The sequence below is a fragment of the Lolium rigidum genome, chromosome 3 (assembly GCF_022539505.1).
Source record: "Lolium rigidum isolate FL_2022 chromosome 3, APGP_CSIRO_Lrig_0.1, whole genome shotgun sequence".
NCBI lineage: Eukaryota > Viridiplantae > Streptophyta > Magnoliopsida > Poales > Poaceae > Lolium > Lolium rigidum.
The window spans coordinates 395,005,111-395,077,036 of NC_061510.1; the positions used below are offsets into that span (position 1 = coordinate 395,005,111).

General features: G+C 46.9%; 1 protein-coding gene and 4 long non-coding RNA genes across 5 annotated transcripts; 1 reads left to right on the forward strand and 4 right to left on the reverse strand.

Annotated features, from left to right (window-relative positions):
• Window positions 1–7,301: 7,301 nt before the first annotated feature.
• Window positions 7,302–8,438, reverse strand: LOC124700839. Its single transcript, XR_007001842.1, has 2 exons — window positions 8,097–8,438; window positions 7,302–7,590 (listed from the first exon to the last, which is right to left on the reverse strand). It is a non-coding gene; the product is annotated as an uncharacterized LOC124700839 (long non-coding RNA).
• A 979-nt stretch (window positions 8,439–9,417) lies between these two features.
• LOC124700838 lies at window positions 9,418–10,655 on the reverse strand. Its single transcript, XR_007001841.1, has 3 exons — window positions 10,406–10,655; window positions 10,230–10,320; window positions 9,418–9,548 (listed from the first exon to the last, which is right to left on the reverse strand). It is a non-coding gene; the product is annotated as an uncharacterized LOC124700838 (long non-coding RNA).
• Window positions 10,656–30,966: 20,311 nt separating this feature from the next.
• LOC124700840 lies at window positions 30,967–33,657 on the forward strand. Its single transcript, XM_047232906.1, has 3 exons — window positions 30,967–31,301; window positions 31,465–31,685; window positions 33,001–33,657. The coding sequence occupies exons 1-3, from the start codon at window positions 31,001–31,003 to the stop codon at window positions 33,595–33,597; spliced, it is 1,119 nt and encodes a 372-aa protein (XP_047088862.1). The 5' UTR covers window positions 30,967–31,000; the 3' UTR covers window positions 33,598–33,657.
• A 1,627-nt stretch (window positions 33,658–35,284) lies between these two features.
• LOC124700841 lies at window positions 35,285–36,218 on the reverse strand. The gene is made up of 3 exons (XR_007001843.1): window positions 36,102–36,218; window positions 35,827–35,902; window positions 35,285–35,398 (listed from the first exon to the last, which is right to left on the reverse strand). It is a non-coding gene; the product is annotated as an uncharacterized LOC124700841 (long non-coding RNA).
• Window positions 36,219–64,876: 28,658 nt separating this feature from the next.
• Window positions 64,877–65,605, reverse strand: LOC124702568. The gene is made up of 3 exons (XR_007002551.1): window positions 65,514–65,605; window positions 65,004–65,075; window positions 64,877–64,920 (listed from the first exon to the last, which is right to left on the reverse strand). It is a non-coding gene; the product is annotated as an uncharacterized LOC124702568 (long non-coding RNA).
• Window positions 65,606–71,926: the final 6,321 nt, after the last annotated feature.

Here is a 71,926-nt window from a genome sequence, read left to right on the forward strand (position 1 = left end):
GTGCGTGGATGACGAAAGGCGGCAACGTTCCTCTTCTCCGACTGCGTAGGATGAAGTTGATGGTGTCGGGATCTGCTGACCACAGGGAAGATCCCCGGCCTACGTGCCGCAAAGTCTCGGTTTCGTGGCTTGCGACGGTTCAGTTCATTGGCTCGAAAAGCATCCTTGTATGCGAAGGTGCTATCTCAGATCTGGGTATGGTGGATGTTTGCCTCTTTTTTTGACGCTTCCTTGGCGACGGCGGAGGACGACAATTCGACGAGGCACAAGTTTCTCCAAGGGTGCAGTTTTAGTTTTAATTACTTCTTGTGGGTTACTTTGTGCAAGTTTGCTTGACAAGCATGTTTATCTGGAGTGATGACCGTATATGTAATCTTCAGATTGTCTCATGAAATATATGGTTACTTAAAAAAACACGCTTCACCACTACTCAGGCACACACCATCCAGCCCCATCTCACTTCCCATTCCCGTCTCTCCCGCATCTGGTGGCTCGCTTCGCTACTCCCGCCTCACGCTGCTCACAAGGGGATGGCCGGATGGGGATGGTCGCAACAAGGCGTGCCACTGGTGCACCTCCTGGAGTCCTGGGCGCCGCACCGTCGCGCGGAGATAGATGCCGCGGCAGAGGCCTGTAACCCCAGCCCCCTCGGCACCCCGCTTTCGCGGGAGATGGGGGACATGGATGTTGTGACTGCCAATGGGGAGTGCTGCGAGCTAAGAGCAGTTGTGCTGCCACGCGAGACGATGGGTACTGCTAGCCAATTCCAGCGGTTCTGCCCACCGGCAACGATGGTGCTTCTGACAGCGTCAGAAGGAGCTACGACCGGTCACAACGGCGTTGCCATCTGCTACAGCAGCATGCTACGAGTAAACAATACCGGTGCTACCACAGGCTACTTCCAGCGGCAGCTACCGTGCTTCTAGCGGCGTGAGGATGCTACCAGCCAAGGGCAAGGGTGCTTCCAGGACACGACGACACTGATGCGGACGATGGTGATTGGCGACGGCGCAGCTACGGGCGGCGAACTATGTTGCTTCCAAACAAGGCAGGTGCTGCTACAAGGTGTGCCGTCGGTGTAAGCCGCCACGCTGCTTCCAGGATCACCGGCGATGCTACTGCAGGTGTTGTCGGCGCCCAGCGAGAGCAGTTTGCTGTGGCGTATGGATGGGAGTCTCAGGTGGAGGACATCGCTGCAAGATCACCTCATGACGGATGGTGTATGATCGTCCAATCGTATGATCGACCCAGAGGCTGGGAAGATATCATCCTCTAGAGATTCTCAGCACTTTCCTACTTTTTATGATGTACTCTCTGTGTGTCTCAATGTAAGATGTTTTAGGTACTTTTGAAATAGGCTAGATACAAATCAAAGTGAGTGAACCTATACGTAAAAGTAGACTAGATACAAACTAAAGTGGATGAATCAAACAAAATGGCTCAACATTTCATATTTCTAAACGGAGGGAGTATAATACATATTAAGTCGGTTAAATTACATGCAAAAAATTTCCTCTTATGCATGTCTTCACCAAGCTTGAGAAATGTCCCAAGTGGGAGAGTACCCAGCTCACCCGGCACATAGGTCATTGATGTGGTGGGGGGCACCCTCTGCTGCCTCGGTTGGGCGCCCAACTGGCAACAAGAAAGCCAGAGCCGAGTGAAATGGTGCTGCATCATCGGCCGTCATGAGAGCATCCATTGACATGCATGTGGTTTCAAGTTCAGAATATGGAGACGATGAGCGAGATGAGAAGAACGATCCAAGGTGAAAGGCCTTGTTGGACAAAGCCGAACACAAGGTCAAGTTTAAGGAGGCCAAGCTAGGTTGAAGCCGCCAAAGTAGCCGCCCAAGCCACCCTCACCCATGTCATGAATGAGTCGTCTCAAGCCACAGTGACCAAGATGGAGGAAGATTCGAAGATCTTATTTTTTTAGAGGAGATCCGAAGATCTTGACGACGACATCTTCCACCGTGGATGATGATACCAAGGCGTGGTACTAGATGGCCCAGGCTCGCATCATGAAGGAGATGATGGCATGGACGGCAGAGCACGCCACGCCGGATCTTGGATCTGGATCAGTGAGCACAGATCTACATACGGGCACATCATTGACCTGTGATGTGATAGTTACTCATCTCCTTCCGGAGCAGCCGAAAGGCGCGCAGATGAGGGTGTCTGGTTCATCAGCCTCGTGGTCGGATCTAATGGGGCTGGCCTTCATCATTGTGGGAGTGGCCAGGGCTAGCCCACGGTGGGAGGCGCGGCGGAGCCGGAGGCGGCCACGCATCGAGGGTGAACCGCCACAGCAGACCACCGATGCGATGAAGGTAGAAACCCTGCAAAGAGGCCTGTTCGGCTGTTCCGAGGTTGAAGCTTGAAGCCTTGATACGTCAGCAAAGGCTGATGTATCGCGTCGCGCGACCATATTATGAACTGCCTTCGAGTACATGGAATTAAAACCGCGCGCAAGGAAAACGGATCTCAACTCTAACCGATGTTTGTTTGGGGTTCCAACAAAGCAATTTCATCGAGCAGTTATAAAAAAAAAAGCAATTTCATCGAGCAAAGCTAGAAACCAGAGCAGGTAGAGAAAGTACTAACCTCGAGAGGGTCTCGAGTCGGAGGCCGCCCTGAAGCGCGCAGAGCCGGTGTCTTCGTATGCGACTAAGATGAATCTAGATCAAGTCTTTGCCGAGTGTATATATATATATATGTAAAATAGTACTACTGTAGTAATTAATTTAGGCGATGCTCAGTAAAAAAAAACTCATCGCATCGCATCGCATCGCGTCGTCACCCGCCAATAAATAAAACGAACGAACGAATATATCGAATTGGAACGATCACCAAAATAAATCCTGTCATGTGCAAGCACATCGAATCCAGCGACTTCTGGCCCACTAACACGAATTGATGCCTTCTTTTTAGAGTTTCACGGACGGTTGATGGGTGCCGAGCGAGGGGTGTATGACCTACCCGTGTATCACACCCTCATGACATCTCCAACGGGGGTGACACCCCACTTTGGACACCAAAAGTGTCGGCGCGCGTCCATTTGCGTTGGTTAAATAGTCAAAATCGACCACGCGTTGTGGGGGGCGACTCCAGCGGCACGACGCATTTTTTTCGATTTTGCATGTTTCAACATTAAAACATAATTTACATAGTAAAAAAAGGAAAATAAAATATAAAACCTAAGAACGCCTGCGCCTACTCGTCGTCGTCATCGATCACGACGAGCTCTGGTACCGGCCACAGCCAATTGGCAAGCGGCGGAACATACGTCAGTGCCGTCGGCGGTGGTGCAGGTGGAGTAGCCCACGCCGGTGGTGGAGGTTGAGCAGCCCACTCCGGTGGTGGAGGTGGAGCATCCCACGCCGATGGTGGAGGTGGAGCCGCCCACAGGTTATACGGCGGAGGTGGAGGCGGCGGTTGCACCGGTTGCTGGGCCGAGTCCTCGAGTGCCCGTCGTAGGGCCTTTTCCTCCGTGAGGCCCGGAGGCATGATGCCGGTGGCGTACCGGGGCAGCGGCAGCTGCACCGGTCGGTCCACCTTCGAGACGAGGACGCCGAGCCTCGGGAACTTGTCGTCCGTCATCGTCGCCGGGTACTTGAACTCCCGGCCCTCCGCCATGGCCAACTGCCATTTCTAGAAAATGCAGGCGGCGTAGTCCTCTCTGTCGTCCATGGCCTCCTCGTTGTGGTAGGCTAGCGCGTTGTTATAGTCGTCGCCGTCGTCATCCTGTGGAGGCGCTGGCGGCTCCCGTGTTCGATGACGAGGTGGTGGTGGATGGTCAAAAGGGAAGTCCATGTCACCGAGGATGCCCGACATCCTCCTCGGATCCTTCTCGGTCTTGCGCCAGGTGTAGGAGTCGATGGCGTATGCGGGGTCGGCGCGAAGGTCCGGCAGCAGGTACCGCCGCCTGCGCTGGATCTCGGCGCTCCTCTCTGACTCGCGCGGAGGCATGGGCGGGACAGGCACCTGGAGGTAGCTGAGCCGCCAGTCGCCGCCAGGCAGGTGCATGTCCCGACAGCCCGCGCCCGGAGTCCAGTTGTTGTGCATGAGCCGCGCCACATTGACGGGCAGCGGCACCCTCTGCGTCCTCTCCGCCTTCTTGGTGCCGCTGCCGGACGCCTCGAAGTCGTTCTTCTTCTTCTTCTTCCCCATGGTGATGTGGTGGCGCGCGGCGGTGAGGGGTGGGAGTGGAGGTGTCCATGGTGTGGGCGATGCCAGGGACGATGCCGGTCAAATTTTAAGGCAGGGCGCGCGCGGGACACGATGACATTGATGGCGACGCAGAAGCCCAGCCGCCGCCCGCCAGTGCGTGTGTAGAAGAGGCAGCCGCGACATTGATGGTGAAGGTTGTGGCGCAGACGCGGAAGCGATGACCGCCGAAGCAATGCCCTCGATACAGACCTATGGCTCGCTGCCATGAGGGCCCGGTGGAAAAGCGAGCGGTCACTTGGGTCGTCCACGCAGCTGAAAGAACATCTCTCATATTATGTTTTGAGTGTTTGATGTCAATGTATGTGATACACTAATGATTGTTTAAGTGGTACAGGGATTTCATAGATATTTATTCATGTGTGTTGGATTTAATCATCTGTCAAAAGAAATCGAGAAAAGTTGGGTAGGCCGGATAATCCGGGCCGGATATTGTTGAAATATCCGGCCCCCTGTTTTTGGCTAAGTCTTCGAGGAAAAGCTGCTCAGTATGGGGGCCGGACATTTGCCCGGATATTGTCCCGGTATTGTACCAGGGCCGGAATATCCGGGCCGGATATTTTGGGAATATCCGGCCCCCCCGTTTTTGGCTAAGGACTGGAAGAAAAGTGGCTCTGGCATAGGGCCGGATATTTGACCGGACAATGTCATAGTTTTGTACCTGCGGCCGGATTATCCGGGGGGGCGGATTATCCGGCCCCAACTTAGGCCGGATTATCCGGCCCCCCGGAAGACTCAACGGTTGGATTTTGGGGAGGGGTATTTATACCCCTCTTCTTCTTCCTTACCTCTTTGCTCAATCATTGCTCAAGAATTCTGCCAAGCTACACCACCATTAGAGCCACCTCAAGAAACACAAGATTTGCAAGATCTCCTTCCTCCCCCAACCAAAGCTCTTGATCTTTGGGGATTCGAAGGACAAGCCACCGATCTACATCCTGTTACCACCCGATTTTGGCCAAATCAGGAGTTGGGCCGTAAGTGAAGATGGGCTTAGAAGATTACACGTGGAGCATCTTTGAAGCGGCCTTGTGCTGAGGGTTTGGGCTAAGTTGCTCATGTATCTGTAAATTAGTAAATCGCATTGTAATTTAGATTAAAGAGATAGAGTCTGGCCCGTGCACGGTTAGGTGCACGCCTCAATTAGAAAGTCCCTTGGACTATAAATATGTATCTAGGGTTATCGGAAAAGGAGGACAATCATCGTTCAACCAACACAAATCAGGCGCATCGCCACCCCTTTCTTCGAGGGTTTCTCCCGGGTAAGCACCATGTCGCCTAGATCGCATCTAGCGATCTAGGCAAGACACGTTTATTCGTTAACCTTGTACTGCTCGTGCTCGAAGCCTTGTTGATGGCGAGCGAGTACTATTTATCCTTAGGTGTTTAGGGGCTTGCATTGATGCTTTCACGTGCATATCCGCGTGGCAATGCCGTCCCTAGACACCTAGCTGCCCTTACGTCTACCCGGACGTAAGGGCGACATCTTGCTTGTTCTTACTTAGTAGATCCGATCCGTTATAGTTGCTCCTTGCTACGCAAGGATTAGTTTAATATCTCGCATAGTTAGGCCTTATGCTTTGGGGTCGGAGGATCCGGTGGTGCGTTAGATGCTCGTTTACCGTCCCTGCGAGGGATGTTCCGGGGATCAACGTTACGTTGGTTTTTAGGCCTCTCGCAGGGGTAGTTTGCATCGTCTCTCGTAGCTGCTAGGCCCGATCGCACGTAGGACGTTCCGATTATGCGGTGAAAACCCTAAACTGTCGTGGATCGCTTTAGCTTTGTCCTGATCAAGCGGGATCCCCATGCCATTGTAAATCCAACGTGAAACATGGGGCGATCGGCTCCTTGAGCCGATCCACGAGGAAACCCGAGAGCCGATAGGGCTCATATTTAATGTTTACGTGTCTACCATGCGGGAACAATCGAAGCACTAACACCTTCCCGATCGGGTCTAGGTCGGGTGGCACGCCCTAGCAACCGCCGGGACGTTGGCCGGAAGATTTGCGGGACGACGCGAGGTGCCGAGGGATCCACTAAGCGGCCCCGGGAGCTTCCCGGCTCTTCGTGTTGCTTAACCAACGCCCGTCGGGGGTTTTGGAGGGTAACACATTCGGCACGCCCGGTGGGACAATCTTCCGCAACATCCACGTCAACACCGACATCCGAGATGGCGGAAGAACATATCACCTACAAGGATCTCCCTGCGGAGCACAAGAAGAAATACGATGAGTCGAAGGCCATCCGTGAAGCCGAACTCATCGGCTCCTTTGAGATAACCCGTTCTCACAACATCAAGCTCAAAGGAAACACGTGTCCGTCGCATGACGTCAACACGGTAGATCTCAGCCACTCCATAAGGGAGCCAGGGTTCTCCTTTAATGTCAACATGGCCAGGCTGGTGAATTGTCACAGCGCGGACAAAGCAGAGAGTAGCCACTCTCGTGGCAAAGATAAAGAAGAGGCCGTTCCATGCGACCGGCCCCAAGATGATGACAGACGGTACCCACTACAAGAAATATGGTTACTTGCGACCCTCCATATTAGTCACTAGAAGGTCATTGTGCGCCATCTATGACCACGTCTTGACCAATAACTGTTGGTAGCCAGTTGAGCGTCACTGACGGCTTACAACGACTTTTTTTTTGGGTTGGTCATAGACAACTATGACCAAGATTGATGGTCATAGATTCCATGACCAAAAAATTGGTCGTTGGCAATCTGGCATGTCCACGGCAGATCTGACGTGGCGAGTCCTACGTGGCAGATCTGTGACCAAGCCAAAAGGTCGTGGTTCAAAATCAGCCCAGTCCATTTGTGTGGTTTATGCAGGCCAAGCCCAATACTTTCGGCCTTTTTCTTTCATTGGCCTTGGCCTTTTATTTTGAGCCTCAGCCTTGTAGTAGACATTTTTTTGGGCCTTTCTAATGTTCAGATCTTTTCTGGGCCCCGCCTTCTAAAATCCAATACGTATTGAGACTTTTATTTGGTTTTGATGTTAATCTTTGGGCCATTTTTAGAGCCCAATTCAATTTTGTTCATATTACATCTATATCTGAGTAACGTTCAATGCCCATAACATTCTAGATAGCCAAGTTTCATTTCAAAATCGTACGTACAAGAATCTCAAGTGGACAGACCATCACTCCTCAAATAACAGCTAAATCTATTATGTACAGTATTACTGTGGGAAAAGAGAAACATCAAAAAATATAAACCTAAGCTATCACAGTTCAACAGCTTCTACTTGCTGAGTAAGGCTTCACACTTCACACGAAATCCTTTCAGCCACTAGTGTCGATGAAGTCAATTTCTGCTCGTACAGATTTTCCTGAGAGCACTGAATCCCTCCAGCCGGTAACTACAGGTCAGCTCAAAGAGTAAATCACCAGGTATAGCATAACATTTAAAGAATCACTTAACAGAATAGCAATACAAGTATATTCTCTAAAGATGGTTACAGAAATCAGTTTCCAGAAAAGTAACAGGTATTGACAAAAGACGGTAATTCTGCCATCCACTACTAGGTACAGTTTTCTAATAATACACAAATGCTAGACGCCGAAATAACATGCTTACTAGATCTAATTATACACAAATGCTGGACATGGAAAAAACATGATTTATGTACCCAATTATATGTTAATAACATGAACTCATGCTTGCGACACAACCAAATCATAATCTAGCATATGTACAGTACCCAAAAGAACAGTCATCCGTGAAATAATATCCGAAGCTGATATGAACTGTTGTGAATTACAGTAGCTGATACGAACTGCATTTTGAATTCAGTAACTAAACACATCATTCAGTTGCAGATGCTAGCATTAGTCCAGCAAGCAGGGCACACGAAAGGGCACTCACGCTAATCAGCTGGTCGTAGAGGTCGAGGAAGACGCCAAGGCACTCAATGACAGGTGAGCGCGACATCAAGTGCAACAAGAAATCCTGTTATGAAAAATGAAGAGGATAATTAGAACAGAATGCTTATTTAATCAATATGTATAGGAATAGTTCTATTGCATTTGTCAAAATATTCAAATACAACTGGTTGTCAAAATATCTAGATGCAATTATCTTGAACACTTCGCAGGGTGCAGATTTTCTTGAGGCTTCACCATCGAGCTCTTGTGCTGCAACTTTGGACGAATGAAAAAAAAAAGCATCTGCAGGTTACAGATCAGAAGTTAGGAACATGCAGAAATTTCTAGTCAGTCGGTGTAAATACATGAATAACAGTAGAACCATGAGCTCACTACTAAGCATGTTGGAAGGTATAAGCCTGTAGTGATGTAACTATCTAGGTTAACAAAGTTTATACTGAGGCACTATAAAGATCAGTGAGCTTAACCCATGTAAATAATTGGATCTCAGTAATATATCTAGCAAAAAATTATACTTGGATAAGCTTAAAATCACAGAGCACATAAATCAGGGATGCCAAACCTTGCTTTACATGAATACAGTCTAGCGTGGACTTAATAACACATGGTCATGTGCTCATGCAGAATCAGGATATATGCCATAAAAGGATTTGAGGCATGTAATAAATGACAACATAGGCATAGAACTTAATACTATGCTCAGCCTGCCATCCAGCTCATTTACATGACCAATGTATTTCTTTCCAACTAAGGTAAAGATAAGTATTGTTCCAAAATGCGGAAGGAGAGGAGTATATGGAGTTTCTTGTCTGCCATTGCAGAAGGACGTGACTTCCAGCTGCCCACATCGCTATCAAACTTGGCAATTGTAGCCCATCGGAGAAAGTAATTAAATAGAGGGATTAGAGAGAGCAGGAAAAGTTACAAGATTACACAATCATTTGGTTCTGATTAAAACATGGGACCACATTTAAGAGGATTGGTAACCAATGCAAGGAACTAGAAAAAGAAAGGGTGAACAACTGCCATTACAATAATATAGCTTATGGAGGAGGACAATAATAAAGTGCAAGAAGCTTCTGAATGCTGCATTACAACAAACCAGATCCCGAAAATCTTTAGCTCCAACATGTCTAGCTTACTTGAATTTATAGTTGAACAGTCAAGCATTAGAAGAACAGTTCTATTGTAATTTGATAACAATAAGAAAAACACTACGTTTGCAGTCAAGCAAAACTTTAGTATTTCAAACAGCATGGTACAAACAATGGCGAAGGTAGCAGAGGGAGAGGTACCTTGGTTGTGAAGGTGATTCTCGATCTGGCAGTTCCAGTTGTCGTTGCACTCGATCATGGAGCATGTAGGGTATAATCGTGAACCTGAACATCATCTTCCTGATGAACACATGCTCCAGCTGCAACACCTTGCTACCCTGCGTGAGGAGAAGAACCACATCACATCAGTCATTGACGATCTTTGCACAAATATCAAATATATCTTTGGCCAAATTGTCCAGTGTGTTGTTTATCACAAAAAAGGGTTGGTACGTAATAACACAAGCAGGGCCCTAGCCTATTGGATAACAAAAACAATAAGAATATGGGAATTATCATCATTTTATTAGCATCAGGATATGCAAAATATTATTCATCCTCATATAGTTTAGTATCTCAAAAAGACAGTTGTATAAACAACACCAAGCAATTGATGTATTCAAACTGAATATTGCTAGGATTCAGGAGTGCTAACTCGTTACCAGAATACAATAAGGATTTTCCAAGCATCAAACACAAGCTTGTTGCTTCAGAACGCAACTCAATGCATTAGATGAATTGCAAATCATAAGACCTTGCAAACAAACACGCCCACCTACTTCTATGTACTACATAAACATTTAGAAGCTGATTAGGGCCTAAACCACGGCTTGAACTCCATAACCGTACACAATGCAACATGGAGCATCCGAATCAAACCCATCTACCCGAGATATCATCCAGATCCAGAATACTCGATATATCAGCCACAGCCACGCAATAAATCACCACATGGCGCCCCATAAGCAAACCAATGGAGCTGCAGGGGAGCAAAGACAGGGGAAACAGCAAGCACGTACCAGTCGTCGATGAAGGCCTCCGTCGCCTTGCTCTTCAGATCTGACGCGGGGCGGCCACGCGGGTTGCACCGTGCTCCAGCGCTCCACCAACCTGAAGACATGTCCATGAAAATCACGATTTGAGATATGCTTGCGGTTCAGAGAGAAAGAGAGGAAGGAACTCGCAGTGGCTTGACCTGCAGATGGGCTACTACTCGAAGACGACATCGAGGAAGAACGTGCAGCCGGAGGAGTCGGAACCGCCCATCACTGCACGTCTGCAGCGCAAGAACGTGCGGCCATGACGGCGGATCTGGCGTAGTCGGCCTCGGATCGATGGGATGCCGCAAGAGCACGGGTGGAGAGACGGAGAGGTAGATGGGGGAGAGGGCTGCGACTCTGGCTTCGTCGGGCTCGTTTCGATGGCGGCTCGGGGGAAGGAGAGGAGGGAGGTTGTGGCGGCGCGAGGGAGGGTAGCTAGGGTTTGAGCCAGTTTCGGGATAATAGGGACTTAGGGAGGGATGCGGTGGCGCGTGGCGGGATGTCGCGCGCTGGTTTCCCAAAATTTTCCTCCAGACGACTCTTTCCTACCCACTTACGCCCATACGACTCGCTGCAGCTGGGACCTGCCATTTTTTACCTCATTGTACAGTATCTAGTAAGTGCTTTCGTAGTAACAATAAGCTAGTTTCAGCGATACGTGTATCTGCTATAGAAATAGTTTATTTTCTCTATATCAATAGAAAAAAATCAAGACTTATATTAATAATTTCAGGGTTGGGCTCTACTTGTGAGGTTGTTGCTGGCGATGCCTATGTGGGGTGTCCACTTGTAAATTTGTTGTGTGTGGTAAGAAGTGGGTCCTAGTTTGGTGGGCCCTGTGAGGGCAAGGCTCCACTTGTCAGTTTGTTGTGTGGTAAGAAGTGGGTATATGGTAGGCCTATTTGGCAGGTCGGCGGTGGGTCCCAGTTGTCCCTTGACGGCACGAAAGCGAAATGTACACACGACGTAGGAAAAGTTGATGAGGTGGCCGACCAATCATCCTAAAACATCGCGAGTTAGCCAACATGACCATTTAAAGTTGTGTTGGGCCTAACACACATAATTACAGGCTAATACTGGACCAAGAAATAAAGTGTGTTGGGTTAAAGAATTCAGGGTAGGGCCCATAGATCAGTCAACTTGAGGTTAGATTAGTCAAATGGGTGCTCCTCCTTCCAGTGGGTCCCGCCTGTCAATAGGTACACAGAGCAAGTATACATAGTGACACATAAGGGAAAATGACACCTACGTACTGACACGTAGGCAAGAGTGGTTAAGTGTCTGCTTAGTCATCAGCGCTAAGAATCTTATAGATGGTAGGACCATTTAAATTGGTCGCAGTCTGCCAGAATTAAGGTCATCGACCGTATCATTTTCATTATAACCAATTCCTCTAAGAAAACTATGACCTTCCTAACTAGAAAGGTCGTAGGAAATTAGGGTTTGGACCCTCCCAAATGGCCTACGACCAATTGCTGCAAAATGGTCGTAGAGTTACGACCAATATATCTGTGGTCATTGTTAGAAGGTCATTAGTTAACACATTTCTTGTAGTGACCTAACCGAGGAGGAGGTGAGAAGCACACGGTATCAGCGCCCACTCTCCGTGCATCTCCTCGACCAATATGAACAGCAGTACGACCGACGTCGCCGCTACGACGACGACGATGGAGGATGTCGTCGGTCTGATGCAAACAGAAGGTATCGTCAGTGTGATGGAAACAACGACGGGTACGAACGTCGCGCCAGAGGGAGGTCAAGGGAACAAGACAACGTGGATAAGCACTGGGACTGTCCATTCTTCAAACATTGCTGGGACTCAGGAATGAGCCGATTGCCAACAATCGAGAACTGCCCAGAATGCAAACAGCAAAGGAAAAGGACAAGTGAAATTTCAGTGTTCAAGCGTCTGGGACCCCTCCCACCACATAACAAACGAGCTGAGTCCTCTCAAGAAGAAGACTTCGAGGAGTCAGATGGAGAAGAAGATAGGTATCACCGACCAAGGTGGTGCCCTGATGGACTCAGCCATTCTCGAAGCGTCGGGTGCAACGGCCGCGAAACCCGGAAGAAGCCGAGGCACAGCACCTGTATACGTTGAGAAGAGCACGGCCCGATCCGGCCGTGAAAATTCAGCAAATAGTGGAGACGAAGGCGCGCCCTCCAAAGAAAGTATGGCGCCCAAAACAGCGAAAGCCGATGCACGAGCATCGGCCGATGCCGATGCGCAGACATCGGCCGATGCGAACATGGTATTCATACTCCCATCGGAGTTTCGTGCTCCAAGCGACGAGGAAGTTTCGAGTGGCTCAATCCGATCGCGGTCCACGACCGGTTATCTTTGAAAAGCCACGAGATAGAAGCTACGAGCATCCGAAAGCCCTATACTTGAGGGGTTACATCAACGGGCAGCTCGTCGACAAGATGTTGGTTGATACCGGAGCGGCGATCAACATAATGCCGTATTCCATGCTACGTCGTTTGGGACATTCCAGCGACGATCCGATCAAGACCAACATCACATTAAGCGACTTCAACGGCCAGGCGTCGAAGCGAAAGGTGTTCGAATGTAGAACTTACCGTAGGCCTGAAGACCATACCTATCGCGTTCTTCATCGTTGACAGAGAAAAGCAACTACGCCGTCCTATTGGGAAGGGACTCGGATTCATGCTAACCGTTGCATCCCGTCTAGAATGCACCAATGCATCATACAGTGGGATGGAGATGAGGTGGAAGTCGTTCGAGCGGATGACTCAATCGAAATATCATTAGCCGCCATGAGCGTGTGGGAAGCAGATGACCAAGAGCCGCTCTCCGGAATCAGCTTTAGAGGGTTGTGAGCGTATCGAAGCCTCGAAAAATGGGGTAAGACTGGTTTTATCCACCGGCCTAACGGAGTAGCAGGTCTAAGACATTGGACATACGTGGCAGGGCCGATCCCCGAGATCGGCCCTCAAAAAAATGAAAAGTAGAGGATCTCATCTCCAACATGCCACGTGGCTATAGTGGAAACCCGAGAAGTTGCAAATCATCGCCAAAGCCTTGCAACGGAAAAGGAGGCCGATTCCCGCAATCGGCCAAAATTATCCTCAAAATACCTTGTCTGTGTTCAGCATTGATTCAACAGATGCCTGAAGAGCCGATACCATCAATTACTTGACAGAATCGGCTCGGGGGGCACATAGATGGATGAGACAGGAGGATACGAAGCGGAGGAGGCATACCAAATGCCCAGCAGCTCAAGGTGTAAAAAATGGAAAATCCAAAAATTTTGAGCACAGCCGATGCGTAGACATCGACTTAAGAATTAAAAGCCGATGCACGGCCATTGACTTAAGGGATGTGACCGTTACACGCAGGAGCCTAATGGAGCTGTCATCAGGTAGCGAGGCTCTACTGAAGGGCAAACATGCCGGCGGCTCTCCTCAGTAGAATTGTTGGTGGCTCCGTTAGCAAACCCCCAAGCGGATCATGTGTTGGCAATATCGGGTCGCGACCCTGATCAATAACAGGAGCAGCACAAACATGCAGTTCAGGTTAAGGGTGAGCCCGACGAAGGAGCATGTCCCTTCTGAGACCAGGAGGATAGTCGATGATGAGGCGATCGGCTACGGCATGTTACGACCAAAATGGGGGAGAGCGTCAGGAAAACGTCCTCACCGGGAGCTACATCAGCCTGCCAAAGATGATGAGCCAATATGATCGGCAAAACGCAGGACTTGAGCGGAAGAAGCTCGGGGGGCAGTTGGCCCTGAAGGATCCTTCGCTATAGGAAGCCGATTTTTTCGGAATCGGCTGGCCCTGCATCACAGCTTGTCTGAGGAATGGTGCTGATGTCGCTGAAAATATCAGTTTCCACATACAAGTCAATTGGGTGACAAGCCCAGGGCTCTATTGTAGGCACCTGCCCGAAACCAGATTGCCAGCCCGCTGGGTTGGCTGGTAAGAGTCATGATCTTGTTTGAGGTCTCATGGGGCAAAGCCGACGCATGGCCATCGACTCAAGGGATACCGTGGTTACAAGCAGAAGTCTTATGGAGCAATCATCACCAAATCGGCAGTGTTTGCGCAAGCCTACGGATCAGGTTAAGGTCACGAGAACAACCGATGATCATCCGATGATCTCCTGGAGCTGGACCATTCTCACCGAGAGCCGCATCGCTTGCCCAAGATGATGAACCAATCAAAGCAGCAAGGTGCAGGAATGGAGCTGGGAGGGGTTGAAAGGCCACTACATTGAGGTTTCTTGATTTGGGGGAGCTACTGATCTTTCCAAAACCTTTCCGGTGCTGGCTCCTTGAGCGTAAGCGTTCTCGCCTGGTTTTAATGAAAAGCTGGAGTAGCTCGGGGGGGGGGGGCAGCTCGCTCTGAAACATCGATGATCTGGAGAGCCAATTCTGTGGAATTCAGCTAACACGGCACTACAGTTGGGAAGCCAATGATGGCCCAATCGGCTGGTCCGCTTTTATCCTCGCCTTGACTAAGGCTCGGGGGGCAGCTCGCCCTTAAGGTTCCTGGTTCTATGGAGCCGATTTGGTTGAAATCGGCTTGCTCTGCATCACAACTCGTCGAGAGAGGGTGAATTATTGCAGAAGGGAATTGCTGGAGTGGATGGGAGGAAGCAACGATCGTTGATGGGCTCTGGACCAGTTGTGGCTACAAAGAAATGAAGCATTACAAGGACAGTTGTGGGCGAATAATGCCTGTTCCGCAAAAGTATTAGCTTCAGTAGCGGAGTTGTTCTAACGATGGTCCTAAGACCTCCTGGAGGCAAAGAGGATCCGGAAGACGAGGATGCCGCTAAAGTCCAACATTCCGTTCAGTTGGATCTGCATTTCCAGGATCTGGGATTTGCACGATTGTGGCTCGTCCGGGAGGCGGAGGTCCGGATGGAACTACCTCGAATTTGCCATAAGAGTCCGATGCATTGCCATCGGCTCATTAAGCACCGACCAATTTGACAGTCGGCAGGCTCAATATGAAGGGCAATCGGCTAAATTACCATGAAGAAGGTCGACAAAATCGAGTTGGGGAAATTCTTCATTGATAAACTAGATTTCTTACATAAAGAGCTGATTGCTCTCAAAAGGAGATCCTAGGGGATACATTGCCCCGTCTCATCGCTGCTGGCTAAGGTCCTATCTAGGGGCCATTGCTGCCCTCGTCGTCGTCGTCATCATCGCCGTCGTCGGCACTGCTCCCAGCCGGCTTGTCGTCGCTGCTGTAGCGACCACCGGCAGGACCCTCGTCGTCTTCGTCCTCCTCGTCAGCGTCGTCGTCATCACTGTCGAAGTCGCTGAGGTTCCCGGGCCAAGGGCAGTGGCGCTTGGCCGGCGGCTCGTCGGAGGAGCTGTCATCTTCTTCCTCCTCCTCCTCGGAGGAGGGGGCCCCGTCCCAGGGAAGGTGGTCGTCGTCGCTTTCCTCCACCGCTTCCTCATTGGCGAGGAAGCGGAGGTCGCTCTCCCCTCGGTCGTGGACTGGTCGTCCTCTCGACCAGATAGAGAAGTCGTGGCTTGGTTCGTCCCCGGCCTCGATGGCGCGGCGGATGTTGGCCGCATGGGCTTCCTCCGGGTTCCACTCCGGCGTCGGCTCGCGGAAGGGGGAGGACTGCGCAGAAAGATCCGATGAAGAGGAAGACATGGTGGCGCAGGAGGGTTTTTTGGAAGTGCTAGTGCAAGGAGGATGAGGAAGAGAACTACAGGAAGTGGCCGAATAAAAGGGGGAATATATGGTTTAATGCCTAAGCAGTTCCCGAGGACGTGGTGCCAGAACCGTCAAGTCGTGCAGAGAAGGCGAGGAGGCAAGACGTCATCATGAAGAAAACTGCGACGGTTCTGCCACGACATGACCCTTCGAAGGAGACAGATGGTTTTGCAATTACCATTATCAAAACTAGGGGGGCATGTGTTACCACCCGATTTTGGCCAAATCAGGAGATGGGCCGTAAGTGAAGATGGGCTTGAAGGACGTACACGTGGAGCATCTTCGAAGCGGCCTTGCGCTGAGAGTTTGGGCTAAGTTGCCCATGTATCTGTAAATTAGTAGATCGTGTTGTATTTAGATTAAAGAGATAGAGTCCGGCCCGTGCACGCGTTAGGTGCACGCTCAATTAGAAAGTCCCTTGGACTATAAATATGTATCTAGGGTTATCGGAAAAGGAGGACAATCATTGTTCAACCAACACAAATCGGCGCATCGCCACCCCTTCTCTTCGAGGGTTTCTCCTGGGTAAGCACCATGCTTGCCTAGATCGCATCTAGCGATCTAGGCAGCACTACGTTTATTCGTCAACCTTGTACCGCTCGTGCTGAAGCCTTGTTGATGGCGAGCGGTACTATTTATCCTTAGGTGTTTAGGGGCTTGCATTGATGCTTTCACGTGCATATCCGCGTGGCGTGTGCCGTCCCTAGGCACCTAGCTGCCCTTACGTCTATCCAGACGTAAGGGCAGCATCTTGCTTGTTCGTAACTTAGTAGATCCGATCCGTTATAGTTGCTCCTTGCCCCGCAAGGATTAGTTTAATATCTGCATAGTTAGGCCTTATGTGGGGTCGGAGGATCCGGTGGTGCGTTAGATGCTGTTTACCGTCCCTGCGAGGGATGTTCCGGGGATCAACGTTATGTTGGTTTTTAGGCCTCTCGTAGGGGTAGTTTGCATCGTCTCTCGTAGCTGCTAGGCCCGATCGCACTTAGGACGTTCCGATTATGCGGTGAAAACCCTAAACTGTCGTGGATCGTTTTAGCTTTGTCCTGATCAAGCAGGATCCCCATGCCATTGTAAATCCAACGTGAAACATGGGGCGATCGGCTCCTTGAGCCGATCCACGAGGAAACCCGAGAGCCGATAGGGCTCGTATTTAATGTTTACGTGTCTACCATGCAGGAACAATCGAAGCACTAACACCTTCCCGATCGGGTCTAGGTCGGGTGGCACGCCCTAGCAACTGCCGAGACGTTGGCCAGAAGATTTGCGGGACGACGCGAGGTGCCAGGGATCCACTAAGCGGCCCTGGGAGCTTCCCGGCTCTTCGTGTTGCTTAACCAACGCCCGTCGGGGGGTTTTGGAGGGTAACAGACTGCCGAAGCTTTTGTTGCCAAAGCTCCTGCTGCTGAGGCTTCTGCTGTCGAGGCTTTAAGAGCAAGGTCGGCTGGCTTCTTTTTTGCTTCCCCTGTCATCCTTTTCTTCCTTGATTTCACGCAGCAACAACTTAGGTGGAGGCTTAATAAATTCTTGCTTGCTCCCAAACTTCGCCGCGATCCTCTGGAAATCGCGGTCGCAACTGTCGGAGCGCGAAAAACTTCCATGGACTGTGATGTTTGTCCCTTTGTTGCCAGGCATCTTCAGCTTGAGATAAGCATAGTGCGGCACGGCCATGAACTTGGCGTAGGCTGGTCTCCGAGTATGGCGTGATACTGTGACTCCCAGCTCACTACCTCAAACTCGATCTTTTCCTTCCTGAAATTGTCTGGATCCGCCGAAGACAACGTTCGGATAAATTCTTCCAAGGGAATAACCTCGGTTCAGCTTGGCAAAATCCCATGGAAGCAGGTGTCTGTCTCTTCCAGCATTCCCATGGTGATCCCCATACTCTTAATCGTGTCGACGAAAATCAGGTTTAACCCACTCCCCCATCCATAAAGACTTTGCTCATCTTGAATCCCCCTATCTGTGCCTCAACTACCAGGGCAGCATGTCCTGGTTTTGGTATGGTCATCGGGTGGTCTGCTCGACTGAACGTAATGTTCTGAGAGGACCACTCGACATACTCAGGGATGTTTGCCATGATGCTTTCGGCCAGATTAATTTCTCGAGTGAGCTTCTTCATCTCTCTTCTCGAGACGCCTGTCTTGTGGATCATGCTCATCTGCCCACGTGGTGGTGGGAATGTCTCGTTGGGTTGATGAGGTTGGGCCTGCTGGACTTGGTGCTGTGGTGGAGGTGGAGGAGGAGGTGGTAACGGTTGCTGTCCTGACTGCTGGATGAGTTTATGCATGTCAAGGAACTGTCGACAATCCCTGAGAAGGTGACTTGACTTCGTTTTGCCGTCCTTGGAGTCGACATACGAGTGCAAGTAACAGGGGGCGTTGATCTGTTCAGCATAGGGTAACTCGGGAGCCCTCTGTTGCCATGGTTTATAATTGCCGCGGTTTCCAGAGTTGTTTCGGTTGCCATCTTGTCAATCATCTCTTCTTTCATCATACCGATCATCATGTCGGTTGGAGTATCCTGCGGCTACCAGATTGTTGTCGTCGTAGTTGCGATTTTTCCTCCTTTTGTTCCGATCCCTTCGGCTGCCCGAGTCGTGTTTTGGCTGGTCATCGTCTTCGTCATCACTGCGCTGTCGTGGTCTTCGCACGTTGTCCTCGCCATCAGCCCAACTGTTGGCGATTTCCATCAGCTTGGTGATGGTTTTTGGCTTTTTGCGTCCAAGTTCTTCTATGTAACTTTCGCGCCGGACGCCATCGCTCGAAAGTGTCGATTGCTCGTCTACGAGATACATCTTCGGCAGCGTTTAGGAGTTTGGTAAACCTCCCTATGTAAGAGCGCATCGACTCCTTCTGCTTTTGCTGGCAGTTGCGTAACTCCTCGATCCCGACAGGTCTTTTATATGTTGCCTGGAAGTTAGCAACGAAGGCATCTACCAGGTCGTCCCATGACTTGATGGAACCTTTCGGCAGTCCTCTTAACCAGGCCCGTGCCGAGTCCTTTAAGTAGAGCTGTAGGCACTGCATTGCTGCTATCTGGTTCCCTTTGTGCAGAATCACAGTCTGCAAGTAATCGTCTATCCAGGATCTTGGTTCCTGCTGCCCGTCATACTTGGCAGCGTCAGTGGGAGTAGGCTTGAATTATTTGGGTGGCATCGACTCGCGGATTTTGTAACTCAAGCAATCGGCTCCCCTTAGTTCACCATCGTACTCTTGATCCTCGTCTGAGGAATCGCTGTCGTCATCCTTCCTTGCGGCGCGTCGTCGTCTTGCTTTATCGATTCGGCTCTGGGTGATTTCATCCCGAGCATCTCTCGCCCGATGTTTCGAACCACTGGCCTGTGCCGTGGTTTTCTCCTTCTACGGGACTAGATTGTTTCCCAATATGGCGAGGCTTTCTAGGGCACCGCGATGAGCTTGCGCCATGGATCCTTCGGGGCGTTGGTTGATGAGGTACGCGGCGAGATTGGCTGTTGCTCCCGCAACGTTCTTCGGCCGTGGCATGCCTGCAGTATCCGTGGTCATGAAAGATTTGGTCAGATTCGACGTTATTTCTCTGGCATCGTCTTCTGAGAGCCTGGATATCCTTGATCGATGTTTTCCCGCCCCAAGAGAACTTCGGGGAGCGCTTCCTTGTGAAGCTCTCCGCCGCTCGCTGGATCGTTCTGCCGCGGATAGTCATCTCTCGAGCGTGGCTTGCTCTCTCGACAGGTGCTCCCGGTTTTTCTCTAGTATAGAGCGGTATGCATTTAGGGTTCCAACCGAGGTTCCTGCAGGGAGCGGGGTGTTGTTGAGCACGGCTGTCCTAGCCGCAGCCCACTCTTCGTCCGCGATGGTGTAGTCGCTGTCGCGATTACTAGCGCTATTTTCGAAGCTCGCCCTTCTGCTGGAACGAGGCGTGCGGTCTCCGTCTCCTCCGTGCCTTGTATTTCCTGTGTTGTTGGCGACGTAAACCTGATGGTGTGCCGTTCTTCGGGTGGTTCTCCGGACGATGCTGCCGACGCTGTCTTCTCCTGACGAGTATCGGGCATTGCAGATGAACGGTGTGTCGCTTGATCCCAAACCGTGCCTGGCGTCGCAGTTTGAGCAGTAGTAGGAGGTTAGTTCTGAAGTCATGGGTTCGTCAGATCCCACCGACATTGAGGACGGTGAACGGGGAGTCGAAGGCGCGGGCGAGCCCATCGACTCTGCCAGGCCAGCCAATAGATCGGACGATGACGACGCACTAGGACTCATTGATCCGGAGGTGGGTGACTCTAGCAGCTGGAGGATTCCCTCCGCGTTGACATTGTAGTGGACGCTGCCGATGGTCATCTCCATGTTTCCTTGCAGATCTGAGAAGTTCGAGCGAGAAGAATCGCTATGCGGGGTAAACTCGTAGGAGCCGAATCGGATCGGACTTCCCAGAGCTGGTGATGGCGGGGCCGATGAAGATGTCGACGACATGATCAGATCTCGCCGATGACCGATCCGGTGCCCGCAGAGTTTCCCACGGACGGCGCCAATTGTCCGGGGTGTTCCTCGACAATGTCCTCCGATTGGGACTTAGGGTTGATGGAATCCTCGCAAGCCGATACGAGGCATCGGTATGCGGACAAACGGGGGAGCGATTTACCCAGGTTCGGGGCCCTCGATGAGGTAAAACCCTTACGTCCCGCTTGTCTCGTTCTTGATTATGAAGAAAATAGTGTTACAATGGGGTGCCGAATAGTTCGGCCGTGATCTCGTCGAGATAGCTAATCGCTAGGGTAACCTAGTTCTAAGCTCATGTTGGCTAAGATCGCTAAGATTGGTTGTGTCCTCGATAGCCCCTCTCCCTGGCCTTTATATAGGTGGCCAGTGTCCCGAGAGGTTTAATCGAGTACGAGTAGGTTTACAATAGATCTATCTCTAATCTTTCCTTCTTCGGCTCTTTCCGTGTCTTGTACTTCAAGTAATCTTTCGCCGCACCGTCCTAGTGGCCCATCTTGTCTTCGAGTACCTTCATGGGCCTCCACCTGGGCCGTATAGGGTAGAGCAATAGTGGTTACCCGAAGGGTAATGCCCACGTCAGTAGCCCCCGAGTGTCTAGCCGAACATAGTTCGGGTAGATACTGAAGCATGTCTTCTTCCGAACTTCTTTTCCTTGATCGTTCTTGCATTTCCTCTGTCTTCTATCGGGTGCGCGTCAGCGCTCCCGATGGGAGTAGCCCCCGAGTCTAGGTACGGATGCTCGCAATCCGTGCGTAGACTCAAGTTGCACCACTCGAACATTTTCTTCTGTCGAAGCTTTTCCCACAAGTCTTTGTAGGTCATCCGATACATTTTCTTTATGCAAGGGATACCGAATAACGTGCCCAACTTTTGTTGGTTAACTGCCGATGGCAAAACAACGTTACCCTACACAGAATCAAGTCCCCGGGCATGATCCTGGAGTGCAAAAAAAAAGTTCTGTCGGGTGCGCGTCCGGCGCTCCCGATGGGAGTAGCCCCCGAGTCTGTGTACAGGCGTTCTACGCCTGAGCGCAGACTTGAATCAAATATTTCCTTTGAATCTTCATTCTGTCGGGTGCGCGGCAGCGCTCCCGATGGAAGTAGCCCCCGAGCCTAAGTGCGGATGCTTGCAATCCGCGCATAGGCTCAAGTCGATCACCCGATCCTTTCTTATCTCTTCGTATGCAATTATTCTCCATGACGTCATTGATGACGTTTTTCTGTCCCCTTGATTTTGACTGATAAGACACGACCTGCCAGCCCTGTTTTCAAGCGATTCCTGCTCCTCTTTACACGGTTAACGAGGCACCTCCTCGATTTCCGCAATCATTAATTGGAGAAAGGCCCTTTTAACAATACGAAACTTTCCTTAAGTTCCCCAAGAGATAAAAAAATCCCTTTCATTCTCCTTTATTCGTCTTCTTCGCCGTTCTTGTTCCTCTCGTGTTCGTAACTGCTCGCGCCGCCACCATTGTCTTCCAATTTCTCTAGATCTCGCAATGGTGAAGAAGAAAAACCCTAGTGCCGCCGCCAGCTCCACGAGCGTCGGTGCCGCCGCCAAATCTTCTTCGATTCTTCCGAAGGAGGTTGCCCCCAATGCTCCTCCTCCAGTTCCGGCGCCGCCGGCGCCACCAAGTTCAGCAGCCAAGCCCGGTGATTGGACAGCCTCGGCCGTCACCAAGCGTGACGAGAAGAGATCCCGAAGCCTGGGACTGATTTCCTCCGATGAGGGGAACGTAATCTTTCCAGGTGCGATTTCTCGACCTAACCCTCCTGCTGGCTTTACCGTGATGTTCCTGTCGTTCTTGTACCGAGGCCTTTCCCTTCCTGTTCACGAATTCCTCCTCCATCTCCTGCGAACTTACGAAATCCAACTGTGGCAACTCACTCCCAACTCAATCCTTCACGTTGCTGTGTTCATTACCCTCTGCGAAGCATATCTGGGCGTTGAACCCCATTTTGGTTTGTGGAAGAAGATCTTTTATGTGAAGAGATACAGCAGTAGCAATGGATCTTTTGTCACCGGAGGAGTAGGATTCGTAGCTCGTTCGGATGTCAATTACTTCAATTTCCCGATGAGAGAGTCCGTGCAAGGGTGGAGATTGAAGTGGTTCTATATCAAGGATTCTTCGTCACCCGAATGCCAGCTCCCTCGCTTCGTCGACGTCCTTGAGGCCAAGCCTAAGAATTCCTAGAAGAACGTTCTCTCTCCCGACGAAAAAGTAGCAGCTGATGAATTGTTTGCCAGATTTCTTCGGATCAAGGAGGTTGACGGGCAAACCATGGTCGGCACAGAAGTAGCGGCAGTGTTTTTGAAACGTCGAGTCCAACCAGTCATGGCTAGGGTTCGCCCAATGTGGTTGTACTCAGGTCCAAAAGATGAGACTAGAATTAATGCTGCCGAATTATCAGAAAAAGAACTGCTCGATGAAGTCCGTCGCCTCACTTTCTTCAGTCAAGAGGATTCGATTCCACTGACATCTCCATATATTCCTTTAGATGCCGATCATCCACCACCAGAGGTAATTTTCTTCCTCAAACTCATGTTATGCTGCTATCGACATATATTACTGTTATTCTCATTTACTTCTCCCTTCGGCAGACCTTCGCGGCCCCCGAAGATTTACATATCTTACCAAATGACACTTCCGAAGGAAGAGGCTCTTCAGAGCCTGTTGACTTTCGTACTGTTGAGCACACAAGCCCATTCAACGAGCCTGATGACCCGATAAATTCTGAAACTGCCCATGCCAATCTCCCCCATCGGCCAGGTGATACTTGCGACACGAGAGGGATCGGTGCGCAATGACGTCGCTGATCACAATGCCTTTGTTGATGCAGCTGCGGAGGAGACCAGGGCTTCTCCTATGAAGAGGTCAATCGGCGGTTTTGCCGACGAAGATGACCTCCTTGATTTGTAAGTGCTTTTCTTCTTATTATTTTCAACTTTCTTGATTTTTTCCAAATTCTTCAAATAACTTGATTAATCGAATCTTCCTTGTAGCGATGATACTTTTACTGAGCCTCCGCCCAAGAGGGCCAAATCTGATGCTGTTTCACCGGCTGCCGCGGCTTCCGAAGCTTCGGCTCTTAAAGCGGCTCCTGTGATGCAGGCGTCGACAGCTTCTTCCCTTTCCAAAGGGAAGGATGCTCCTGCTGCTGCTGCAGCTCCTTCTTCTGTAAGTTTTTGCTGAATCTAACGAGGACCTTTCAGAACATGTTTTTGCTTAACGATCCTTGTCAAACATTTCCTTTTTGCAAGGATCTACGAGGTGTGATATCCTCTTTGGAAGCCTTCGCCTCTCAATTCACCTCTCTAGAGGCGGACAAAATCCGGCTGCAGGAGGAGGCCAAGTCTTCCTCTTCAAAGTTGGACAGTGCCATCAAAAAGGCCGCCATAGCTCACCAGGAGGTCGACTCCCTGAAAGAAGAGCTAAAGAAGCTGAAGGAGCGGCTGAAGGAGGAGGAAGCTCGGACGACAGAAAAAGATGAACTCCTCCGGCAATCTGCCTTGGCCTTGCTTGGTAAGTTCATGCGTCCCATGTAGATCTTTTTTATGGGTCTGCTTCTTCGTCAATGACTTCTTTTTGACTACTTGTAGAAGCTGCCGACATCCCTGCTACTGCCTTGGACAAAGTTCCGAGCAATTCTCCGGCAAACGGTGTGTCGACGGTTCTCGCCGCTCACCAACTCTCCCGGGGGCTCCTTGACAAAGGAAAGGGTGCTCTGGCGCGGATGCACTCGATGATATTCCCCAAGGCTACGCAGGAGAAGACTCTGGGGCAGCTAATCGATGCTTTCGCAATCGACACCAAGGAGGTCATTGAGGTATTCAAGCGTACCTCGCGTACCTATGGCGCCCTTATTGCCTTCCAACTTATGATGGGTTACGGCTTTAAGGCTGACATTGAAGAAATGACTAAGGAGCTGCCGAAAGGAAAAGATGGGCAATCTATTGATCTGAGCACTTTTACGGCGTCTGCCCGTACTTGTGCTCGTCAGCTCCTTGATTTAGTCTCGAGAAAAACATCGGTTGGCCCTAGCCTGTCGACCCAGACTCAGGCTCCTTGATTGTTGTAACATTTTTGCCCTTGGGCTAGCATGGAACATTATTCTGCTATGAGAACTTTAAGTTTGTAATGAATACTATGCCGACAATGTTGCCAGTATGTTTTTATCGTAATATCTTCACTTGTGCTTCTCCTGATAGGGATTGCTTATACCTCTCCCGATGGGAGTTTTGCTGAATGTTTTAATTTGACCATACTATCCTCTTCAACACTGTTGCCTGCAGGTTTTCCTAGTGCCCTCGTTTGTTGATGACTCCTCTGGTGTCGTTCCCGAAAACGATCGGATCCAACAGATGAAGGATCGGATTGCCCAGATGGAGAAAGACCTGTGCAGCACTTATGCCCTGGCCACGATTATCAACAAGAAGAGCGAGACTGCAGCCGACGTGGAGCGGTATGCGCTTACTGAGCTACATAAGGCTACCGAGAGCTTGAACTGTGAGTCCTTTAATCTCTTTATCCTTCGGTTGATAGCATTTTCTCTGATCCTTTTTTGCTTCCTTATCAGTCATAGCTCTGAATCATGCGGAAGAGAGCAAACGGATTCACGATCGTGTGAATGCCTTGGTCGAGTTATCCTCAGCCGAAGAAATTTTCTGGCGAGAACACTCGAAGGCATCGGCTGTCGCACGGTTTCAGGATCGAGTTCAACAGGTCCACCACTTCTTCGACAAATGCTATAGAGCTATGAGGGTGCTTTGGAAGACGATGTTTCCTTTGAACGCAGCTCCCCCCACGCTTCTTGCGTTAATGTCGGAGTTTGGTAACGCCAGGAAGATCCGGGACTTGGTGCGTGCGCAAGTTTTTGCAGGAGCCAAGTTTACGCTTGCTCTTGTACTTGCCCGTTATCCTTCAGCAGGTTTACTCTCGATTGCCAACGTTACTGGACAGTTGGAAGCATTGTACCCGAAGGTGTTGTTGCCCGCGAACATAATTGTCGACAGACTCGAGAGAGATTCGAAGGTACCTGAAGAAAAAGAAACTCCACAAGGGTGATCTCAGGGTTTTAATAACTGTTTGTAAATAGTTTGACAATTTTATCCAAGCGTGTGGATGACGCCTTTTCATTTGGTAGATACATGCATATGTATTTTTACCATGTTATTGTCGTTGGCAAGTTTCAATTTTGAGCGAATCTTGGTTGCTCGTTTTTGAATGTATGTATGTTGGTTGGTTTAGCAAATCATGTGAGTGATCAGCTCGTGTTGCAGGTCTTGCTAAACCTGTTGTGTGCGCAACTTTGCTTTCAACCGTTGTAAATTTCGACAGACACTCCCGAATATTTCGGGTGTAGTGATTCTGTCGATGAGCCCGTTGTTCCTTCATATTTCCATAAGTGAAATATCGAACGTGGGTTGTTGTTTATGTGTATTTCCAGACTCTTTGCTATTTACGGCACTCGTAGAGGCATCTATAGCAGAGGGAAGGGTGAACGTCTTTCTAGCGCTCGTAGAGGCTTTCTGGGGCACGATCTTCCGCCCTGTACTATGTTTGCATAGTGATGGGGCTTAGAAGTTTGTAGTCACTGCAATGCTTTAACAAAGAATCGAAGTTTAAGTTCTTATTGATAAGGTAAGCACGATGCTAGAGGGCGAAAGGGAGAGCCCTGTTTATACTAAAGGAAAAACAAAATAAATGCTGATAAACTGCTTAAGCAAGGAAGGGATTCTTCTCTTCTTCTGGCTTCTTCACCACGTTAGGGGTAGGCGCGACGTTGTTGATTTCACCAGGGGTTTGAGTTGTGACTGCCAGCGTCTTGCTGTTTTCTATGCCTTCTGCGTCATCAACTGCCGAACCTTTGACTGCCGAAGCTTTTGCTGCCAAAGCTCTCGCTGTCGAGGCTTCGCTCGTCGAGGTTTTAAGGGCAAGGTCGGCTGGCTTCTTTTTGCTTCCCCTGTCATCCTTTTCTTCCTTGATTTCACGCAACAACAACTTAGGTGGAGGCTTAATAATTTCTTGCTTGCTCCCAAACTTCGCAGCGATCCTCTGGAAATCGCGGTCGCAACTATCTGAGCGCGAGAAACTTCCATGGACTGTGATGTTTGTCCCTTTGTTGCCAGGCATCTTCAGCTTGAGATATGCATAGTGCGGTACGGCCATGAACTTGGCGTAGGCTGGTCTCCCGAGTATAGCATGATACTGTGACTCCCAGTTCACTACCTCAAACTCGATCTTCTCCTTCCTGAAATTGTCGGATCTGCCGAAGACAACGTTCAGGTAAATTCTTCCAAGAGAGTAACCTGGTTCAGTCGGCAGAATCCCGTGAAAGCAGGTATCTGTTTCTTCCAGCATTCCCATGGTGATCCCCATACTTTTGATTGTGTCGACGAAAATCAGGTTTAACCCGCTCCCACCATCCATAAAGACTTTGCTCATCTTGAATCCCCCTATCTGTGCCTCAACTACCAGGGCAGCGTGTCCCGGTTTCGGTATGGTCATCGGGTGATCTGCTCGACTGAACGTAATGTTCTGAGAGGACCACTCGACGTACTCAGGGATGTTTGCCATGATGCTTTCGGCCAGATTAATTTCTCGGGTGAGCTTCTTCATCTCTCTCCTCGAGACACCCGTTTTGTGGATCATACTCATCTGCCCACGTGGTGGTGGGAACGCCTCGTTGGGTTGATGAGGTTGGGCCTGCTGGACTTGGTGCTGTGGTGGAGGTGGAGGAGGAGGTGGTAGCGGTTGCTGTCCTGACTGCTGGATGAGTTTATGCATGTCGAGGAACTGTCGACAATCCCTGAGAAGGTGGCTTGACTTCGTTTTGCCGTCCTTGGAGTCGACATACGAGTGCAAGTAACATGGGGCGTTGATCTGTTCAGCATAGGGTAACTCGGGAGCCCTCTGTTGCCGTGGCTTATAATTGCCGCGGTTTCCAGAGTTGTTCCGGTTGCCATCTTGTCGATCGTCTCTTCTTTCATCATACCGATCATCATGTCGATCGGAGTATCCTGCGGCTACCAGATTGTTGTCGTCGTAGTTGCGATTTTTCCTCCTTTTGTTCCGATCCCTTCGACTGCCCGAGTCGTGTTTTGGCTGGTCATCGTCTTCGTCGTCACTGCGCTGTCGTGGTCTTCGCACGTTGTCCTCGCCATCAGCCCAACTGTTGGCGATTTCCATCAGTTTGGTGATGGTTTTTGGCTTTTTGCGTCCAAGTTCCTCTATGTAACTTTCGCGTCGGACGCCATCGCTGAAAGCGTCGATTGCTCTGTCTACAGATACATCTTCGGCAACATTTAGGAGTTTGGTGAACCTCCCTATGTAAGAGCGCATCGATTCCTTCTGCTTCTGCTGGCAGCCGCGTAGCTCCTCAATCCCGACGGGTCTTTTGTACGTTGCCTGGAAGTTAGCAACGAAGGCATCCACCAAGTCGTCCCATGATTTGATGGAACCTTTCGGCAGCCCCCTTAACCAAGCTCGCGCTGAGTCCTTTAAGTAGAGCTGCAAGCACTGCATTGCTGCTATCTGGTTCCCTTTATGCAGAATCACAGTCTACAGGTAATCGTCTATCCAGGATCTTGGTTCCTGCTGCCCATCATACTTGGCAGCGTCGGTGGGAGTAGGCTTGAATTTCTTGGGTGGCATCGACTCGCGGATTTTGTAGCTCAAGCAATCGGCTCCCCTTAGTTCACCATCGTACTCTTGATCCTTGTCTGAGGAGTCGCTGTCGTCATCCTTCCTGGCGGCGCGTCGTCGCCTTGCTTTATCGATTCGGCTCTGGGTGATTTCATCCCGGGCATCTCTCGCCCGATGTTTCGAGCCACTGGCCTGCGCCGTGGTTTTCTCCTTCTGCGGGACTAGATTGTTTCCCAATATGGCGAGACTTTCTAGGGCACCGCGATGAGCTTGCGCCATGGATCCTTCGGGGCGTTGGTTGATGAGGTACGCGGCGAGATTAGCCGTTGCTCCCGCAATGTTCTTCGGCCGTGGCATGCCTGCAGTATCCGTGGTCATGAAAGACTTGGTTAGATTCGACGTTATTTCTCTGGCGTCGTCTTCTGAGAGCCTGGATATCCTTGATCGATGTTTTCCCGCCCCAAGAGCACTTCGGGGAGCGCTTCCTTGGGAGGCTCTCCACCGCTCGCTGGATCGTTCTGCCGCGGATAGTCGTCTCTCGAGGGTAGCTTGCTCTCTCGACAGGTGCTCCCGGTTCTTCTCTAGTATAGAGCGGTATGCGTTTAGGGTTCCAACCGAGGTTCCTGCGGGGAGCGGGGTGTTATTGAGTACGGCTGTTCTGGCTGCAGCCCACTCTTCATCCGCGATGGTATAGTCACTGTCACGATTGCTAGCGCTATTTTCGAAGCTCGCCCTCCTGCCGGAACGAGGCGTGCGGTCCCCGTCTCCTCCGTGCCTTGTATTTCCTGTGTTGTTGGCGACGTAGACCTGATGGTGTGCTGTTCTTCGGGTGGTTCTCTGGGCAATGCTGCCGACGCTGTCTTCTCCTGACGAGTATCGGGCATTGCAGATGAACGGTGTGTCGCTTGATCCCAAACCGTGCCTGGCGTCGTAGTTCGAGCAGTAGTAGGAGGTTAGTTCTGAAGACATGGGTTCGTCGGATCCCACCGACATTGATGACGCTGAACGGGGGGTCAAAGGCGCGGGCGAGCTCATCCACTCTGTCAGGCCAGCCAATAGGTCGAGCGATGACGACGCGCTAGGACTCATTGATCCGGAGGTGGGCGACTCTAGCAGCTGGAGGATTCCCTCCGTGTTGACGTTGTAGTGGACTGTGCCGATGGTCATCTCCATGTTTCCTTGCAGATCTGAGAAGTTCGAGCGAGAAGAATCGCTATGCGGGGTGAACTCGTAGGAGCCGAATCGGATCGGACCTCCCAGAGTTGGTGATGGCGGTGCCGATGAAGATGTCGATGACATGATCAGATCTGCCGATGACTGATCTGGTGCCTGCAGGTTTCCCACAGACGGCGCCAATTGTCGGGGGTGTTCCTCGACAATGTCCTCCGATTGGGACTTAGGGTTGATGGAATCCCGCAAGCAGATACGAGACATCGGTACACAGACAAACGGGGGAGCGATTTACCCAGGTTCGGGGCCCTCGATGAGGTAAAACCCTTACGTCCTGCTTGTTTGTTCTTGATTATGATGAAAACGGTGTTACAATGGGGTGCCGAATAGTTCGGCTGTGATCTCGTCGAGATAGCTAATCGCTAGGGTAACCTAGTTCTAAGCTTCCGTTGGCTAAGATCGCTAAGATTGGTCCTGTCCTCGATAGCCCCTCTCCTGGCCTTTATATAGGTGGCCAGGTCCCGAGAGGTTTAGTCGAGTACGGGTAGGTTTACAATAGATCTATCTCTAATCTTTCCTTCTTCGGCTCTTTCCGCGTCTTGTACTTCAAGTAATCTTTCGCCGCACCTTTCTAGTGGCCCATCTTGTCTTCGAGTACCTTCATGGGCCTCCACCTGGGCCGTATAGGGTAGAGCAATAGTGGTTACCCGAAGGATAATGCCCACGTCAACCTCCTAAATGCATGTATGCAAATATAAGATTAGGAAGAGACCTGCTTCAGTGGTCCATGCAAAACCAAACTCGTGTAACTCAGAGGGGTAACAACAAATCTCAGCAAACACACCATCCACAGCGAAGAGGTATCGGCAAATCTCGGTCTTCTTTTTGTTCTAAGCAGAGGTGAGTTTCAGAGGGCGCGGGCCACTGAAGCACATGCCAATTAGGAAATGTTGCATCAATTATTTTAAAACTAAGACGACTTTTTAGCATATATCACCACTGAACCAACATCTGATTATTTTTACCAAAGATTTCATTTTTTTCACGTGCTAGGCATTCTCAAAAAGGCGTCCCAGATGTTATCTGGTTCAAATAGAACATCTATGCATGTTCTTTGCGATCAAACAAGGAAAAAGTGCCTTGAATACTTTAAAACTAAAACCCACTTTTCTTCATATATTCATATTTATAAGATTAGAGTTTGCGGTGGTTTTTCCCTATCGAAAATTGCCTCCTCAAGGCCTATAAATTAATTTCGACGGTTATAATACATTCCATTATACGTAGTAGACTAACTTATCACCATCTTTTGATTAGTTTATTTGGTTTGTATATATTTTGAGATAACATCTTATTTGCACAAACATGGAACTACAATAAGTAGACGAGACAAGTATTTAAAAATGTGATAAATTTTTTTATGCCAATGCAGAGCTTTTTAATTTCCGTAGCAACGCACGGGCATTCAACTAATATATATAGATTGTTCTAAAAAAAAACTAGTATATATAGATTACAAGTCAATATTTATACTAGTATTTTTTAGGTAACGAATCCTTTGTCCGAAGCGTGGCTGGGCCGAGGATGAGCCCAACCCGATGGGGGTCGCCGGCCTGCCCTGGCTATTTAGGCTATCCAACCGCCCGCCCCGAGCCCGAGGATACGAGAGGAGAGGGACGCTAGGGTTTCCTCGCAGAAAAAAGCGGCGGCGAGGGTTGCGAAAACTACCCGAGGTGCGTGCCATAGTGAGATTGAGATGGATTCGAGGAAGGGGAAATCCAAGGTGCAGATGGATGCGGAGGCGACAATCAAGGACACGGCAGCTGGGAAGGGGGTGACACATCAAGAGCGCAAGTCGAAGAAAAGGGTACCTGCGACGAAAAAGAAGCTGGATGAACCGATTGTGAGGAAGATGATGGACAGCACAGTGAAGGTAACGCGGCGCCCGGCGCCAGAATACAAGTTGACAAGTCCTGTCTTCGAGGAAGATCGCAGCGAGTTCAACGGCATGTGGATGCAAACATGGGGCGATCTGATCAAATCCATGGATGAAAAAAGTAAGTACTCTACGAATTGTGTTTCTTAACTTTCTTCTTCTTATTAGATGGATATCTGTCTAATAATATTCTTATCCTATGGATGGAGGAGGTAGCTAGATACCAAAAATTGGTGCATCGAGTCCCAATCGAAATCTCACATGAATAACTACATGTGATGCAGCGACTATCCGCAGCGTGCGTTATGCGGATGTTGATTCCCCAGAGGTGCCCGCCGGCCCCATCGACACTCTGCAGTTCTTCGAAGTCAAAATCTCAGAGATCTCAGGTTTAAAGTGGCCACTGCAAGTGTATGGTTTTGTCGCCGCACGTGATATGGTGGATTACAAGCGCAATATGATCTTCGAGCGCGAAAGGGATAACTGCCAGATCATCAGTGAGGGGGTTCGTATCGTTGCCTCTAACCCCTTGTCTGTACTTCGATAATTATTACTGTTTGGTCTGGTCTTCAGCTGAGTCTTCATACTTAACTGATAGTATTGTTGTTGATTTGAGTTTGAATACCTTTTGGGCTTTAACTATAATGGCTAGTAGTAATCCATATAGCAACCCAGACATATTAGCTTGCAAAATACAAGGTACAAATTTCATGCGTAGACTAGTTTCTTAAGAACAAAACTGTGATTAAACACTTTCGAAAATGCATGGTATAAACTAATTCCTGATGCAACCTCTCAGTTAGGCTTGTTTCAATGAACATCTTAGCTCCTGTAAAGTCTACAAGGAAATTTTACGGTAGGAACAACTCTAGCGATTGGACTGGAATGAATAGTAACAATAGCTCATATCTGAGCTATGAACATCATATGTGCTTGCCATCATCAGTAATTCAAATACTAACTAAATCACCTTGAGCTGGTATTTCCAAGTTAAAATAGAACTCATAATAAACCTGAATTTTACTCATTATGGGATTTGATTAATTTGCAGTTATGTTAACTGTGCAGTTAGAACGAAGATTTGGTTGGCTCAACTTAAATCATGATCTGTTTAGATGGGAGAGTGTAGAGGTTTACGGTTAAGTGTATCCAACTATAATTTTTTCACTTATATGGCCAGTACATATGCACATGGAACAAAAATAAAAATTTGGTAACCAAATATGATTCAAAGCCACATCCATAAGTGGATAATCTCAGTTGGAGAAGTACATGTAAGACATACTTCTAAGGAAATTATCAATTTCTGAAAGTAAATGGCATAATAAAAGTATACAACCAGGAGATCAGATGGCAGTCAACCTTATGATTCTGAATTCCCTCTTAAGGTTGTGATTTCATAACCTGTGTCTACGTCTTCTAGTCTGGAAGTTCTTATCTGGGTGAAGTCTCCATTCTTTTTCAATGTCAACTTGGTTACCTGATTCTTGACTCCTTTCTTGATAAGTCCAGGCCCTTTACTCCAAGAATGCTCCTTAAGTTGACTTTTGAGGCTATTGGATCCCTTGGATCTGATTTTTGTATCTGACTGTTGTGTCTCTTGTAAATTTGCTTTAAAAGGTTTTAGCCTTGTTTTGAAAGTACTTTTTTCAAGCCACAGATGTCGATTTGAGTTATTCTATAATTATGTTCCCCTTATGACTTGATCACATATCGATGGACACTTAATTTATCAGAATCTAAGTTACTTCTTGTGTTCCACTTTAGTTCTGTCAAGGGTTTTAAGACACTAGTATTTACTTGATTAATTTTGCATGCAGTTTCCATACCTAGCACTGACTGGTCCTGCACGAGCTGTTGTGCTGGTTGATCCCGTGTACTTTGAGGTTGACCTCAGAGTGAAGGGAACTGGGCAATCTGAGGATCAAGAGCTAATCTTCGTAGCTAGTTCGTTCAGGAATATTCATCCGCTTGATTCATCCATCTTCAAATGTGTCTACACCAGCAATATCAGCACACTGGAGTTGACATTTGGCCACATCATGAGGTCAGTAGAGGCCTCAGTCAGTATGAAAGTCATCAATGGGTCATGGCCAGATGGTTTCAGAGGATCTTTTGCTGCAAGAACTGCCAGTATAAATGACATGCCAATTGGGCTTGTTTATATCGGTGATAATTTTAAGCTGCCTCTTGCTGATGATGGTGAGGTCAAGCTTCACCGCCATGTTGTTTGTGCTGAAATTAAAGATGGAGAGCATCTGGAAGTTTCTGTCAGTGCGTCTGGTCTTGATGGTCAACTATTAGAAGACGGTCTGTATTTTACACCTCAGCAACGTGGTAAACTCAAAGGTACACTTAATGTTAGTTCCTGTGAGATTGAGGTCACTGTTACCTGGTCCCTTATCAGGTGGTGCTAAGAGGAATCTGACTTGACTCGTGTCTGGGCGAGTTGGCTGTCCAAGTTCTATATGTTTGAAGTGTGTTATGTTGTATTAGCGTAACGACAATGCATAATAGTACATAATGTAGCTTGTATGGACAAAAGTTGGATATGTTGTCGTTCAGTATTTTAAGTTGAGCAAATCTGTATTAAAGGTGGCTTTGATTTGAGTTTGGTACAGCCAATTTTCTGGTTCAGCTTCTGGTTCCAATTTCTTGGGATAAATGCTGAAATCTGAACCAATACAGGTTTCAACCCCAATCAATGTGTTTTTAGAAAAACTGATGCAACTTTATTAACAAGCAATCTGGTGCCATCGTGCAGCTGTAGGAGGTGAACAAAATGCCCATCTTGGTATGGTGTAAAAATCTTGAAAAAATGGGTCATTCTACAATGCACTGGCGATGCAGGTTCCTTTCCAGGGGTCACTTCTCCATCAAAAGCATCTCCAGCGGATGCCCTAGAGGGATAACAAATAGATTTTGCTCCTTTAAGTGGCAACTATCTGATCCCTAAAACGGTTTATAGACTCAACCGTATCGAATATAGTTTCCCCATCCCGCTGCCCACCCAAAGCTCCCCTGCTTGCACTGCACTGTCAGCGTCATAGCCCACACCCTGTAGTCTCCGCATACCTCCTGCCTCACTCTGACTTGCTTGTCGGAGGCTGCCGCCGCCTAAATCGAGCTGCCATGTCGTTCACTGGAAACTCCAACCAGGCGTTTAGGCAAAAGAAAAGTAGCGGAGGGAATGGATTGGATATCTGATCTACCGGAAATATGTTCCTAATAAAAAGAAAAAGAAAGAGGTTCCTGTCTAAATCCATCCCGATTCACTAATTTCTAGCGCATAAAAACAGAGTAAGATTCCCCACCTGCAAAAGCTCTGCCATGATTGACTTCTGAGACCCCATGCAATGGCCGACCGTCTCCAATCCTGCCGCCCCGGTCAATCCGTCGGAGATGGTGTGTGGCCTTGGGTTGGGGCCGCACACAATCGCCACTGTTCGATCCGTTGTTGTCGTGTGTGGCACGTACATGGAGATGGAGGAGCCCGAGCTGATCTCCGCACAAGCTCTCACATCGTAGCAGTGTTGGAACCGGCGGTGGCGTCCTTCCTTCCCCATCCCGAGGACGCACCAATGCATTCGGCACAATACTTACAAAGGTATTGTTTGCCTTTGTTTGTCGGAAAATCAAATCTGATCTCGGGTGCATATGCACCCGGTATGTATAAAACATATTTCCAAACCGTAAAAAATTTAGGAAAAAAATTTAGCATGTAGAGGGACATGTTCTATGTGTGCACGTAAATTTTCACCTAAAACCAACATTTTTTGTACCCTGTGTAAAAAAGGCAAATAATGCCTCAAAGAATAGACTATTTTAGCACCTAAGATTTGTCTTTTTTGCACAAGGCATGAAACATATCGGTTTTTGCTGAAACAACTTTGTAAGCATGTAACATGTCAAGGTATACACAAAGAATTTTTATTTGTATTTTTCTAACATTTTTAAATATATTTAATATGCGTTTCAAATAAAGGGTGCATATGCACCCGGGTGTAGAAACACCCTGTCGTTTGTTCTTTTGAATGACTAGTAAGCGTGCACGTGCAACGCACGTCTCAATTAACATAATCATGTACATGTAAATACATATATCAACTAATCCATAGTGAGGGCGTTGTCCAGGAACTGAGGCACTCGCTGACCAGCATGCATCCTCAAAGCTTGAAGAAAATAGGGTAGTCCTCCTTGGCGACTTTAGGTGGTAACCTTGTTGTCGGTATCATTAGTCGGCTGTCAGCTTAGTAAACCAGAAAATTTATAAAAGCAAAGATTTATATATGAAGACAATAAACCAGCAAATTTATAAAAACAAAGATGTATATATGAAAGACAATAAACCAGCAAATTTAGAGATGTACGTTATCATAAAATCGTTCTTTGTTCCGAAATAGCAAGCCTATAATCACAAGCGGATGTACATATGCACAATTTGGAAAATAAAAAGCTTCACATGGCTTCAGAGCTTTAGATTTCTCTTATTTTTAGGTCACCACATATCTCATTTACTCTAGTATCAGACCAGAAAACATGCTTAAACATCTTCACCACGGTCATGTAAAACAAATCGTTGCAAGCATATTGTCAAGTGTAATCAGTATGTAAGCTGCAGAAACATATGAGACATTTGGGCATACGTGCTTCAGCCACTATGTTGTGTATGTTCAGTAGTTGTCGGATTGGCAGCCCCATCTGCCAATGTGTTCAGTAGGTCTATTGCAAATTAGAAAAGAGAAACCTTTGTAAAATTCAGTAAAGCCATTGTGAGTACGTTATTTTATATTTCCAATCAAGATTGTCATATAAATTTTGCGGCTAAGTAATACTACTGTAGCACTTAGCATAATAAAATGTGAACAGAATAAAATATTTAAAAAACAATAATGATGCTACATATCAACATGAAATTGACCTGTAAATAAGCCATTGTATTGGCAGATTTCAACCACTATGTTGTCTATGTTCAGTAGTTGTCGGATTGGCAGTCCAATCTGTCAATGTGTCGAGTAGTTGTCGGATTGGCAGTCCAATCTGCTAATGTGTTCAGTAGGTCTGTATTATAAATTCGAAAAGAGAAATCTTTGTAAAATTCAGTAAAACCATTGTGAGTACGCTATTTTATTATATTTCCAATCAAGATTGTCATATAAAATTTTGTAGCCAAAAAACGCACCTGAAATATAGATACTACTGTAGCCCTGCTTCAGTAGATATGTTTTATATGTTCAGTAGTTGTCGGATTGGCAGCGCCAATTGCCGATGTGTTCAGTAGGTTTGTATTGGGAATTTGAAAGGAGAAACCTTTGTAAAATTCAGTGAAATTTTGTGGCTAAAAGAACGCACCTGAAAATTAAATACTAATGTAACCCTTCGCATAATAAAATGTCAACAGAATAAAATATTTAAAATAAATAATGATGCTACATATCACCATGAAATTGACCTGTAAGTTAAGCCATTGTATTTGCAGATTTCAGATTATTATGTGTACCACAATATTTAACAGCTATGGACAAACTTGCTTCAAAATCTGCAGGCAGCAACTCATCTTCTAATATGATAATGCGCACTCAAGTGTCGCTTCTGGAAGAATCTTGATTGGCATTTAACCAAACGAACAAAGACAGACGTTAGCTTTTCCAATTCTATATCCGAAACATGATTTTGAACATCCAGACTGAAAGCGTGTATCAAAATCCAAAATTTACCGGAGAAAGTAATGTCAAGCGCATAGCAGCGTGGGATTTAACTCACATATACTTGTCGTAATGAGTGCCATGCTTGAGAATCTCAGTGTACTTGTTGGTCCCTGTCTCCCTGGAAAGCCATATTTCTCCAGTCAATCTCTCCTACAAAAGATTTAAGAAAAGAAAAGAAAAAGAGAAAAGATTTGAAGCATCCTTAGTGAACTCTGAAGGAAAACAAAGATTCCGAAATACAAAGTAACTCTTGCTTGACACTCTCATAGCACAGGCAGTAGATTACGACATATGTTTCACCTTAATTTCATCATATCCTAAGTTTTGACCACAGCTAAGTATGTACAAAAAAATCAGCATTCCATGTATAAATTTGCAATACAAAAACATGCCACCCATATGTCAGAGTTTAGAACACATGACCTCTTGCAGCTGTACTGCTGTTGGGTGACTTCGAGTTGTCCAGTAGATGGAGTATCACATTAGCTGTTTTTTTTCTCTCGAGAAAACGCAAAGGACCTTTGCGCTTCATATCATTGAAAAGAGAGAGTTTAGGTTACAAGCCCCTAGGGATAGCAAAAAGACAAGCGAAAAATGCCTAGTGCACATCCCAACTAGCCGGCAGCACAGCCCGTAGGCCGAGCGCCCCTGCCCTAGCCCAATCGGTAGCTTCCTCCTTGATCATGGAAAGAAGAGCCTGCGTCGACGGTCGAGCTCTGTTGAAGACACAATCGTTCCTGTGTTTCCAGAGCATCCAAGGGATCAGCAAAGCGGCCGAAGCAAAACCCTTGCGGAGGGGTTTCGGGAGGGCCGGCCTGGTGGTGGTGATCCAATCGGTCGGGGAGGCGAGTCCGAGTCTCGCAGGGCATCCTCATCCAAGCGAGCGCCTCGTGCCAAACTTGCTTGACAAAGGGGCAGTCGATCAGGAGATGGTGCATGGTCTCAGGAAGCTGGTCGCAGAGTAGGCATCGGGGATGGTGGGGTAGGCCACGTCTAGCAAGCCGCTCGGCAGTCCAACAACGATCTTGCAGGGCCAACCAAAGGAAGAGTTTGACCTTCTGTGGAGCCCAAGTCCAACAGATGTGCTTGGCGGCCGGGCATGCTATCGCTCCTTGGAAAGTGGCGAGGTAGGCGGATTTGGCGGAGTAGATTCCGGACCCAGTCCACTTCCAGCGCAGGTGATCAGGGTCCTGGCTAAGGAGCGTTCCCTCGACCCTCTACCAAAGCTGCAGATATTCGCCAATTTCCTGGATGCCAAGCGTGCCATGGATGTCCCTCGCCCATCTGTTGTCATGCAGCCCGTCCGCAACCGTGCGTGATTTGCGGCGACGCTTAGGGATGCACGCGTGGAGCGATGGTGCGATTTCCTTGACTGACTGTCCATCAAGCCATCGGTCGTCCCAAAACTTAGCGGTGTGGCCGTCGCCAAGTATCATCGTCGTGGATGCGAAGAACAAGGCCCGCTCCTGGTCCGTAAACTGGAGATCCAGGCCATGCCAGGCCCGGCGAACGTCGGTCTGGCTGAACCACATCCAGCGTAGGCGAAGAGCCATGCTCGTCTGCTCCAGATCGTGGACACCCAAGCCACCAAGGGGAATAGGTCGGGCAACACGCTGCCAGTTGACATGGCAATGTCCGCCATTGGCTGCAGCCCTCCCCGCCCACAGGAAACCGCGCTCGATCTTGACGATTAACCTGAGGGTCTTCTTGGACGGCGCGAGGACGAGCAGCTGGTGGATGGGGATGGCTCCCAGGACTGATTTGACCATGGTGAGGCACCCAGCCTTGTCCATGAGATTGGCCTTCCAACTGGGCAGTCTAGCCGCAACCCGGTCTACCATTGGCTGCATCTGGGCGCTCGTAGGCTTACGGATGGTCAAAGGGATTCCCAGGTAGGTGATGGGCATCTCGACCACCGGGCACGTGAGTAGGTCGATGGCGGCTTGTACTTCCTCCGGGGCGCAGCGAATGAGCGTGGCGGTGCTCTTTCCGTAGTTGACGCCAAGGCCAGATGCGTGTCCAAAGAGGTCGAGCATGGCTTTGACGACCTCAATCTCGTCCTGGATCGGGTGGCAGAACATGATCACGTCGTCCGCATAAAGCGATATCGATGGCAGCATGCGCCGAGGGTGGAGCTGGCGTAGCACACCAAGCTCAGTGGCGCGGCGAAACAAGCGTCCTAGAGAGTCGACGGCGAGGACGAACAGCTGTGGGTACAGCGGGTCGCCCTGGCGGAGTCCGCGTCGATGCCATATGGCCGGCCCTGGCTGCCCGTTGATCATCACTCTGGTGTTTGCGGAGGTGAGCAGGATGGCCAACCAATCGAGGAAGCGGTTTCCAAAACCGTAGTGCCTCAGAACCTCAAAGAGAAAGGGCCAGGCCAGCGAGTCGAAAGCGCGGGCGAGGTCCAACTTAATGAGCAAGCGCGGTTCTCCAAGCTGGTGAAGGAGGCGGGCAGACTGTCGCACCAGGACGAAGTTGTCGTGGAGGCTACGACCAGCGATGAACGCGTTCTGCACAGGGCTGACAAGCTTGTCGAGCTTGGGTGCGAGGCGCAGGGATAGGACCTTGATGACCCACAAGTATAGGGGGTGTATCGTAGTATTTTCGATAAGTAAGAGTGTCGAACCCAACGAGGAGCAGAAGGTGTTGACAAGCAGTTTCGATGAAGGATTCACTGTAAATGCTCACAGACAAGTATTCAGGGGTTTTTGATATAGCAGATGAATAAAGTACTAGTAAGTAAAATGCGAGAGAAATAATTGCAGCGAGTGGCCCAATCCTTTTTAGCACAAAGGACAAGCCGGTTTGTTTACTTATAATGACCAAACGTTCTTGAGGACACACGGGAATTTAGTCTAGTGCTTTCGCTTCATATAGCTGATTAATCTTCATTGTTTTGATAAGTGTTGTGTGGGTGAACCTATGCTAATGCACCGCCCTTCCTAGGACTAATACATACTTGTGATTATACCCCTTGCAAGCATCCGCAACTACAAGAAAGTAATTAAGATAAATCTAACCACAACCTTAAACTCTGAGATCCTGCTATCGCTCCTGCATCGATACCAACGGGGGTTCAGGTTTCAGTCACTCCGGCAACCCCGCAATTAGCAAACGAGTACAAGATGTATTCCCCTAGGCCCATAAAGGTGAAGTATCATGTAGTCGACGTTCACATGACACCACTAGAAGAATAACACCACAACTTAAATATCATAACATTGAATATTACTCAACCATAACTCACTACTAACATTTAGACTTCACCCATGTCCTCAAGAACTAAACGAACTACTCACGAGACATCATATGGAACATGATCAGAGGTGATATGATGATGAATAACAATATAAACATAAACCTTGGTTCAATGGTTTCACTCAATAGCATCAATAACAAGTAGAAATCAATACCGGGAGAGTTTCCCCTATCAAACAATCAAGATCCAACCCTAATTGTTACAGTGGTGACGAGGTGCAGCGGTGGAGACGTCGGCGATGATGATGAAGATGGTGGTGATGATGATGGAGATGATGTCCAGCTCGATGACGGTGATGATGGCGTCGATTTCCCCCTCCGGGAGGGAATTTCCCCGGCAGATTTCAGCCTGCCGGAGAGCTCTTTTCTCTCTGGTGTTTTCCGCCCCGCAGAGGCGGCTTTGACCCTTCGCGACTATCCTCTGGAGGTTAGGTTTTCAGGACGAAGAAGTACGCGAAGGAGAGGAGGCCAGAGGGGGCTGTGGGCCCCCTCCCCACATGGCGGCGCGGCCAGCGTAGGGCCCGCGCCGGCCTGTGAGGGGGGCCCATGGCGGCCCTCCTCGGCTCCTCCTTTTGGCTCCCTTCGTCTTCTGGAAAAATAGGATTTTTCATATAATTTCCGTCAATTGTTGATCTTCCGAAATATTGCATTCTGACGGCGCTTTTTCTAGCAGAATCCTGACTCCGGTGCGCGATCCTCCAATAATCATGAAACATGCAAAATAGATGAAATAACATAAGTATCATCTCCAAATATGAAATACATCAATGAATAACAGTAAATTATGATATAAAATAGTGATGCAAAATGGAGGTATCAACTCCCCCCAAGCTTAGACTTCGCTTGTCCCCAAGCGAAACTGAACTCGGTAAACAGGACCACATGTTTATGGAGTGAAGAGTCGATAAATAAAATACGGACAAGAAGCATCATATTAATTCACACAAGACATTCTAGTGAACAACTTCCTCATATAATTCAACTTGAAACAAGTAGAAGGTAATCACAAATAAAGGTGCATAAGAAATCATAATTGGTAATGGCAAACTTCGTTCTTGGTCAGAGAACAATTAACAGATTATGTTAAAGCTTATATGGCACAACTTGCATACTCAATCATAATGATCTCCTCGTAATCATTGATAACTTTCAAAGCTATATTCATTTAGATAAAACTTGTACTAAACAAGGAAGAGTAGAAGGCATGATGAAATAGATCACAATATAAATGGTTTGATCGCAACAACTCAAATGCTTGCTTGAGATGGAGGGAAATAGGTTTACTGACTTAACATAAAGTAAAGGACAGGCCCTTCGCAGAGGGAAGCAGGGATTAAATCATGTGCTAGAGCTTTTTCAATTTTGAAATCATAAAGAGCATAAAAGTAACATTTTGAGAGGTGTTTGTTGTTGTGAACGAATGGTAGCGGGTTCTCTAACCCCCTTGCCAGACAAACTCTCGAAGAGAGGCTCCCATAAAATTTTATTTTTAGTTGACACTCCTTCCAACCTTTGCTTTCATGAACCACGGCTAACCGAATCCTCGGGTGCCTTCCAATCATTCTCATACCATGAAGGAGTCTCTTTTTATTTTGGTTTTATTTAGATGAAATTCCTCCCCTCCTTTGCTTTCTCAAGCCATGGCTAACCGAGTCCTCGGGTGCCTTCCAACAATCACATACCATGGAGGAGTGTCTATTTGTAAAATTATGAAAGTTAATTAATCGGGGCTAGGAACCGCATTGCCAGCTCTTTTTTGCAAAATTATTGGATAAGCGGATGAAGCCACTAGTCCATTGGTGAAAGTTGCCCAACAAGATTGTAAGATAAAACACCACATACTTCCTCATGAGCCATAAAACATTGACACAAATAAGAGATATTAAATTTTGAATTGTTTAAAGGTAGCACACGAAGTATTTACTTGGAATGGCATAAAATATCATGTAGTAGGTAGGTATGGTGGACACAAATGGCATAGGTTTGGGTTAAAGTTTGGATGCACGAGAAGCATTCCCTCTCGGTACGAGGTTTTGGCTAGCAAGGTTGATTAGCAAGCATAAGAGATGAGGGAAACAAACAAATATACATGTGATAGAAACAATCATGCATCTTCCTTATAATCACAAACAATTTTAACTTCAGAATAATAAGCTAAGAGCTAACAAGAAAGGAAGACAATGAAACAACTACATGTATCTCTCTTTTCTACTTAAACCTCAAAGTGTTGTTGCAATTGACCAATGCTAAGTTTGCCAAAACCAAATAGATTTACTCAATGCTCCCAAAGTGATACCAATACTAATAACAAGATTAATCATATAATAGAGATTGCAAACTAAAATAACATGTGCAATATGTAAATGATAAGACTTCTCATTAATATTCCATAACGATAACTCACACCAAGGGATACATAGACAACCAACTAAAGGAGAGATACTTCCACACTGCAACCCATCTTATATGATAACTTCGATACTCATGATATGACACTACTTGATAGTAAAAAGTAAAAGATAGTGATGATGTGATACCGCAGCACTCCCCCAAGCTTGGAACAAATCAAGGGGATGCCAATACCGATGATGAATTACTCCTTCGGCGGTGGTGGTGATGAATTCTTCCCATCATCAGACTTCCAAGGAAGAGGCTCTCCATCAACAAACGACATCTTGGTCTCGGGAATCCTGAAACTAGCAGCATAGCTTATGTGTTTAAACCTGTTTTCATACTCACAATTTTGATTCTGAACATCATAGAGTTGAGCTTGGAGTTTGTTGGTGGTGTCGTGAAGCGAGAGGATGTCGTCCCACAGCTTTGCAGTCTCCTTCTTGTGTCCATCAATAAGTTCAGACACAATCTTGTGGAAGATGTCCACTTCACGCTCAGCCATCTTCTTGTAGTTGAAGACCTCTTGTTCTAGCTTCTCCATCCTGTCTTCCAAGCTTCCGTCTCCTTTAGGACCCTGGACATCTTTGATCTGCAACTCTCTATCAACGAGTAGCAACTCCTTGGGGTACATCTTCAGCTCGTTCATGTACGGGTTGACGACGTCCTCAAAGAAGCTGTCCTTCGGAGTTCCCGACGAAGACATGATGGCTCTAGATCCGAAGCAGATCTTGGCAGAAAACAGCTCGAAACAAAACACGTCGAGAAAACGATACACGGACCTCCAGGGGTCCGGGGGATTATATAGCAGGAATTTTTACGGCATAAGGAAAGTACCAGGTCGAACCAGAGTCGGAGCGGGGCAAGAGAGAGCCACCTCATAGGGCGGCGCGGCCAGGCTGGGGCCCGCGCCGGCCTATGGGGGCACGCCCTCGTGCGTCTCCTCCACTCCGTTTCGATCTCGTAATTTTTCATATTTTCCAAAAACAGCAAAACATTTTTCGGAAAGTAAAATGCGGAATTTTTATTACCAGTACTGTTACCTATTCAAAGTCGAACTCTGCCGGACTGTCAATTTGACCTTTGATGAAAGCCTCCGGTGTCACAACTCGAATAACATCAACATCTTCATTATAAGAATCTCCAGAGATATAATGCTTGAGTCTTTGTCCATTCACCACTTGTGTGGCATCGCCTTGGAGAGAACTAATTTTAATTGCTCCTGAATGATACACCTCCACAATGATATATGGTCCTTCCCATTTCGAGAGTAATTTCCCTGCAAAGAATCTGAGACGAGACCGATACAATAGGACTTTATCCCCAACATTAAATTCTCTTTTGATAATTCTTTTATCGTGCCATTTCTTAACTTTCTCTTTAAAGAGTTTAGCATTTTCATAAGCTTCACTTCTCCATTCATCTAGAGAACTCAATTGTAGCAATCTCTTTTTACCGGCAAGTTTAGGATCTTTATTTAGTTCTCTTACAGCCCAATAAGCTTTGTGCTCTAGTTCTAAAGGTAAATGACAAGCTTTTACATAAACCATTTTATGTGGTGACATACCCATGGGATTTTTATAAGCAGTTCTATAAGCCCATAGTGCTTCCTTCAATTTACTAGCCCAATTCTTTCTAGATTTATTAACAGTCTTTTGCAAGATAGATTTAATCTCTCTATTTGATAATTCTACTTGCCCACTAGTTTGAGGATGATAAGCAGAAGCAATTCTATGATTAATACCATATTTAGCAAGAGTTTTTCTAAAACCACCATGAATAAAATGAGAAACTCCATCAGTCATAAGATATCTAGGAACTCCAAATCTAGGAAAAATAATATCTAAAAGCATTCTTACAGTGGTCTCACCATCAGCACTTTCTGTGGGTATGGCTTCCACCCATTTAGTAACATAATCAACAACAACAAGTATATGAGTGTTACCTTCTGAAGAGGGCAAAGGTCCCATGAAGTCAAATCCCCAACAATCGAATGGTTCAATAACAAGAGTATAATTCATAGGCATTTCATTACGTCTGGAGATATTACCAACCCTTTGACATTCATCACAGGATAAAATAAACTTCCTTGCATCTTTGAAGAGAGTTGGCCAATAAAAACCTGATTGTAGAACCTTTTGCGCGGTTCTATCTCCGGCGTGATGTCCTCCATAAGCACTACCATGACATTTACTCAATATATCTTGTTGTTCATATTCGGGAACGCATCTTCGCAGAATACCATCCACTCCTTCTTTATATAAGTGTGGGTCATCCCAAAAATAATGCCTCAAGTCATAAAAGAATTTCCTTCTTTGCTGAGCTGAAAAGGTTGGAGGCAAGTACTTGGAAACAATAAAATTAGCATAATCAGCATACCAAGGACTATCTCGCGAGCTCACCTTTATTACATCCAATTGTTCATTTGGAAAACTATCATTAACAGGAACATGATATAAGCAATATTTTCCAATCTAGACAAATTATCAGCAACAGGATTATCAGCTCCTTTCCTATCTATAATATGCAAATCAAATTCTTGCAACAGAAGCACCCATCTAATAAGCCTTGGCTTAGCATCTTTCTTTTGCATTAGGTATCTAATTGCAGCATGATCAGTATGAATTGTAACTTTTGAATCAACAATATAGGATCTAAACTTATCACAAGCAAAGACTACAGCTAACAATTCTTTTTCAGTTGTAGCATAATTTCTTTGAGCAGCATCAAGGGTTTTACTAGCATAATGAATAACATTCAATTTTTTATCTACTCGCTGTCCAAGAACAGCGCCTACAGCAAAATCACTAGCATCACACATAATTTCAAAAGGTAAGTTCCAATCAGGAGGTTCAACTATAGGAGCAGTTGTTAAGGCTTTCTTTAGAGTTTCAAAAGCTTCCTTACAATCATCATAAAAAACAAAAGGTACATCTTTTTGAAGAAGATTAGTAAGAGGTTTTGAAATCTTGGAAAAGTCTTTAATAAACCTCCTATAAAACCCAGCATGACCAAGAACACTACGAATACCTTTAACATCCCTGGGATAGGGCATCTTCTCAGTTGCTTCAACTTTAGCTCTATCAACTTCAATACCTCTCTCAGAAATTTTATGTCCCAATACAATTCCTTCATTAAGCATAAAGTGGCATTTCTCCCAATTAAGAACAAAGTTAGTTTCTTCACATCTCTGCAAAACTTTATCAAGGTTCCGCAAGCAATTATCAAAAGAATTCCCATAGACAGAAAAATCATCCATGAATACCTCCACAATATTCTCGCAAAAGCCATGAAAAATAGCAGACATGCATCTTTGAAAAGTAGCAGGAGCAATACATAAACCAAAAGGCATACGTCTATAAGCATAAGTTCCATAGGGACAAGTGAAAGTGGTTTTCTCTTGATCCTTAGTTTTAACAACAATTTATGAAAACCCAGAATAACCATCAAGAAAGCAAAAATGAGTATTTTTAGATAACCTTTCTAACATTTGATCAATAAAAGGTAAAGGGTAATGATCTTTCTTAGTAACCTTATTAACTTTTCGATAATCAATGCACATTCTATACCCTACAACTACTCTTTGAGGGATGAGCTCATCATTATCATTAGGCACAACAGTCATTCCTCCTTTCTTAGGAACACAATGCACAGGAGTAACCCATCTACTATCAGCAATAGGATATATAATACCAGCTTCAAGAAGTTTTAATACCTCATTCCTTACCACATCCTTCATCTTAGGAATTAGACGACACTGATGTTCATTAACAGGCTTTGCATCATCTTCCATATTAATGGCATGTTGGCAAATAGAGGGAGAAATCCCCTTCAAGTCATCAAGAGTGTAGCCAATAGCTCCTCGGTGTTTCTTCAATATTTCCAATAACCTTTCTTCCCCAATATCTGAAAGCTTAGAACTAATAATAACAGGATATATTTTCTTATCATCAATATGAGCATATTTAAGATTATCAGGCAATGGTTTTAAATCAAAAACAGGATCTTCCTTTGGTGGCGGTGTTGTACCTAGATCTTCTACCGGTAAATCATGCTTAAGAATAGGTTGACATAGGAAAATTTCATCAAGCTCATTTCTTTCTTCCCTAAAGACTTTACTCTCACTATTCTCCAAATGTTGCTGCAAAGGATTATTAGGAGCAAGAGCAATAGATGCACACTGTTCAACTCTAAAATCATTATTAGGCGAATCAACTTTATAAGGAGTTTTGACAAATTTAGAGAAATTAAACTCATAAGATTCACCAGCAAATTTAGTCAAAATTTTCTCTTTCTTGCAATCTATAACAGCTCCACAAGTATTTAGAAAAGGTCTACCAAAAATGATAGGACAATACTTACTAGCAGCAGAACCAAGTACCAAAAAGTCAGCAGGATATTTAATCTTACCACATAGAACTTCCACATCTCGAACAATACCAATTGGAGAGATAGTTTCTCTATTAGCTAGCCGAATAACCACATCGATATCTTCAAGTTCACAAAAACCAATTTCATGCATGATCTCCGTGTAAAGCTCATAAGGAATAGCACTAATACTTGCACCAATATCGCATAAACCATAATAACAATGATCACCAATTCTAACAGATAGCATAGGAACACTAGTTTTCCTAGACTTATTAGGATGTGAAACAATATTAGAAGCATCTTCACAGAAAATAATATGACCATCTTCCACATTTTCAGTCACAAGATCTTTAACTATTGCAATAGCAGGTTAAACTTTTATTTGTTCTTCAAGTTCTATAGGTTTCTTTTCACTTTTATTAACCGCACTATTTATAACAGAATACTCCTTCATTTTAGTAGGGAAAGGAGTTTTTTCAATATAAGTGACACGCGTACAGCACGCGACCGTTGGGAACCCCAAGTGGAAGGTGTGATGCGTACAGCAGTAAGTTTCCCTCAGTTAGAAACCAAGGTTTATCGAACCAGTAGGAGTCAAGAAGCACATTGAAGGTTGATGGCGGCGAGATGTAGTGCGGCGCAACACCAGGGATTCCGGCGCCAACGTGGAACCCGCACAACACAACCAAATTACTTTGCCCCAACGTGACGAGTGAGGTTGTCAATCTCACCGGCTTGCTGTAATAAAGGATTAGATGTATAGTGTGGATGATGATTGTTTGCGGAAAACGAGTAGAACAAGTATTGCGATAGATTGTATTCGATTAAAAGAATGGACCGGGGTCCACAGTTCACTAGAGGCGTCTCTCCCATAAGATAAATGGCATGTTGGGTGAACAAATTACAGTTGGGCAATTGACAAATAAAGAGGGCATGACCATGCACATACATGATATGATGAGTATAGTGAGATTTAATTGGGCATTACGACAAAGTACATAGACCGCTATCCAGCATGCATCTATGCCTAAAAAGTCCACCTTCGAGGTTATCATCCGAACCCCTTCCGGTATTAAGTTGCAAACAACGAGACAATTGCATTAAGTATGGTGTGTAATGTAATCAACAACTACATCCTCGGACATAGCATCGATGTTTTATCCCTAGTGGCAACGAGCACATCCACAACCTTAGAACTTTACATCCATCGTCCCAGATTTAATGGAGGCATGAACCCACTATCGAGCATAAATACTCCCTCTTGGAGTTACTAGCAAAAAACTTGGCCAGAGCCTCTACTAATAACGGAGAGCATGCAAGATCATAAACAACACATAGGTAATAGATTGATAATCAACATAACATAGTATTCTCTATCCATCGGATCCCAACAAACACAACATATAGCATTACAGATAGATGATCTTGATCATGTTAGGCAGCTCACAAGACCCGACAATGAAGCACAATTAGGAGAAGACGACCATCTAGCTACTGCTATGGACCCATAGTCCAGGGGTGAACTACTCACTCATCACTCCGGAGGCGACCATGGCGGTGAAGAGTCCTCCGGGAGATGATTCCCCTCTCCGGCAGGGTGCCGGAGGCGATCTCCTGAATCCCCCGAGATGGGATTGGCGGCGGCGGCGTCTCTCGAAGGTTTTCCGTATCGTGGCTCTCGGTACTGGGCATTTCGCGACAAAGGCTTTAAGTAGGCGGAGGAGATAGGTCAGGGGGCCTGACAGGGGGGCCACACACTAGGGCGGCGCGGGCCCCCCCTTGGCCGCGCCGCCTTAGCGTGTCGGCGCCCCGTGGCCCCACTTCGTGACTCCTTCGGCCTTCTGGAAGCTTCGTCGCAAAATAGGCCCCTGGGCGTTGATTTCATACAATTCCGAGAATATTTCCTTATTAGGATTTCTGAAATCAAAAACAGCAGAAAACAACAACTGGCTCTTCGCCATCTCGCTAGTAGGTTAGTGCCGGAAAATGCATAAATATGACATAAAGTATGCATAAAACATGTAGATATCATCAATAATGTGGCATGGAACATAAGAAATTATCGATACGTCGGAGACGTATCATCATCCCCAAGCTTAGTTCCTGCTCGTCCCGAGTAGGTAAACGATAACAAAGATAATTTCTGTAGTGACATGCCATCATAATCTTGATCATACTATTGTAAGCACATGTAATGAATGCAGCGATCAAAGCAATGGTAAATTACATGAGTAAACAAATGAATCATATAGCAAAGACTTTTCATGAATAGTACTTTCAAGACAAGCATCAATAAGTCTTGCATAAGAGTTAACTCATAAAGAAATAATTCAAAGTAAAGGCATTGAAGCAACACAAAGGAAGATTAAGTTTCAGCTGTTGCTTTCAACTTATAACATGTATATCTCATGGATAGTTGTCAATGCAAAGTAATATAACAAGTGCAATATGCAAGTATGTAGGAATCAATGCACAGTTCACACAAGTGTTTTCTTCTTGAGGTGGAGAGAAATAGGTGAACTGACTCAACATAAAAGTAAAAGAATGACCCTTCGCAGAGGGAAGCATTGATTGCTCTATTTGTGCTAGAGCTTTGGTTTTGAAAACAAGAAACAATTTTGTCAATGGTAGTAATAAAGCATATGTATCATGTAAATTATATCCTTCAAGTTGCAAGCCTCATGCATAGTATACTAATAGTGCCCGCACCTTGTCCTAATTAGCTTGGATATCCTGGATTATCACCGCAATACATATGTTTTAACCAAGTGTCACAAAGGGGTGCCTCTATGCCGCCTGTACAAAGGTCTAAGGAGAAAGCTCGCATTGGATTTCTCGCTTTTGATTATTCTCAACTTAGACATCCATACCGGGACAACATAGACAACGAGATAATGGACTCCTCTTTTATGCATAAGCATTCAACAACAATTAATTTTCTCATATGAGATTGAGGATATTTGTCCAAAACTGAAACTTCCACCATGGATCATGGCTTTAGTTAGCGGCCCAATGTTCTTCTCTAACGAGTATGCATGCTCAAACCATTCAACTCATGGTAAATCTCCCTTACTTCAGACAAGACGGACATGCATAGCAACTCACATGATATTCAACAAAGATTAGTTGATGGCGTCCCCAGGAACATGGTTATCGCACAACAAGCAACTTAATAAGAAATAAAGTGCATAAGTACATATTCAATACCACAATAGTTTTTAGGCTATTTGTCCCAGGAGCTATATATTGTAAAGGTGAAGGATAGAAATTTTAAAGGTAGAACTCAAGCAATTTACTTTGGAATGGCGGAGAAATACCATGTAGTAGGTAGGTATGGTGGACACAAATGGCATAGTGGTTGGCTCAAGGATTTTGGATGCATGAGAAGTATTCCCTCTCGATACAAGGCTTAGGCTAGCAAGGTTATTTGAAACAAACACAAGTATGAAGCGGTACAGCAAAACTCACATAAAAGACATATTGTAAACATTATAAGACTCTACACCGTCTTCCTTGTTGTTCAAACTCTTACTAGAAATTATCTAGACCTTAGAGAGACCAATTATGCAAACTAAATTTTAGCAATCTCTATGTATTTCTTCATTAATATGTGCAAAGTATATGATGCAAGAGCTTAAACATGAGCACAACAATTGCCAAGTATCAAATTATCCAAGACATTTTACCAATTACTACATGTAGCATTTCCCATTTCCAACCATATACCAATTTAACGAAGAAGATTCAACCTTCGCCACTATGAGTAAAGCCTAAGGACATATTTGTCCATATGCAACAGCGGAGCATGTCTCTCTCCCACACAATGAATGCTAGGATCCACTTTATTCAAATAAAACAAAAACAAAAACAAAAACAAACAGACGCTCCAAGCAAAGTACATAAGATGTGATGGAATAAAAATATAGTTTCACTAGAGGAACCTGATAATGTTGTCGATGAAGAAGGGGATGCCTTGGGCATCCCCAAGCTTAGACGCTTGAGTATTCTTGAAATTTGCAGGGGTGAACCACCGGGGCATCCCCAAGCTTAGAGCTTTCACTCTCCTTGATCATATTGTATCATCTCCCTCTCCTGATCCTTGAAAACTTCCTCCACACCAAACTCAAAACAACTCATTAGAGGGTTAGTGCACAATCAAAATTTACATGTTCAGAGGTGACATAATCATTCTTAACACTTCTGGACATTGCACAAAGCAACTGAAAGTTAATGGAATAAAAAAATCCATCAAGCATAGCAAAACAGGCAATGCGAAATAAAAGGCAGAATCTGTCAAAACAGAACAGTTTGTAAAGATGAATTTCTAAGAGGCACCAGACTTGCTCAAATGAAAATGCTCAAATTGAATGAAAGTTGCGTACATATCTGAGGATCACTCAAATAAATTGGCATAATTTTCTGAGTTGCCTACAGAGAATTAAGCCCAGATTCGTGACAGCAAAGAAATCTGTTTCTGCGCAGTAATCCAAATCTAGTATGAACCTTACTATCAAAGACTTTACTTGGCACAACAATGCAACAAAACTAAGATAAGGAGAGGTTTCTACAGTAGTAACAACTTCCAAGACTCAAATATAAAATAAAAGTGCATTAGTAAAAGCATGGGTTGTCTCCATAAGCGCTTTTCTTTAACGCCTTTCAGGTAGGCGCAGAAAGTGTATATCAAGTATTATCAAGAGACGAAGCATCAACATCATAATTTGTTCTAATGATAGAATCAAAAGGTAACTTCATTCTCTTTCTAGGGAAGTGTTCCATACCTTTCTTGAGAGGAAATTGATATCTAATATTACCTTCCTTCATATCAATGATAGCACCAAGAGTTCGAAGAAAAGGTCTTCCCAATATAATGGGACAAGATGCATTGCATTCAATATCCAAGACAACAAAATCAACGGGGACAAGGTTATTGTTAACGGTAATGCGAACATTATCAACTCTCCCCAAAGGTTTCTTTGTAGAATTATTAGCAAGATTAACATCCAAATAACAATTTTTCAATGGTGGCAAGTCAAGCATATTATAGATTTTCTTAGGCATAACTGAAATACTTGCACCAAGATCACATAAAGCATTACAATCAAAGTCATTGACCTTCATCTTAATGATGAGCTCCCAACCATCCTCTAGCTTCCTAGGAATAGAAGCTTCGCGTTCTAATTTCTCTTATATAGCTTTTATGAGAGCATTTGTAATATGTTTTGTGAAAGCCAAATTTATAGCACTAGCATTAGGACTTTTAGCAAGTTTTTGTAAGAACTTTATAACTTCAGAGATGTGGCAATCATCAAAATCCAAACCATTATGATCTAAAGCAATGGGATCATTATCCCCAATGTTGGAAAAAATGTCAGCAGTTTTATCACAGGCAGTTTCAGCAGTTTTAGCAGTTTCAGGCAGTTTTTCGCGCGTTGCATTAGAAGTGGAAACATTGCCAACACCAATTTTTTTTACCATTAATAGTAGGAGGTGCAGCAACATGTGGAGCATTAGCATTGCTAGTGGTGGTAATAGTCCAAACTTCAGCTATATTATCTTCTTTAGCATTTTCTTCTTTCTCCCACCTAGCACGCAATTCGGCCATCAATCTTATATTCTCATTAATTCTAACTTGGATGGCATTTGCTGTAGTAACAATTTTATTATTATGATTTTCATTAGGCATAACTTTCGATTTCAAAAGATCAACATCAGCAGCAAGACTATCGACTTTAGAAGCAAGTATATCAATTTTCCCAAGCTTTTCTTCAACAGATTTGTTAAAAGCAGTTTGTGTACTAATAAATTCTTTAAGCATGGCTTCAAGTCCACGGGGTGGATTCCTATTATTGTTGTAAGAATTCCCATAAGAATTACCATAACCGTTACCATTATTATAAGGATATGGCCTATAGTTGTTACTAGAATTGTTCCGGTAAGCATTGTTGTTGAAATTATTATTTTTAATGAAGTTCACATCAACATGTTCTTCTTGGGCAACCAATGAAGCTAACGGAACATTATTAGAATCAATATTTTTCCTACCATTCACAAGCATAGACATAATAGCATCAATCTTATCACTCAAGGAGGAGGTTTCTTCGACAGAATTTACCTTCTTACCTTGTGGAGCTCTTTCCGTGTGCCATTCAGAGTAATTAATCATCATATTATCAAGAAGCTTTGTTGCTTCGCCTAGAGTGATGGACATAAAGGTACCTCCAGCAGCTGAATCCAATAGGTTCCGCGAAGAAAAATTCAGTCATGCATAAAAGGTTTGGATGATCATCCAAGTAGTCGATCCATGGGTTGGGCAATTTTTAACCAAAGATTTCATTCTTTCCCAAGCTTGTGCAACATGCTCATTATCCAATTGTTTGAAATTCATTATGCTACTTCTCAAAGATATAATTTTAGCAGGGGGATAATATCTACCAATAAAAGCATCCTTGCATTTAGTCCATGAATCAATACTATTCTTAGGCGAGAGATAGCAACCAATCTTTAGCTCTTCCTCTTAATGAGAAAGGGAACAATTTTAATTTTATAATGTCACCATCTACATCCTTATACTTTTGCATTTCACATAGTTCAACAAAATTATTGAGATGGGCAGCAGCATCATCAGAACTAACACCAGAAAATTGCTCTCTCATAACAAGATTCGATAAAGCGAGGTTTAATTTCAAAGAATTCTCGTCGTGGTAGCGAGGTGGAGCAATAGGTGTGCATAAGAAATCATTATTATTTGTGGTTGTGAAGTCACACAACTTAGTATTTTCAGGAGTACCCATTTTAGCAACAGTAAATAAAGCAAACTAGATAAAGTAAATGCAAGTAACTAAATTTTTTGTGTTTTTGATATAGAGTGCAAACAAGACAGTAAATAAAGTAAAACTAGCAACTAATTTTTTTTTTGTATTTTGATATAATGCAGCAAACGAAGTAGTAAATAAAATAAAGCAAGACAAAACAAAGTAAAGAGATTGGATGTGGAGACTCCCCTTGCAGCGTGTCTTGATCTCCCCGGCAACGGCGCCAGAAATTTAGCTTGACAAGCGTACAGCACGAGACCGTTGGGAACCCCTAGTGGAATGTTTGATGCGTACAGCAGTAAGTTTCCCTCAGTTAGAAACCAAGGTTTATCGAACCAGTAGGAGTTAAGAAGCATGTTGAAGGTTGATGGCGGCGAGATGTAGTGCGGCGCAACACCAGGGATTCTGGCGCCAACGTGGAACCTGCACAACACAACCAAATTACTTTGCCCCAACGTGACAGTGAGGTTGTCAATCTCACCGGCTTGCTGTAACAAATGATTAGATGTATAGTGTGGATGATGATTGTTTGCAGAAAACAATAGAACAAATATTGCAGTAGATTGTATTCGATTAAAAGAATGGACCGGGGTCCACAGTTCACTAGAGGTGTCTCTCCCATAAGATAAATAGCATGTTGGGTGAACAAATTACAGTTGGGCAATTGACAAATAAAGAGAGCATGACCATGCACATACATGATATGATGAGTATAGTGAGATTTAATTGGCCATTACGACAAAGTACATAGACCGCTATCCAGCATGCATCTATGTCTAAAAAGTCCACCTTCGAGGTTATCATCCGAACCCCTTCCGGTATTAAGTTGCAAACAACAGACAATTGCATTAAGTATGGTGCGTAATGTAATCAACAACTACATCCTCGGACATAGCATCAATGTTTTATCCCTAGTGGCAACAACACATCCACAACCTTAGAACTTTCTGTCACTGTCCCAGATTTAATGGAGGCATGAACCCACTATCGAGCATAAATACTCCCTCTTGGAGTTACTAGCAAAAAACTTGGCCAGAGCCTCTACTAATAACGGAGAGCATGCAAGATCATAAACAACACATAGGTAATAGATTGATAATCAACATAACAGAGTATTCTCTATCCATCGGATCCCAACAAACACAACATATAGCATTACAGATAGATGATCTTGATCATGTTAGGCAGCTCACAGGACCCGACAATGAAGCACAATTTGGAGAAGACGACCATCTACTACTGCTATAGACCCATAGTCCAGGGGTGAACTACTCACTCATTACTCCGGAGGCGACCATGGTGGTGAAGAGTCCTCCGGGAGATGATTCCCCTCTCCCGGCGAGGTGCCGGGAGGCGATCTCCTAAATCCCCCGAGATGGGATTGGCGGCGGCGTCTCTGGAAGGTTTTCCGTATCGTGGCTCTCGGTACTGGGGGTTTCGCGACGAAGGCTTTAAGTAGGCGGAGGAGATAGGTCAGGGGGCCTGACATGGGGGCCACACACTAGGGCGGCGCGGCCCCCCCTTGGTCGCGCCGCCTTAGCGTGTCGGCGCCCCGTGGCCCCACTTCGTGACTCCTTCGGCCTTCTGGAAGCTTCGTGGCAAAATAGGCCCCTGGGCGTTGATTTCGTACAATTCCGAGAATATTTCCTTACTAGGATTTCTGAAACCAAAAACAGCAGAAAACAGCAACTGGCTCTTCGGCATCTCGTTAATAGGTTAGTGCCGGAAAATGCATAAACATGACATAAAGTATGCATAAAACATGTAGATATCATCAATAATGTGGCATGGAACATAAGAAATTATCGATACGTCGAAGACGTATCAATAAGCTTCAGGAATAACATGATCAACAGTTTCAATTACAACACATTTATTTATAGATGAATCAATTTTATCTTTATACGGTTCATGATACTTATCAAAATTCTTCTTAGGCAATTCATAATGAGAGGCAAAAGCTTTATAGAGATTTGCAGCAAATTGAGAATCAAGACCATAAGTAGCACTCATATTACGAAATTTATCAGTATCCATAAAAGCTTCAATGCATTTATAATCATAATTTATACCTGACTCTCTATCTTTGTCGTTCTCCCATCCTTCAGTATTCTCCTGAATCCGATCAAGAAGGTCCCTTTTAAACTCTTCTTTGTTGCGTGTAAATGATCCAGAAGAAGTATCCAGCGAGGTCTTATCTTGAAAAGAAAGTCTTGCATAGAAATTATCAATGATAATATTACCAGGAAGCTCATGAATGGGGCATTTGAGCATTAAAGACTTCAATCTCCCCCACGCTTGGGCAATACTCTCTCCATCATGAGGCTAGAAACTATATATGCGGTTCCGATCCTTGTGAATTTCACTTGGAGGATAGAATTTAGAATAAAATAGAGGCACAATATCATTCCATTCAAGAGAATCCCCATTATTCAGTACTTTATACCAATGCGCCGCTTTACCAGACAGCGATATAGAGAATAGCTTCTTCCTCACTTCATCCATAGCAATACCTGCACACTTGAATAAACCGCATAATTCATGTAAGAACAGGTAAATGATCTCCGGGATGGACAGGTTCCATCCCCCGCATAACGGTTATCCACAACACGTTCAATAATTTTCATAGGTATTTTGTATGGAACATCTTCCTCACCTGGCGCCTCATCCACTACCTTTGCAGTAGTAGTAGATTTTCCAAATAAAAATTCAAGAGAAGATCTCTCCATAATGAATTATAGCAGCAGGCAGAAATAAAATCAGCACTAACAGTAAAAGTTTCCCTTACCAATTCCACTTACCAATAGCGCTTCACTCCCCGGCAACGGCGCCAGAAAATAGTCTTGATGACCCACAAGTATAGGGGGTGTATCGTAGTATTTTCGATAAGTAAGAGTGTCGAACCCAACGAGGAGCAGAAGGTGTTGACAAGCAGTTTCGATGAAGGATTCACTGTAAATGCTCACAGACAAGTATTCGAGGGGTTTTGATGTAGCAGATGAATAAAGTACGAGTAAGTAAAATGCGAGAGAAATAATTGCAGCGAGTGACCCAATCCTTTTTAGCACAAAGGACAAGCCGGTTTGTTTACTTATAATGACCAAACGTTCTTGAGGACACACGTGAATTTAGTCTAGTGCTTTCGCTTCATATAGCTGATTAATCTTCATTGTTTTGATAAGTGTTGTGTGGGTGAACCTATGCTAATGCACCGCCCTTCCTAGGACTAATACATACTTGTGATTATACCCCTTGCAAGCATCCGCAACTACAAGAAAGTAATTAAGATAAATCTAACCACAGCCTTAAACTCTGAGATCCTGCTATCCCTCCTGCATCGATATACCAACGGGGGGTTCAGGTTTCTGTCACTCCGGCAACCCCGCAATTAGCAAACTAGTACAAGATGTATTCCCCTAGGCCCATAAAGGTGAAGTATCTTGTAGTCGACGTTCACATGACACCACTAGAAGAATAACACCACAACTTAAATATCATAACATTGAATATTACTCAACCATAACTCACTACTAACATTTAGACTTCACCCATGTCCTCAAGAACTAAACGAACTACTCACGAGACATCATATGGAACATGATCAGAGGTGATATGATGATGAATAACAATCTGAACATAAACCTTGGTTCAATGGTTTCACTCAATAGCATCAATAACAAGTACAAATCAATACCGGGAGAGTTTCCCCTATCAAACAATCAAGATCCAACCCTAATTGTTACAGCGGTGACGAGGTGCAGCGGTGGAGATGGCGGTGATGATGATGAAGATGATGGTGATGATGATGGAGATGATGTCCAGCTCGATGACGGTGACGATGGCGTCGATTTCCCCTCCGGGAGGGAATTTCCCCGACAGATTTCAGCCTGCCGGAGAGCTCTTTTCTCTCTGGTGTTTTCCGCCCCGCAGAGGCAGCTGTGACCCTTCGCGACTATCCTCTGGAGCTTAGGTTTTCGGGACGAAGAAGTACGCGAAGGAGAGGAGGCCAGAGGGGGCTGTGGGCCCCCTCCCCACATGGCGGCGCGGCCAGGGCAGGGCCCGCGCCGGCCTGTGAGGGGGGCCCATGGCGGCCCTCCTCGGCTCCTCCTTTTGGCTCCCTTCGTCTTCTGGAAAAATAGGATTTTTCATATAATTTCTGTCAATTGTTGATCTTCCAAAATATTGCATTCTGACGGCGCTTTTTCCAGCAGAATCCTGACTCCGGTGCGCGATCCTTCAATAATCATGAAACATGCAAAATAGATGAAATAACATAAGTATCATCTCCAAATATGAAATATATCAATGAATAACAGTAAATTATGATATAAAATAGTGATGCAAAATGGACGTATCAGACCTTGGTGAAGAGCTTGGCCAGGAGATGGATAAGACTGATCGGCCGATAGTTTCGCAGGCTGCTCGTGTCGGCGTGCTTCGGTATGAGCGTGAGCAGGGCTTGGTTCAGCCGGTGGAAGCCCCTACCGCGCAGTTCATACAACTGCTGAAAACCCCCGACGATGTCGGCCTTGATCGTGCCCCAACAAGCCTTCAGGAATTCCGCGGTAAACCCATCCGGCCCAGGTGCTTTGTGGGCGGGCAGGCGTTTGATGGCCTGCCAGATCTCGTCCTCCCCGAAGGGGGCCTCGAGGCTAGCAAGGGAAGCGTCAGGCTCGATCAGATCCGCGAAGTTGATGGTGCAATCCCGTCCAGCGTCTGTGCCCAAAAGGTCATCAAAGTGTTCGAACGCGGCTGCGGCAATGTCGCCTTGGTCCTTGAGCACCGAGTCTCGAACAGAGATGGAATAGATCCGGTTCTTCTGTCGACGGTAGGAGCACATCCAGTGGTAGAAGGAGGTGTTGGCATCGCCATCTTTGAGGAAAGCGATGCGAGCGCGCTGCCTCACAATGGTTCGTTCGAGGGACGCCAGACCCAGGTACGTGCGCTTGATCTCCTTGCGAAGCCAATCCTCATGCGGCGCCAAGACCCGGTCCTCTTGCGCCTTGTCTAGCTTTAGCAGCAGTAGGCGAGAGATGGCGAGCTTGTCCCTGACACTTCCAACGGTGTGGGCGCTCCAGCTCGTGACCCCACGCGCCGTGGCCTGGAGGCGCAAGGCCAGGCGTCGAAAGGGGTCGGCAGCGTCAACAGAATGCCACGCCGTCGCAACCACGCCCTTGAAACCGTCCAAGCGCGTCCAGAAGTCCTCGAAGTGGAACCTCCGGTAAGCAGGTGGTAAGGGAGAGCAGTCGAGAAGCAGCGGACTGTGATCCGACACCACGGATGCAATGCATCGCAGGTGGCAATGGTTGTGTTGCTCCTCCCAGTCGACAGTACACAACATGCGATCGAGGCGGACGAGGGTCGGGCGAGATTGCCCGTTGGACCAGGTATAACGTCTCCCATTGAGATAGACCTCCTTGAGGGCTAGGTCATTTAAAACACGCCGAAAGCGCCCCATCATGCACCGCTCGAGGTGGTCGTTATTCTTGTCTTCGTCTTTGTAGACCAAGTTGAAGTCTCCACAGAGCATCCAGGGGCCGGCGCACTCGGTCCGGATGTCTCGCAGCTCCTGGAGGAAGGCGAGTTTATCGGCATCATCCTATGGCCCATAGACGACGGTGATCCACCAAGGGGTTGTCGTGGCCGAGGGCGAGGAGACTTTGGCGCTCAGAGCGTTCGCGGTGAAAAGAGGGTCAGAGATGCTGACTTCCTTGCTTCTCCAAGCAAGCAGGATGCCGCCACGGGTGCCGACAACGGGCAGGTAGACGTAATCATCGAACTCTGAGCCCATCGTTTCAAGCACAATGCTCCTAAGGATCAACTCCATCTTTTTTTCCTGGAAAAAGATGATGGATGCATCTGTGGTAGCAAGCAGCGAGCGAATGGCCACGCGGCGTGCACGAGCGTTGAGGCCCCGGACATTCCAAATGATAATCTTGAGACCAGAATCCATTAACAACAAATCGACGGATAGGACAGGCGCCGCTATGCCACAATGGGCGCACCGGCCAGCGTAGGCGACGACAAGGAAGCCGGGAGTTGCCTGTCAACGAGTGCCGCTATGGCGGTGAGGACGGCCAGCGGAATTGGTGCAGCGAAGACGTCGTCGAAGGCTTTCATCTCAGCGGCGGTGATCGTCTGGTTGGTGCCCACAATTCCTAGGGTGCGGAGGACCTGTACGTGAGCCCGCCGTTCAGCAGTGGGTGGCCCCGTCGCGGCGGCGGTGGTGGAGGCAGAGCGGCCTCGTCGCGGCGTGAAATTGACTGGCTGCCGTCGCGTGCGTTTGCCCGGCGTGGGGATGGCAGAATCAAGCTGCTTGGTCGCCGCCGCGAGAAAGTCGCCGAGAGTCCGGGACAACGGCGGCGGTGACGCGGCCGCATTCGCTCTGGGCCTTGATCTGCGCATCGTGATCGGCGGGTCGGCGAAACGGTTTGCATGCTCCTGTCGCTGGGGTTGGGCCGGTGCGGGCGTGGAGGAGTTGGGCTGTTGGAGGATGGTGATGGGCCGTGGCTCTTGGGCCTGGCCATGGGCCACCGGAGTGGAAGCATCTAGAGTCGCAGCCAAAGGGTTGGCGGGAGAATCCTCAGCCGTTTGGTTCTGGGTCCTCTCTGGCGCTGACCGGTCTCCACAAGCATCCAAGGTTGCAGCAGGAGATGCAGCAGAGACAGGATCAGGATTGTCCTGTCACTGATCGCCCCCAGAGAGGGTGTCTTGCACCGAATCGGCAACTTCGCTTTGCAAAAGCGCCTGAGAGGGGAAGGGACACGGATCCCTATCACCATTTTGGTCGGGCGCGGAGCAGGCGGCCTGTCCCTCGCTGTCCTTGCATGCACTATGCGACGAGGAGGTCTGGCTCTCTGTGGTCCCAAGGTTAGGAAAAGGGTGTGGCCCGGCGAATGGCGTGGCGCCAGGTGTATCGACAGCATGCGCAACAGGCGGTGGGTCCGGCGCTGTCTCCTCGGCCTAAGACGGCGCAGCAGCTTTGGGGTGGTATTCCAGCGGCTTTCTTCTTTGGTGACCCCCGCCCCTTCTCTTTTTGGCAACACGACGAGGACGGCGGGGCCACCGGCCAGGCTGAGTAGGCCATGGGTCCATCACCTTGTCCAGCGACGACGGCGCCGCCGCGTGGAAGCGGCCATGGCCCCAGCCGGCGTCGACACAGATCCCATCAGCACGCGAGGCACGAGGCGCAGTCCAACCGACGGAGTCCACGGCCATACCATCGGCGCGGCCATCCGGCGCGCCGCCGGTGCGGCGGCGCTTGCGTCCGCGACGGCGAGAGCGGCCCTGGGTCGCTCCCGTGTTGTTGTTGTTGTCGGCGTTGCCATGCGCGCCGTCGTGTTCATCAGCATCGTCACGGTCTCCAGGTGGAGGGGGGCGCGCGGCGGTGGACCTGCCGGAGTCGGTAGGGATGACGCGGATGTCGATGGGGTAGGTAAGGGTCCGCAGCGTGGGTGGCGCAGATGGGACGTGTGCAGGCAGAACCTCGACGATCTCCAAGATAGCGCGGCGGCGTATGGAGGCCGGGTCGTCGGTGCGTGCGGAGGCTCGGAAAACGGCCATGTCGGTGCGAGACCTTGTCGCAGGGTCGAGCCTGTCAATCCAGCACCCAGAGCCAAGGAGATGCTCCGCCGTCGAAAGGTGCCATGCCTGGGCAGGGATACCACGGAGCTCGATCTCGACGCGTTGATCCAACTTGCCTGTGCCGGCGTGGGTGAACTTGCTCCAGGGTCGGAGGAGGAAGGAGAAGTTGGTGCAGTTGACGAGGTGCTCGCCGGCGACACGGTCCATGGTGGGCCTGGTGGAGAAGAGGATGAGGAAGTCTTCTGGCTGATGAAGATGAACGGAGAAGTCGCCCGGAGCCAGATCAAACATGACGTAGAGAACACGCTCCAAGTCGCCCAAGGACACGGCGGGTCTGGTCCCTGTGATCGTGGCCACCATGGCGCGCTGCAGGGTGAGCTCGGCCTCCTCCATCTTGACAGATCGAGGGAGAAGGACGCGCATAGGCGCGGTGGCGGCCGCTGCGGGAGGCGGTGGTGGGGGAGCGGTCGTCGGGGCAGGGAGGGTCACGGGTCTTGGCTCCAACTGCGGCGGGGTCGAGCGGGGACGCGCGCGGTCACCGTCCCTCCGCGCCCGGGCGCGGTCAGCCTCGAGGCGGCGACGCTGCTGTTCGCGCTCGCACGCCGCGCGGTCAGCGGAGGAGTGGCCAAGCAGGAGATAGGTGCGGCAGCGCACCATGTTGGTGCAGTCACGGATGCGGTGCCCCGGGTCGAGGCAGCGGAAGCAGAGCTCCGTGTTCGTCGGGGAGGAGCTGCGACGACGGGGGCTCGGCGTGGGGCGCGGTGGCGTGCGGCGTTGGTGATGCCTGCGACGCGGCCGTTGGAAGCCCTCGGCGTCCGTCGCGGCGGCGTTGTTGTTGACCCGATGAATCTCCGAGCGGGGGCCGAGGCGCGTCTGCTCGCAGGCGCAGCACGACGGCTGGCTGCGGGGGCAGGCGCTGCGGCGGCAGGGGGAGGCGGAGGTGGCGGGGTGGCGGCGACGTCGCGGTAGGAGCGGCCGGCGGAGCTTCCACCCGAGAGGTCGTCGTCCGATTCCATCCAGCGGGGGTTGCTGCCGGCGGCGGACGCGCCGGAGGGGGAGGGGGACGCCATGAGGAGGGCTAGACTAGGGCTAAGGAGGCCTACCGGTGGTGGTTGCGGCGGCGGCGGGCTAGGCTACGAGCGGAGGTGGGTGGGAGAGCCATGTCTACACATTAGCTGTTTTCAAAATTCACCAGGTCCGTTTACTGTTTTTTTAGAGCATCTCCACTAGTCCCCCCGAACAGGCCCCCGGCGAGCGTTTTTTCCATCCGGACGGCGTAATTCGGCCCAGTCGCGCCCCCGGTTCCTCGATTTCGTCCGGATTTGGCCCTTCATCCATCCGGCGAGCCCACGCCATCCCCGGCCCCCGGGAGCGCTCGGGAGTCCGACGAAACGAAAGCGCGCGTGGCCCCAACTTGTCGGCGACAATGGACCGGGGTTTGCACGGCAATACCCTCGTCTCTCCCGATCTACGGCAATACCCTCGTCGAACGAAAGCTTTGAACTCTCAAGTGGTGCAACATAGATAGATTATATATATTTCGAATATAATTCGAATGAACATAAAAATTACATAGAAAAACTTTAAAACAAACTTAAACTACTTCTTCCTCGATGGCCCCGCCTCATCGTCGGGGCGGCGACGCTTCCGGCTCGTCACCTCCTCGTCGGAGGAAGTTGGGTCCTCCTCCTCGTCAGTGTCCTCAACCTCTTCGTCGTCCTCCTCCTGCTGCTCCTCCTCCTCTTCCTCGGCCTCTTCGTCGGCCTCGCTCCTTGGCCTCTTCGTCCTCCTCCTCGTCGTCATCCCATGCGTCCTCCTCCTCGTCGTCATCCCATTCGTCCTCGCCGGCCGGCGGGAGGGAATCGTCGCTCGCCGGACGATGCAGCTTTATCCCACCAATGGCGCCATCCAGGCGGCTTCCCTCGCTCGTCGGTGTCCGATGGCCAAGAGAGATCGCTCATGGTTGACGGAGGATGGTGAGGAGAGAACAGATGAATGGCGTCGGCCGTCGTAAACCGTATATGTAGGTCTCTCGACGAAGAGAGCGGCGGTTGCTCTTCCGTGGAGTTCGTGCTCCATTACGACGGTTCTCGCATCGAGGCCACTTCGGCCGTTCCCGACGAGTCGTTTGGGCTCTCCAGACCACTTTGCGACGGTTCAATGCGTCGAGGGCACTCCGACGATTGCCCTTCCCGCGGATCGCACCGTCGCTATGCACGCGGTGGGTGCGCGACCATGGGCTCGCGGCTGGGAAAATGGGCCTCCCCAGGCCACAAAATACATCCATCCGGCGATAACTAACGCCGGATTTCGGCCTGGGGAGCCCCACGGCTGGGGATGCTCTTAGGCTCTGTTTGTGTAGGCTGCAGCTTTTGAAAAGCAGCTGTAGCTGGTGAGCTGTGGAAAAACAGCTGTAGGAAGCAGCTGTGAGAAGCAGTAATTTGATGTTTGGCTAGACTGCTGTTGATGGCTGTTGTGCTGGTATGAAGGATGAAATGTCTGAAATGACCCTAAGTCTGAAGAAGTTGTATAAGTGTTGATTTGACACGAATTAGCTACTTCTGATTGTTTGTTTATAACATTATTGTCATGCTTAAGGGTTCATTTTGAGTATTCATATTAAATATAAAACATCACATATCAATAATAATATGACAAGAAAAAACAAATATTACAACATTCCCAGTTTTCCGTCTGCAAAGGAAGCATAGTCAAAAAAAGAAAGAAAATCTGCATAGTCAACGTACTGGCACCGTCTTGCCAAAAGATGAATCAAATCTAGAGAATCCAGGGAGCAATTGCTGGGTGAGTGGAGGTCCGGTCTCGCGCAGGTCGCTCCTGACGGTCTGGTGGCGCGCGTGGCTCCTGGAGGCTGACGAACCGGCAAGGGAGCAGCGATACAGGCGTTGGGCCGAGCTACGGCGAACTCCTCTGCAGAGAGGAGAGGACTACGGCCGACGGGGACAAGCTCCACCCGCCGTGGCTAGCGGCGGAGGAGAAACGGCGAGGCATTACCAACTCGAACATCTCCTGTCGCCGGCGGCCGACGGGTATCCGTGGTGTGTGCGGTCGATTCGCGGACGCGGCGAGCTCAACGAGGCCAGGAACATACATGAGGATGAGTCCTTGGACATCAGCGGCGGGGATTGGTGCGGATGAGGCCGGGGAGCGGCGGCGGCTGGGGCGCTGTAAACCTAACCCTAGCTAGCCATGGATGGTTGGGGAAATGGGGTCAGGGGTGGCGGCTCGTTGAGGATTGCAAGGGCGGATAGGAATATATAGGAATGGCAGTTTTTTCGTAATTACGTCGAAGTGCATGGGCAATTTTGGTCCAGTGTATTTCGGAAAGCAGGCAAAAGCTCGGGAAGCACCTCACCCGGTGCTTTTGCTGCTTTTCGGCCTCCCAGTGCATTTTAGGAGCCGCGCTTCTCCACAGCGCTTTTCTATTTTGTGGTGTTTGTTTGAGCTTCTGCTTTTGGACCTAAAAGTACAAGCAGAAGCCCAAATAAATAGAGGCTTAAACTCCCGTGCCTGTCGCTGTCGTTTTGAAATCTCGTCTTTATTTTTCCATACCACTTCCTATCCCTCCGCTTTTCGACTTCTTTAGGATCTGCATATATGGCACACAGTTGTGTAATTGCCACGGCTTTTAGACTGTTGCATACATGACATATTCAGGTTGTTCTTAATTACCTTGCCCTTTCTTGTTGGTCATGTCCTGAAATGGATTATGGCTCGAAGATGAGATTATGATCTGTGCTTCCTCTGTCCAAGAAATCACAGTTTAAAATATATTCAGAAAATATTCACCAATGCGTAGATGACATTATGATCTGTGCTTCCTCCATCAAAGATGACATTATGATCTGTGGTTCTGGTTTAAAATACAATTCAGAAATTATTCACCGAGACGACTCAAATTTCATCATGAGACCAATTTTGCAAATGAGTAAAAGTAAAACAGTGGGAAAACCTAGAATCAGCACTAATACAAAGATATCTAAGAAAATAGATGGAAATTATGCAATAAAACATTGATTTTGAAGACTTCAGGGTTTAGGAAAGAACATAACTGCATACACACATCTTTGTTAAAACTTTTAAAACTGTCCTCAAACTAAACAATTTTTAATTACATAGAAACTTTCACCAATGTAAGAAATGTGTAGGTGCAAGTGCAATGTCTCCCTTAAGGATGCTTACTTCTCCAATCTTATTTCGCTCTACCAAAGCTATTTCTAGATCTGCATAGCAATATATACATTGCCAACTCCTGCAAAAATTGTAGTAATAAGAATTGACGGGAGAGGTGAACAGATAATGGTCCTAGAGACTACAAAAAGAAATATTAAAACTACTTGGATTAGCAGCGTTACATAGATTTTTATTATGAACATTTGTCCGTGCAAATCGTAGCTGTGAGCCGGCCTCTAATCAAAAATGCAATAAACAGTTCCCATATATCCGGGGAACAAAACATTGAGCAATTGAAAAAACCCGACCATACATGTTGGCGTTGTTCACTTTGAACATCTGAAAGTACTGTACTTCAGTTGGGGAACAACATACTCATGGAATGGAATTGGAATCCTAGAAAAACAATCTAAGCACAACTGAGAGTAGGCAGTCATGAAATAGTAAATAGAGGATACCAAACCTGAGAGTTGGAGGGACGCGGGTTGCATTGCTGATGGAGCCTCACACAAATTTAACGGTACACTGAATCCTTCCGGATCCAGGTCGCCGTTGCTGGGTCGTTTCTGCTCTGGCACGCACGGCGGAACCCGTCGTCGTTGTGCCGGCGCCCAGCCTGGGGCAGGGCTCCATCGGATCTGGGAGGCTGACGATCAACCTCGGCAGCGGTGATCCTCGGATCTGGAAGGCTGGTGATCGATTCATCGATCGCAGGCTCGCGGCTGCTACGGCATTGCGGAGGATGGCCGCGGTGGCGGCGGTTCCTCGGTGTAGGCCTGCAGTGTGTGAGTGTGGGACGGAGAAAAGGATGCCCACGAGGCCACGATCTGTGGGCGAGGGGATTAGGCGTTGTACCACCCGGTGTTCCGCTCCGTCAAACATGGAATGAGTTTTGATCGTGCGATGCAGATCGTTTAACGGCCCGGATGATTTGGATCAGAGCCTCTCTCTTTTAATAGTAGTGGTGATGGTGATGTAGGAGATATATACCGGTATGTTTAAACAATTTCATTTGAATTCACAGTCACGGGAAGAGTGCAAAAGGAGATCCTCACGTGGGCAAATCCAGTTTCCTGTACAAATAAACATGAAATTTTAGTGCACCGAAGATAAATCGGGAACAGTCAGCCACGTAAGTAACACTAGCAAAGAAAGCCGCGCCCATTGTGGTTGCAAGTTGAAGAACAAAAGGTAGGCCTTTTTTAGAATATGTTGCATAGTTTCAATAGGAGAAGACATTGTGAACAAAATTGTTTACTTGAGGAATTTATTTATAAAATTACAACACATGTAGTTAAGTTTTGAACAATTTGAGTCTGCAGCCATGAAAATGAGGAATATGAAGGCAGGAAGCCATCCCATGCTTTTATCTCTTATCGGCTCATGTTGGACATGTCAAATATTAGACATCGTAATTAAGGGGAAAAGAATGGGCTATCACTGCCAATATGCCATTGAATAAATCCACAGCACATAGTGCACTGATGAATATTTATAATTGTTGCCGCAAATTGGAAGTATGGGTATTATCTTACTTATTAGTGTGTGCAATCATGCAAATTTACCAGTCGTCTCAGTATTCTTGCATGTAAAATGAAGACAGAACCATGTGCCTGGTGTGATAAAGAATCATAAAGAGTATTCTCTATTGATGTAGCTGGAATAGAGTAAGAAACCTACTCGGGCTAAATCAATGCGAAGAGCACATGTCCTAACTGGTAGAAATAAAATACACCTCAGCTATTATTACCTGTAGATATCTAAATATGTACTCACATCAGGTGGAAGACAAATACAACAGACACGCTGGAGGGCTACTATGTATTGTCGATTTTTTTTATACTCGGAAGCGACGATCCCAGTAGTGTCCAGTTCAAAAAATAAGAGCGACAGTAGATTGCAACATGAGAAATAGTTGAGGTGCTCATGGAGAATTAACTATTGAGTTTTTCTCCTGCTTTCTTACATTTTGTATGCTCGTGGAGAACTAACTAACAGTAAGGGTTTCATTAGTAATTGCACTGACCTGTCCAGCCTCAGTATCATCATCATATTCTACATGAAAGCAATAATGATTCAGAAACAGTTTCGAGTCTCACAAAGTCTAACGGGAGTAGTAAAATAAAAAAAATAGCTAAATAGCTAAAAAAATGGAAGATGAACAAAACACAGCTGACTCCCACTGCAAGAGAACAATCTACATAAAAAATCAGAAAACATATGCAAGAAGAAACATGGATGCAAAGAATCTTATGGTGTTTTGGCAGGCCAAAGCCTAAGGGGCAATATATCGTGTAGGTACCATTACATCTCTATATATACTGCATAAGGTTTACGCCACGTAGTGCCTATGCATCTTTAGTACGTATACGGTCAGTATCAACAAATGTATGCATGTGTTTGATGGCTAACGGATTACTACTGGACTGCCAAATTTTAAAATCAGTATCTCTGAACATGTGTTAGAACTAAGATGAGACATATAATGCACGCAAGAATTAGATGAATTTCTGAACAGCTGTTAGAACAGGGACACATGCCTACACCCTTCTTGCCGGAAGTACATCTGGCTGGGGCGATGAAAAGAAGACAGTGGAAGGAGAAAATGGTCGTCGACGCTGCCGGGCACCGGTGGGACAGAATGCACATGGACTTAAGACAGACCCGCGCTTGAGGCCACCGTTTCCCGTTGAGTTTTCGATGTCCAACGCCACACAGATGCCCGAGATGGCTCCGGGCGTTGCTCGAATCGTAGAACTTGAGAGAATGTTGATCCTACCTTTAGCTCCTCGTTGGGTTCGACACTCTTACTTATCGAAAAGGCTACACGCGATCTGATACGTCTCCAACGTATCGATAATTTCTTATGTTCCATGCTACTTTATTGATGATACCTACATGTTTTATACATACTTTATGTCATATTTATGCATTTTCACTAACCTATTAACGAGATGCCGAAGAGCCAGTTGCTGTTTTCTGCTGTTTGTGGTTTTAGAAATCCTAGTAAGGAAATATTCTCGGAATTGGACGAAATCAACGCCCAGGATCTTATTTTTCCACGAAGCTTCCAGAAGTCCGGAGAGGAAACAAAGTGGGGCGACGAGGCAGCCACACACCAGGGCGGCGCGGCCCAGGCCCTGGCCGCGCCGGCCTGTGGTGTGGGCCCCTCGTAGCGCCCCCTGACCTACCCTTCCGCCTACATAAGCCTTCGTCGAGAATAACTCCAGTACCGAGAGCCACCATACGGAAAACCTTCCAGAGACGCCGCCGCTAATCCCATCTCGGGGGATTCAGGAGATCGCCTCCGGCACCCTGCCGGAGAGGGGAATCATCTCCCGGAGGACTCTTCACCGCCATGGTCGCCTCCGGAGTGATGAGTGAGTAGTTCACCACTGGACTATGGGTCCATAGCAGTAGCTAGATGGTCGTCTTCTCCTAATTGTGCTATCATTGTTGGATCTTGTGAGCTGCCTAACATGATCAAGATCATCTATCTGTCATGCTACATGTTGCGTTTGTTGGGATCCGATGAATAATGAATGCTATGTTATGTTGATTATCAATCTATCATCTATGTGTTGTTTATGATCTTGCATGCTCTCCGTTGCTAGTAGAGGCTCGGCCAAGTTTTTGCTTGTAACTCCAAGAGGGAGTATTTATGCTCGATAGTGGGTTCATGTCTCCATTAAATCTGGGAGTGACGTAAACCTCTAAGGTTGTGGATGTGCTGTTGCCACTAGGGATAAAACATCAATGCTATGTCTAAGGATATATTTGTTGATTACATTACGCACCATACTTAATGCAATTGTCTGTTGTTTGCAACTTAATACTGGAGGGGGTTCGGATGATAACCTGAAGGTGGACTTTTAGGCATAGATGCATGCTGGATAGCGGTCTATGTACTTTGTCGTAATGCCCAATTAAATCTCACAATACTCATCATAACATGTGTGTGCATGGTCATGCCCTCTTTATTTGTCAATTGCCCAACTGTAATTTGTTCACCCAACATGCTTATTCTTATGGGAGAGACACCTCTAGTGAACTGTGGACCCCGGTCCATTCTTTTACATCGAATACAATCTCATCGCAATAATCGTTCTACTCGTTTTCTCGCAAACATCATCATCCACACTATACATCTAATCCTTTGTTACAGCAAGCCGGTGAGATTGACAACCTCACTCGTCACGTTGGGGCAAAGTAATTTGGTTGTGTTGTGCAGGTTCCACGTTGGCGCCGGAATCCTCGGTGTTGCGCCGCACTACACTCCGCCGCCATCAACCTTCAACGTGCTTCTTGGCTCCTACTCGGTTCGATAAACCTTGGTTTCTTACTGAGGGAAAACTTGCCGCTGTACGCATCACACCTTCCTCTTGGGGTTCCCAACGGACGCGTGCTGTACGCGTATCAAGCACTTTTTCTGGCGCCGTTGCCGGGGAGATCAAGACACGCTACAAGGGGAATCTCCACCTCCAATCTCTTTACTTTGTTTTTTCTTGCTTTACTTTTATTTACTACTTTGTTTGCTACACTATATCGAAAACACACAAAAAATTAGTTACTTGTTTTACTTTACTTAATATCATGCATGTTTTTATTTCACTAGTTAAGTATAATGGAAAGTAACAGTGAGCTTTTGAAGCTATTTCCTGAGTTAAGACATGGATTGTTTGATGCGAAAATTAAAAAACCTATTGAACCTTATTTGCATGCTAGTAGCAATGTTATTAGTATGAACACTATTATTTCTAAAGCTATGGAAGAATCTAAGCTTGGGGAAGCTGGTTTTGATGAGCATGATATTTTTAGTCCCCCAAACATTGAGGAGAAAATTTTCTTTGATGATACTTCGCCTCCTATTTATGATGATTATAATGATAGTGGTCTTTTGGTGCCTCCTACTATGGAGAGTAAATTTTATTATGATTATACTGTGCCTCCTACACTTGATGAGAATAATAATGATAGCTACTTTGTTGAATTTGCTCCCACTACAACTAATAAAATTGATTATGCTTATGTGGAGAGTAATAATTTTGTGCATGAGACTCATGATAAGAATGTTTCATTTGATAGTTATATTGTTGAGTTTGCTCATGATGCTACTGGATATTATTATGAGAGAGGAAAATATGGTTGTAGAAACTCTCATGTTACTAAAACACCTCTCTTTTTGCTGAAAATCTTGAAGTTGCGCTTGTCTAGTCTTTCTATGCTTGTTGCATTATGCTTCATGAACTTGTTTATTTACAAGATTCCTTTTCATAGGAAGTGGGTTAGACTTAAATGTGTTTTGAATTTGCTTTTTGATGCTCTCTTTTGCTTCAACTCTTATTTCTTGGGAGTGCATCATTAAAATTACTGAGCCCATCTTAATGGCTATAAAGAAAGCACTTCTTGGGAGATAACCCATGTGTTTATTTTGCTACTGTTTTGTTGAGTCTTGGAAGTTGTTAATACTGTAGCAACCTCTCCTTATCTTAGTTTTGTTGCATTGTTGTGCAAAGTAAAGTCTTTGATAGTAAGGTTCATACTAGATTTGGATTACTGCACAGAAATAGATTTCTTGCTGTCACGAATCTGGGCTGAATTATCTGTAGGTAACTCAGAAAATTCTGCCAATTTACGTGAGTGATCCTCAGATATGTACGCAACTTTCATTCAATTTGAGCATTTTCATTTGAGCAAGTCTGGTGCCTCTTAGAAATTCGTCTTTACGGACTGTTCTGTTTTGGCAGATTGTGCCTTTTATTTCACATTGCCTGTTTTGCTATGCTTGATGGATTTTTCTATTCCATTAACTTTCAGTAGCTTTGTGCAATGTCCAGAAGTGTTAACAATGATTATGTCACCTCTGAACATGTGAATTTTTATTGTGCACTAACCCTCTAATGAGTTGTTTTGAGTTTGGTGTGGAGGAAGTTTTCAAGGATCAAGAGAGGAGGATGATACAATATGATCAAGGAGAGTGACAGCTCTAAGCTTGGGGATGCCCCGTGGTTCACCCCTGCATATTTCAAGAAGACTCAAGCATCTAAGCTTGGGGATGCCCAAGGCATCCCCTTCTTCATCGACAACATTATCAGGTTCCTCTAGTGAAACTATATTTTTATTCTGTCACATCTTATGTACTTTGCTTGGAGCGTCTGTTTGTTTTTGTTTTTGTTGTTGTTTGAATAAGATGGATCCTAGCATTCATTGTGTGGGAGAGAGACACGCTCCGCTGTTGCATATGGACAAATATGTCCTTAGGCTTTACTCATAGTGTTCATGGCGAAGGCTGAACTGCTTCGTTAATTGTTATATGGTTGGAAACAGGAAATGCTACATGTGGTAATTGGTAAAATGTCTTGAATAATTTGATACTTGGCAATTGTTGTGCTCATGTTTAAGCTCTTGCATCATATACTTTG

Coding starts and splice junctions, on each gene's coding strand:
- LOC124700840 (XM_047232906.1), top strand. CDS start 31,001: ATGGATTCGAGGAAGGGGAAATCCAAGGTGCAGATGGATGCGGAGGCG. Junction 31,302..31,464: donor CAAATCCATGGATGAAAAAA/GTAAGTACTCTA, acceptor CATGTGATGCAG/CGACTATCCGCAGCGTGCGT. Junction 31,686..33,000: donor GCCAGATCATCAGTGAGGGG/GTTCGTATCGTT, acceptor TTTTGCATGCAG/TTTCCATACCTAGCACTGAC.